The sequence below is a fragment of the Gallinula chloropus genome (assembly GCF_964237585.1).
Source record: "Gallinula chloropus genome assembly, chromosome: 28".
In the NCBI taxonomy this organism is placed as follows: domain Eukaryota; kingdom Metazoa; phylum Chordata; class Aves; order Gruiformes; family Rallidae; genus Gallinula; species Gallinula chloropus.
The window spans coordinates 1,928,810-1,983,906 of record NC_140113.1 but is presented as its reverse complement, the minus strand read 5'-3'; the positions used below and the strand labels follow the sequence as shown (position 1 = coordinate 1,983,906).

The 55,097-nt window shown below is 60.5% G+C and overlaps 6 protein-coding genes across 6 annotated transcripts; 2 read left to right on the top strand and 4 right to left on the bottom strand.

Moving 5' to 3' along the window:
* Positions 1-4,785: 4,785 nt before the first annotated feature.
* LOC311201980 (bone morphogenetic protein 2-B-like) lies at positions 4,786-7,136 on the top strand (the record flags this gene model as incomplete). The annotated part of the gene is made up of 5 exons (XM_084276490.1): positions 4,786-5,050; positions 5,190-5,326; positions 5,666-5,788; positions 6,267-6,465; positions 6,745-7,136. The coding sequence occupies 5 exons, from the start codon at positions 4,786-4,788 to the stop codon at positions 7,134-7,136; spliced, it is 1,116 nt and encodes a 371-aa protein (XP_084132616.1).
* A 2,267-nt stretch (positions 7,137-9,403) lies between these two features.
* Positions 9,404-12,247, bottom strand: LOC311201975 (potassium voltage-gated channel subfamily V member 2-like; the record flags this gene model as incomplete). The annotated part of the gene is made up of 2 exons (XM_084276483.1): positions 9,404-9,676; positions 10,997-12,247. 2 exons carry the CDS (start codon positions 12,245-12,247, stop codon positions 9,404-9,406), a joined length of 1,524 nt encoding a protein of 507 aa, XP_084132609.1.
* Positions 12,248-14,349: 2,102 nt separating this feature from the next.
* Positions 14,350-18,325, bottom strand: CD320 (CD320 molecule). Its single transcript, XM_084276499.1, has 4 exons — positions 18,206-18,325; positions 17,829-18,029; positions 16,950-17,027; positions 14,350-16,039 (listed from the first exon to the last, which is right to left on the bottom strand). The coding sequence occupies exons 1-4, from the start codon at positions 18,312-18,314 to the stop codon at positions 16,020-16,022; spliced, it is 408 nt and encodes a 135-aa protein (XP_084132625.1). The 5' UTR covers positions 18,315-18,325; the 3' UTR covers positions 14,350-16,019.
* Positions 18,326-20,014: 1,689 nt separating this feature from the next.
* On the bottom strand, positions 20,015-21,479 carry NDUFA7 (NADH:ubiquinone oxidoreductase subunit A7). The gene is made up of 4 exons (XM_084276501.1): positions 21,401-21,479; positions 21,237-21,286; positions 21,007-21,156; positions 20,015-20,279 (listed from the first exon to the last, which is right to left on the bottom strand). The coding sequence occupies exons 1-4, from the start codon at positions 21,449-21,451 to the stop codon at positions 20,183-20,185; spliced, it is 348 nt and encodes a 115-aa protein (XP_084132627.1). The 5' UTR covers positions 21,452-21,479; the 3' UTR covers positions 20,015-20,182.
* A 110-nt stretch (positions 21,480-21,589) lies between these two features.
* Positions 21,590-22,132, top strand: RPS28 (ribosomal protein S28). Its single transcript, XM_084276503.1, has 3 exons — positions 21,590-21,661; positions 21,773-21,820; positions 21,901-22,132. The coding sequence occupies exons 1-3, from the start codon at positions 21,623-21,625 to the stop codon at positions 22,021-22,023; spliced, it is 210 nt and encodes a 69-aa protein (XP_084132629.1). The 5' UTR covers positions 21,590-21,622; the 3' UTR covers positions 22,024-22,132.
* Positions 22,133-23,774: 1,642 nt separating this feature from the next.
* KANK3 (KN motif and ankyrin repeat domains 3) lies at positions 23,775-30,576 on the bottom strand (the record flags this gene model as incomplete). Its single annotated transcript, XM_084276138.1, has 10 exons — positions 23,775-25,276; positions 25,550-25,645; positions 25,730-25,930; positions 26,221-26,363; positions 26,671-26,890; positions 27,256-27,343; positions 27,909-28,115; positions 28,244-28,343; positions 28,548-30,263; positions 30,540-30,576. The coding sequence occupies 10 exons, from the start codon at positions 30,574-30,576 to the stop codon at positions 25,220-25,222; spliced, it is 2,865 nt and encodes a 954-aa protein (XP_084132264.1). The 3' UTR covers positions 23,775-25,219.
* Between the last annotated feature and the right edge of the window lie 24,521 nt (positions 30,577-55,097).

The window sequence follows — 55,097 nt, the reverse complement described above, 5'->3', positions numbered from 1 at the left end:
GCTGGGAAATGACTCTGCCCCAGGTTTGCCTCTGCCCTGGGGAGGTCTCCAGATCTCCAGGCACTTTCCTTCTGGGTTCCCCCTGCAAGGGCAGGCTGACACTTTCAGTGTCATGTTAAAGACTGGGCAGGGTGGAGAACCTGGAGGAGGGGGGGGGTGGTGAGAAGGATGCCAAATGCTGGCTTCCAGAGATCACTCATCATTTTGTGCCTCCCCCTCTTTAGGTATCCCAGAGAGATTTGCTTTCAGAAAACACTTTTCCCACCTGGAAAACACAACCCCATCCTGGAACAAAACCTCCAGCAGCTGATGAAGCTGCTGGGGGTGGGCAGGAAACTCTCACAGCATTTTAAAGCTGGGAGCCAAGCACAAACCCTGAAGGGCTCACACCCCAGGGCTGGGCCAGGGTAAGGCTACATCCCATTTAGAGCCAAAACCCAGCACTGGTTTAGCCACAATCCCAGCCACACTCCTTCCCCTCTTCTAGCTCAGGTAACAGAGACTTTAATCTGAATTTACTGGGCAAGGGAGAGGAAAGCTGGGAGGTCTGGCAGACAAACCCTTTCTGTGCAGACTGTGGGAGGCTCCTGGTTCCTTCCAAGCCTCTGTCTCTGCTCTTGAGCCCCTGCCCCAGTGGGGACCTGTCAGGGCAGGGAAACACAGGCTTCCAGCACGTCCTCCCCAAGCCCTGCCTCCCTAACAGCCAGCCCAGGCCTGGCAGACCTCAGCAGAAACTTATTTATGCCCTGGGCAGTTTTTACACCGAGTTAAAGCTTGCATAGGGAAAGAAAAGGTGAAGCAGGATGGGATCTCTCCTCCAGAACTGGGGCCATCACCTCCCTCCCCTTTCCTCCCCTCTCCTACCGGTCCTTCTCCATCCCACCACACAGATGGAATGTCTCGTGCTGAGGTGGGGCAGCACTGCCTCCATCACCCAGCTCATGGGAGAGCTGTGAGCCCAGAGCAAAGCCTGTGGAGGTGCCCCAGGGAATATCTCTCCAGGAGAGCTGGGGACACTGACTCCAGCATCTGAGACAGCCATGCAGGGCACAGCACCCTGGCAAACCCAGAGAGAAACCCTGAATGGATAAATGCCAACTGGTATTCTCTGGGAAAGGTGCTGCTGTGAATATTTCATGCTCAAAGACCCTTTTTCTTCCAAGCAATCCCTCAGGCTGCCTCTCCAGAGATGGGGCTTTCACAGGGTCAGGAGCAGGACTCACAGTTTGCACCCAGGAGCATCTCTCTTTGCTCTTCACCTGAGATGGAGGAATAAAACCTCTCACCGAGGTGGTGAGCTGGGGAAGGAACACACCCCACACTCAGCTGAGGTCCCTGGCTGGGTGCTGGAGCCTGGTACTGCAGCTGTGCTGCACAGCAGACTCCCCCCCACCCCTCCCTTGAAGATGCTGCAGCCACAGTGGCCTCAGATACAGCCCCAGATTAAATCCCCTTGTTTCCTTGCAGAGGGACTTCCCTGCACTCCCCCAAAGCTCAGCGTGGCTCCAGTAGGAACCCCACAGGGTGGGTGTGTGTGTGTGTGGGGGGGTGATTTTTGGGCTGTGAAACAAGGGGAACACATCACTGTGACTCCCAGGTGGAACAGTGTGGAATCTAAAATAGGAAATGATGGGAATGGGGATCTGCTGGACACGGGGAGGAAGGGCTGGAGGTGGGTGCTCCCTGCCCTGGCCTCCTCCCTGGTGGGTTCAGCTGGGCTGCTGGGGCCACACAGGGGTGGGTGCTCTGACGTGGGCACCCTCACCCTGCCCACAGAGTGCAGGGCTGAAAATCTCCCCTTTGTGTTGTTTTATGCTATAAAATGTGTTTGCCTGCCATTAATCTGTGTGTACATGTGTGTTATGAAGCACCAGCTGGCCTCTTTGGGGTGAGGATTTCTTTACAAATAATGAAAGGAGCAGTGAGATACTCATTTCAAAATACTTCATTAGGTCTTAAGCTCAGCTCAGTGGAGTCTCTGCTGCCTGCTCCATCACAGCTTTTGTGCACAGGGACCTGTGACCCAAAACCCCACCGGTGTGCCCCCCAAATCCTCCTCCTTAGGAGCTCTGCCTGTCCTGTGAATGCAGCCTGAGGATGGAGAGCAGGCAGAGGGCACGGTGATGGCCTCGGGTCCCCCGGAGAGTCCCCAGCCAGGTGCTGCAGGGGATTTTCACACCTTTGTTTTTGCAAATCTTTGCAGGAAATCGCTGTGGGAAGGTGCCCAGGCAGCTGCTCCTGGGGGGATCCTGCTCCCTTAGGTAAGCACAGCTGTGGGATGCAGCCGCTCTGGTTCCGGGAGCATCCCCACACATTCAGAGCCAGGGCTGAGCTGTCCCTCCCAAGGAATGGATCTGCTGGTCCTGGGTGCTGGGTAGCACCCACAGCTCAGCCTGGGTGCTGTGTCCAACCACACTGGGATGTGGAGCAGCACTCCAGGGGGGAACGAATAACCTGCCAAGGCCAGTGCTGAATTCGGGCTGTGGGGCAGCTGGTGATAAGGTGTGTGCTCCCCCATGGTTGGCAGACACCGATGGGAAGAGGATCCTGGAAGTGCTTTCCTCCAGCTTGGGATGTGCCTTTCCTGCTCCCTGCCTGTCTCGGAGCACAAGGAGGAGGAGGAGGAGGAAGAGGAGGGAGATGCTCTGGTGTAGGGCTGGTTCAGACCCTTTTTTAGGGTCGGGGGCAGCACTTTGTGTTGCTCATAGACACAAAAACGTGGTGAATGCAAAGAGATGCAAACCAAGCTGTGAAGAGAGAAAGAATCCCTGCTTTGCACAGGGGGAGAGGGAGGAGGCAGTTACACCAGGAATAAGGGACAGATGCCACCAGGGGAAAGCTTCACCCTTCTCTCCCACCCTTGTTCAGGGCCCGCAGGGTGTGGGGGGCACAGGGGAGGACAGGGATGTGCCGTGGTCGTCCCTAACTGCAGGGAGGCACAAGGCAGAGAGGAGTGTTGGCAAGCTGCTCCCAGCTCTGCTCCCAGCTCCCCTCTCCTCCCCAGTACCCTGTACACATGTCCAGGAGCTGTGTGTCAGCTCCATCGTTGCCACCCAGCAGCATGAGCGAGGGGGTAGCGGGGTGGGGACCTCCAGGTGGGCTCCTGCAAGCCCCCTGCCAGACTGTCTGTGGTGTATGCAAATGAGAGGAGGCTATTTTATGCATAAAAGCTATGTTAAAGAGCTGCTTGTAGAAATGAACCCTCTGCAGCCTGTAAAATCAACATCACGGGCAATTTGCAGCTCCTTGGGGCTCCCAGTGCAGGGGCTGCCCCAGCATCCCGGGAGGATGCGCTGTGTGGGAAGGGATGTGGCCGTCTGGCACGAGCTGGGGGTGGCTCAGACCCAGCTGTTCCCCTCCTCAAAATGTGGAGCAGGAGTCAGGGAGGAGAAGGAAACGGGTGGTACAGAGATGGGGCAGCATCACCCCACAGGACTCACCACCGTGCTTGGTGAGCTGGGAAGAGGAAGGAGAGGATCCAGAGGACAGGAATGATTCCCTCCATGGATTAACTCAAGCCCATCCTTGCCTCTCCCTGTCTATTCTGGGTAATTAAGGCCCTTTCACCTGCCAGGCATCAGGTCAGAGTAAATTACAGACCCAGCTGGGCAAGCAGCCTCTGCCTTCCCTCCCCATGGGCCTGCAAGTGCTTTGCCCCCCTCAGTCCCTGCTGGCAGATGGACAGACAGACAGACAGACAGCGCTGAGTCTGTCCTGCACCTTCCCCTCCCTGTGCCCAGCCTCCCCTGTGGGCCTCATCCCCGGGGATTTTCCCTCTTCCCTGATGGGCTTTTCTAGTCCAGATCCTTTGAAGGGATGTGCCAATTTCTTTCTTTCCCACCCAGCCACATGGCATAAAACCCAATGGGAAGCACAAAGAGCCCCAGTGCCCCATGTCAACATGAGCACCTTCACCACCCTGGTTTCTCTGTGCCTGGGGAACAAAAGAACTGGCTTTTTATCCCACTGCTGGAGCCCATGGGGTTCTTGTGATATTCCAGTAATGCTGAGCAGTCTGGAATTAGCAGCAAATGGATTTTAATCCCTAGGAAGACAATTGGCTATTTTAAAAACACCCAAACCCAAACCAAACTGCCTTCAATTCTGGTTTGGTTCCTCCTGCTGTGGAGCTGCAGCCCAGCCCAGGCCCAGCAGTGCTGTGGGAGGAGGATGCAGCCCTGGTGCTGCCGGCTCTCCACTGGAGACCCACTCTGCACCATGGACCAGTCTCACTGGGGTCCCACTGCAGCACTGGGGGACGCAGCCTGGGCTGGTGGTGCTGTGTGGAGTCCCCAGGCTGATGGGCACATGGTGTGGGGATGCTGTCGCTCCTGGCAGTGGCTGGGGCATGGGGCAGCAGGACAGGGATGGGACAGGGATGCTCATCCAACCCACTCAGCTCTGCATTCCTCCACACCAACGTCCTCCCGTTTGTCCCATTAGTGGGACAAACCAGTTAGTCTCCTACAGAGGGCGAACGCAGCCCAGCCAGGGCCTTGCCGAGGGGCTGCATGGCCCCAGCCACATCCCCCCCCCACCCTTCCATGTCCCTGCCAGCCCAGGGAGCGCTGGGGTAAGCTGCCCTCCCCTCCAGCTTGTGTACTGGGGCTAATTGGTGCAGGGTGCCCGGGAGCCCAGCTTCACACCTTGTTAGCATGGCAATTAGCTCTCTTTACCCTCCTGATTGCTCTTGTGCGTATTTCACTCCAATCCATCTTTCCAGCCGGTTATAAATGCAGCAGGAGGAGGCAGAGGGAGTTGTGCTGAGGCAGGGACAGCAGAGCCATGCTGGGGACCGTCCTGCTGCTGCTGCTGACCCTCACCAAGCCCGTGAGCCCGAGTCCAGCCGGCGTGACGAGCCAGCGCGCTGAGGCACTGAAGAGGCTCCTGGAAGTCTTTGGCATGGAAGACCCCCCACCCCCCCCTGCTCACTTCAAGCAGCCGCCCCAGTACATGGTGGATCTATTCAACAGCGTTGCCAACGCGGATGGTGTCACCAAGAACCCTGACATCCTGGAGGGGAACACAGTCCGCAGCTTCTTGGATAAAAGTAAGGACAAGGGGGCCCTGTGGTGCTGGGATGGGGCTGCAGGAAGGGGCCAAGTGCAGCTGATAGAAGTATCACCCCCCCTGCCCCCCCCCCCATCCCTTGCATTTGGCTCCTCTTCCTAACCCATCCTTTCCTCCAGCTCACAGTGAGAAGATGAGGTTCCTCTTCGTCCTCTCCAGCGTGGCCAAGAACGAGAAGATCCTGACAGCAGAGCTGCATCTCTTCCGCCTCTGGCCAAGGGCCACTGATGGGCCCAAAAGGCACCACTTCTGCCAGGTGAGGATGGGGATGGGGATGGGGACAGGATGGGGACGGGACTGGGGATGCACCACAGCCTGTGCCAGGGCCACTGCCATGCTGCTGCCACCTCATGGGGTCCAGCAGGTAAACGTGTGGCCCCACAGGGTCTCTGCACTGCCCACAGACTCACAACCATTTCACTGTGGAGGTTTCTTTAAGAACTATTCTGGTTTGGGCACACAGCAGCCCAGGCACCCACAGGCTGTGCCAAATCCAAGCCCACAGCATCCCCCCATGCCCCTGGTACCCACGCCTGGGGTCTCTCAGCACAGGCAGGACCCGCTGGTGGTAACTGCCCTGTGCTGCCTTCCCCAGGTCAGTGTCTACCAAGTGCTGGAGCGGCGTGAGCCGGACGCCCCAGGGGGGAAGAAGCTGCTGGCAGCCAGGCTGGTCTCGCTGCAGGACTCGGGCTGGGAGGTCTTTGCCATCACGCAGGCGGTGAGTGCCATCCCCTGGTTGTGGTGGCACAGGGAGGGGGGACCCCGGGGCGGTGGGGGTGGGGTTTGCTTGCCAGAGCTTTATTAACCCCTCTCACCCCTGGCAGCGTTTTGGGTTCCAATGCAATTTGCTGTCCGTGCTCTGCAGCAGTGGGAGGGGGGATGGGGTACAGCCTTTGGGAGGGGATAAGAGCCCCAGCCTGGCCCTGCTGCTCTGCAGGTGCTGGCTGCTGCTGGAGTGTCCCTGTGCCACGGCTTGGAGCAGCACAGCTGCCTCCCACAGCCAGGGCAGCCCCCGGGTCTGGGAGGGGGGGACACACAGACTGTGGCCACAGCAGATTGGGGTGGGGTGGGGTATGGGTGTCCTGGTTCATGCCACCAGCTGCTGACAGGGTGTGAGGTCTGAAGGCCTGGCACCTGCCATGGGGACACCGGCGTGGTGCCTGTGGTACCCTGGTGACACGGGTTTGGTTCCCCAGGTCCGGGACTGGATGGAAGATGAAAGCAGCAACCAGGGATTGCTGGTGGTGGTTCAGGACCTGGGTGGGAGCACACTCGACCCACCCCCGCTGCAGTTCGCATCCGGCAGGGACCACCATGAGAGCAAGAAGCCCATGTTGGTGCTGTTCACGGACGATGGGCGCCGGGGAGCATCCCTGCCCGTGGCTGGCTTCCCAGGTGGGTCCCCTGTGTGCCCTAGCACAGCACCCTTGGTGCCGCTGTCCCCTCACCCCGGGGGGTGCTGGGCTCTCACATGGGCTCCTCTGAATCCAGATTTTGTTTGCCTTGATGAGTGTGGCTGTGGGGCTGGGACAGGCTCTGACCGAAGGGTTTGCTGCACCAGACAGCTGCAGACAAAACCTGTGGGGAGGGGTGGCTGGGGGTGGGGGTGGGGGGGTGCTCCCCCCTCCCAGGCTCGTGCGATGGCTAACGGCACCGCGTGCTCCTTTCTGGCAGATCTACAGCCTCAGCCTCCCATCCTCCCCAAAAAGCTGTCTGGCCCACGCAGCACCCGCTCCCTGGACCGTCTCCAGCCCTGCCAGAGGCACCCCTTGTCCGTGGACTTTGAGGAGATCGGCTGGTCCGGCTGGATCATCTCTCCGCGGGGGTACAACGCCTACCACTGCAAGGGCTCCTGCCCCTTCCCCCTGGGGGAGAACATGCGGCCCACCAACCACGCCACCGTGCAGTCCATCATCAATGCCCTCAAGCTGAGCGAGGGCGTCAGCAGCCCCTGCTGTGTGCCAGACAAGCTCTACTCCATCAACCTCCTCTACTTCGACGACGACGAGAACGTGGTGCTCAAGCAGTACGATGACATGGTGGCTGGGAGCTGCGGCTGCCACTGAGGCAGGAGGAGAAGGAGGAGGAGGAGGAGGAGGAGGAGGAGGAGGAGGAGGAGGAGGAGGAGGAGGAGGAAGGTGGAGATGCTGCGGCCGCGGCGGCTGCTCCCGTTCCCTCCAGAGCACCTCTGTGTGTGTGTGGGTGGGTGGGTGGGTGGGGGTCTCTGTCCCACAAATCCCACCCCCACACCAAAGGACCAGGGTGAGCAAAGCCAGGAGGTGGCCAGCTCTGCCTGCTGTGGCTTCACCCCCTCTGGCCACGCTGGGAAGGCTCAGGGCTGAGCGGTGATGGAATCGACCTGAATGAGCCCCTGTGACTCAGCAGCCCCAGGGCACCAGCCCCACTGTGGGGTGCCCTGCACGGGGCACAGGTTTTCCTTCTCCCATGGGCTGTACTATATGTATATAGCAAGAGCACTAATATATGTGACAGAAACTGCCCTGTAAATGTCTGTACAGTTCTGCATCGCTGTGACTTGTGAGATGGATTCAGAGGAACTATTAAATGTGCTGTTCTCAAGAGGGGCTGCTTGTGGGTGGGACCCTGGGATGGGGCTGGCCTGGGGCCAGCAAACAGCCTGTGGGCATTGGGAGGGTTGGTGTGAGCACAGAGATGAAGGTTCAGCCACAACACAGGTTTGGGGTCAGGGGGGGTCGGTTGCTGAGCCCTGTTCCTTGGAAGCCAAATGATCTCAGGATCCATCAGCCTGCCTGCAATACCAGTGGGTCCCTGAGAGGGTGATGGAGTCTGAGGGCAAGGGGGGTGTTAGAGGTGCAGGAGTGATGCTGCCAGGGCGGGTGGGTGGTGGGGAAGGATGGCTCTGGGTGAAGGAAGGAAGGTTCCTTGTGCAAGAGAAATGGGGTGGAAAACAGAGCTGTGGGCTCGGGCCAGTGCTGTGTACAGAGGGTGGGTGTCAAAGTGGGTACCAGAGAGTGGGTGTAGCTGCTGGGGGTCAGGGCAGAGGTCCCTGTCTCACACCAGCTGGCACAGACCCCTGTGCCCTGCAGTCTAGGACTTGGCTGGAGAGTGGCTGTCCTGGCCAAAGGGCTCAGCCCCTCTCCAACAGCTTCTAACAGCAGCAGGACACCCAACACCAGGATCTTCCCAGCAGCTCTTCACCTCCAAGTTCAGTGTGTGGGTGACCCAATCCTGCCCTGGCCCAGCAGGCACCACCTTCCTCCCACTGCTCACCCAGAAGCACCAGCAGCTGTTGGCCCTTCCCACCACTGCAGCCCGGGGTCCCTCCCCCCATCCCACCCAGGGGCTGGATGCAGTCCCACACTGGAGGGCAAATCCTTCCCCTGTGCCCCACAGATGTGCCCCTCACTGCCTCCCACCTGCAGCGGGATGTGAACGCAGGGCAGAGCCAACCAGCATGTCCTGAGCATGTGTGGATGTCCCAGCTCATCCCAACGCCCTGAGGGCCAAAACCAACAAGCAGACAGGCTGCATCCCAAGAGATGAGCAGGAGAGCTGGTGGTGAGGCCTGGGGAGAAGCCCTGTCCTCCCTCCCCTTGGTGTGATGAGCAGTTTGCTGAATTACACCAAGTGGCTGGCAAATAACCCAAGGCCCTGAGTGGCTTTGGTCTGGTTTATTAAGTGCCTGTTCCTGGGGATGCTCTGACAGGGAGGGGCTTTGCACCTTGGGATGCCTGTGGCTCCTATTGCAGCAGCATCCAGAGCCAGGACCGTGCTTCCAGGGCAGTGAGATGGGAAGGGGGCTTGGCTGGAAGGGCACACAGTTATAACCTTCACCCAGCTTCCTGCAATGGACCCAGCCTGAGCTGAACATCTCAGCTGGGAAGGAGTCACAGGGTCCTTGGCCACTGCCTGGGAGAGCCCGTGTGTCCCACTCAACCTGAGAACAGAGCATCACCAGCGCAGGTGTCACATCACAGGTGTCCTCTTCTCCCAGCCTCAGCAAGGGGACAGAGTTCGACCTCATCGCCCCACCTGCTCCCTCCCCATGTCCTCAGGGAGCCAAGACAGACAGGTATCCTGCCCGGGCTGCACACTGCTGGGTCATCCCTGACCGCTCTGTGGGACAGCACAGTCCTGAGGGAGGTGATGAGACAGCCAAGGGCACGTTTCATCCCTCTGAGCTGGCAGCAGCCCCTCCACACCAGCAGCCCCCCCACACCCCCCAGCGCTGCTGTGACTTGCTGCTCCCTGCTCAAGCCATGGGACCTCTCCTGGGGATGGGACCTACTGGAAGGACGACCAGGCTGGGGTGCAGGACACGTGGTGATGGAGCTGGTGTCCAGGCTGCTGCTCAGTGGTGGCAGCGGGGGTCGGCTCTGCAGCACGCCCACAGCTTCCCCAGGACTCGCTCCTTCAAGCGGATCCTCCTGGCGAGCTTGAGCGAGTGGCTGGTCTCGTTCTCATGGGCCTTCAGCTTGGCATAGTAGTCAGAAAACTTGTTGTAGAGGATGGAGATGGGCATGCCATTGAGGATGATGCCGAAGGAGATGCAGGCAAACGCCACCATCCTGCCCAGCAGTGTGTCGGGCACGGTGTCTCCGTAACCCACAGTGGAGAGACTGACCTGGACAAGGAAGGGAAAGGATAACATCCATCCTACGTGAAGAGGAGACCCTGCCTGCCAGTGCTGGGACTCACCTCCCCCTGCCCCTGTGTGGGAGCTGGGTACCACCACCTCAGAACAGTGCTACACTGTGCCAGCTCGGCTGCCCCTGCTCCAGCAGCCTGCGGGGCCAGGGCTCAGCTCCCCAGGATGCACCTGGCGGGCTTGGGGAGCCTAAGGAAGGGCTGGATGAGACCCCAACAGAGAGAGGAGAGGCTAACAGCCCAGCTCCCTCCTCCCCTTCGCGTGTGTCTCTTCACAGGGCTGAACCTTGGCCAGCAGCAGCCAGACTGTCTGCTGGAGCTTCCTGCCCACACCGAGCAGCTCCGCTGCTTCCCGCCCGGTCCCAGGGGAAAGAAGCTTCCCAAACTGTCCCTCCAAGGGACACAGAGGCACTGCCCAGAGATGCACCCAGAGGAATCACGGTTGGATGACTGGGGAGCAGGGCTGGGGTGGGGGGGCAGGGTGAGAGCTGAGGTGGAGGTTTGGGCTCTGCCCAGGGTTGTGCTGCCCCAGGACACCGAAATACCCAAACCCAGTGATTCTGTGAAGTGATTTTGTGCTTCCTCCAGGAGGGGTGAATGTGAAGCTGGCAGCTTGTGGTGGCAAAGGGGGATTATACGAGCAGAAGCGATCTGTGGGATCATTTCATCCGTACAGCAAAATGCCCTCATAACCCCCGGCTCTCAAGTGCTTTAGCTGCTCCTCAGCTCAGAGCTAATCCCAGGTTTATGGGAGCGCTCGGCTCAGCGGAGCTGCCGGCTCCTGGCAGGGCAGCACATGAGGGCTCCTGGCCTGGCTGCACTCAGGGCAGCTCCTGAGACACAGTGTGACCACGTTTCCTCAGTTCCCATGTGCAGTCCTGTTTCCCCATCTCCCCCCAACACGCTCCGACCCCCTCATGCTTCAGGCTGTGCCCACGCCTCAGCTGTCCCCACAGTGCCCATGGGGTCTGGTCCATGTCTGCCCACCTCTCAGGTACCACGACAGGTAAAGCCCAGGGTGGGTTACACCCTCTGTCACTAACCCAGGCCTGGAGGTTCCCAGGCCACCATTTCTGTCCCACCATCCCACCACAGCACAAACTCTTCAGCCTCTGAGCTTAGTCCAAACCTCTGAGCATGTCAGGGCTCTCAACTCCCACCATTACTGCTGGTGGGAAGACTGGGACCTTTTCTGCCTCCTGGCCAGCAGCAGTGGTGAACCCCTCGAGCACCAAGGCAGCCCCTACCCGTGGAGACCCACCGCACCCCTCTCTGGAAGAAGGTGCTCACGCCTTACCGCTGCCCACCACCATGCGTAGGGGATACTGGTGAAGTTGGTGCCTGGGACATCATGTTCCACCGAGTGCATGAGAGCAGAGAAGGTGAAGACCCCCATGGCGATGAAGAGGAAGAGGCAGCAAACCTGCTGGTAGCACTGGCGCATGGTGAAGCCGAAGGCCCGGAGGCCAGTGGAGTGTCGCGCCAGCTTGAGGATGCGGAAGATCCTCATGAGCTTGATGAGCTTGAGGACCTTGCCCAACTTGCTGACGTTCTCCACCTTGTGCAGTTCCTCATGGTAAAGTGTGTCCCCTTCGTCCAGCTTTTCAAAGAGGATCTGGACGTAGAAGGGCAGGATGGCCACCAGGTCGACAGCATTAAACGCTGCCCGCAGGAAGTTCTTGAAGCTGGAGGAGGAGATGAGCCGCATGAGGTATTCGGAGGTGAAGAAGATGGCACAGATCATCTCCAGCTGCTCCATCCACATCTTCCCTGTCTTGTGTTTCATCTCCTCCACGGTGCTCAGTGTCATGCCCACGATGGAGATAAGCACAAAGAAGCTCGACATGACAGCGATGATCTTGGCTGGGACAGAAGAGTAGGGGTTCTCAATGAGGTTCCAGATCATCTTCCGAAACCGTCCCAGAAATTTGCCCTCAAACTGCTCCGCCGAGTCCGTGGGCTCCAGTTCTGCCTCCAGCTCCTTCTGTATTTTCAGGTACTCGCTGAGTTCATCTTGCTTTTCCTCAAACAGGATCCGGCAACAGCGTTGGGAGTATTTCAGGTGGATTCCCCAGTACTCAATTTCCTCCACAAAGTTACTGGGGCACATCTCATCCATTATCCACAGGACCCCGCTGCGGTAGAAGTGGAAGATGTAGTGGAAAATGGAAGGATCTCTGTCGAAGAAGTACTCATTCCTCTGCACCGAGTAGTCATCACAGAGCTGCAGCTTCTTCATAGGGTCTGTATAGAGGGCCAGCTTCCCCAGCCTGGTGATGGGATACCGGGCCGCCACCTTGTAAGCTATCTGGAACAACTTACCACCCACATTGATGTTGAGCAAGTACTTGTTCCTTTGGACAGGAGCCTTGCTCTTCTCCTGGTTTCCATCTGTCACGTTGAGCATGGAGCTCCATGGCTTCACCAGGCTGTCCTGAGCGAACGGGATGTAGACTTCCTCCTCCTCCGGCGTCCGGCGGCAGCCCCGGCGATCCCCAATCTTCAGGCTGGCAGAGAGGCTGGCGCGCCTCATCCCCAGCTGCCTCATGGTGCCTCAGCCTCCGGAGCAGCGATTCCCCTTAGGGACCGTGGGACAGCAGCTCTGGCTGCATGGGAACGCTCCCACCCGGCACACGCTGCCTGGGCCGAGTGCTGGGAGCTCAGAGCAGCGGTGGGGAGCTGCTGCCCGCGGGGCACTGGCCGCGTCGCGGTGCCACGTGGCACCTGCCAGGTTCCCAAAGCCGATTGCTTATCAGCTTGTGCTCTGCACCGCAGGAGTCGGAGGCAGCTAAGTGTCTGCTCCTTAAGACAATAATGGGATTGAAGCACTAGCCCTTTACGTAAGGAACTATTTCCAGCTCTCCAGCTCTCTTTTCCCTCATTCTGGCCTTATTAGTTGTTTGCACTTGTCGCACGCTGCCCTGGTCCCAATGGGGCCGTCTGCCATAGCAAGTGGAAAAGAGAAGATGAACTTGCCTTGCCTTAACCCCAAAAGCCCTCCCTTGCCCGGCACAGGAAGGTGCAGCCATGTGGGATTTGTATCAGCTTTGTACCCCCACGACAGATGCTGCTCTTGGCACCGGTCGCTCGTTACGCAGACGAGCGCTAATGCAGCTGCCCCGGCGCCATCAGCTGTCACAGCCCGCGGAAGGGAGACGGTTGGGACCTCCCAGCCCATCCCTCAAAGCCCCACAGCACAGATTTACAGGGGATGAGGTGAAGGAGCCACCTCACCATCCATGCAGTGCCCGAGCCAACCCCAACACGAGGAGCTGCTCCTGCACCACAGCCCTGTGCCACCGACTTGTCACTCCAGCCTTTAGCCCCTTCCACACACAGGGACACGGCCTGGGACACTGGAAGTGCAAGGATGCAGTGAAAGGTTCCCTGAACAGTAGGAACTGAAGAGGAGGAAATAATCCTTTGGATTATAAAATAATTTGCAAGTAAGAAGGGGTCTTTGATGCCTTAGCCTGGAACACAACCCTAGCTCAGCATGTGAAGCATCACATTGATCTCCATGAACTTTTAAAAGGGGACATAATGGCAGGACAAGGGGGGATGGATTAAAGCTGGAGGAGGGGAGGTTTAAATTAGATATTAGGGGGAAGTTCTTTCCAGAGAGAGTGGTGAGGGGCTGGAACAGGCTGCCCAGACAGGGGGTGGGTGCCCCATCCCTGGGGGTGTTCAAGGCCAGGTTAGATGGGGCCCTGGGCAACCTTGTGTAGCTCCAGGCCTGGAGGTTGGTGTCCCTGCCTGTGGCAGGGGGTTGGAGCTCTGTGATCCTTGGGGTCCCTTCCAACCCAGACCGTCCTATGATTCTATGAACTGCTCTAACTAAATGCAGAGCCCTGAGCACAAAGCTGCTCTGAGGCTGAAAAGCAGCTCAGGCTCCACTACAACTGAAGTCTCTGAGTCCCGGCATTTGGCCAACAAAAATGCTTCTGGCACAGGACAGAGGAAGGGAAATTGCTGTCACAAACACAGCCCCAAGTTTTGGCACAAGACCCATAAAAATGACTTTTCTTTCAACCCTGAAGCACTCAGCCCAGGGATCAGTAAGCAGAACCTGCACCTTGCAGGGAGGAGAGGCTGCGACCGCCACGCTTACCCAGGGGCCTTGCTGCCCGTCGCACCACAGACCAGCACATCCCAGCTCAGCAGCTGGGGCTGAGAGGATGATCTGGACAAGCTGGTGACAGCTGACCTCTGCCACATGTCCCTGACAGCACAAGCACAATGCCCTGAGGGCATTCCCAAAGCATGTCCTGCACCGCTGGGCTCCTTCCCCTGGCTCTGGCAAAGGACCAAGCTCACGTGGTTCTAAGTTCTTCACCTCATTCTTGGCAAAGCTTTCCATTTGTCATCTATCCTCTGGTGCCAGTGCCAGCTGCTTCTCTGGTCTCCACCCACTCTGCTCCCTCTATTTCATTTTTCCTGTACATCTGACACGTGCTGGAGTCACTTCAGCCCCAGGCAGATGCAGCAGCACTTGCTTTCCCTGCCTGCCCCTGCCAGCCCACCCACGAGTCCTCTTTCCCAGGATAGGACAATCCAAAGATGGGAGAGTCCTTAACTATGGAATTCAAGCAAATGCACAACTCCCAGAAAAAATAAAAATAATCCAGAACTCAGTAGTTTCAAGTTCTTTATTGTGTCATTCACCAACAGCCATCTCCACCTGTCCTGCTGGAAACAGAAGCAGGGTTGTGTGGACCCTCCCCAGTGACCTCTCAGGGCTAAACCCAGCAGCACTGGGAACAGTACTCCACACCACACCCACAAGTCTCTCTCATGCTAACCAGGAGCAGGAGATTCCTGCTCACAGGCTGGCAAGCAGAGTGAGACAGCAGCCAAGGCAGCAGCTTTCTATCGTTCCTTTGTGCACCCAGTGAATATTGTGCTCAGTGCTGAGCAAGAAGTGCTGGTCAGTCATCTGCTCCCCACACTGCCAGTTCTGAAAAGCACAGAGCACTGAGCTGTTGGGAAAGAGCTACACGTGCCATGACACACAGTGTTTGATCCAAGACATGAGTTACTTCAAGCTGAAAGAAGGAAAAAAAGGCAACCACCAAAGCCAAACCCAAAAATCAACACAGAGAAGCACCAAACACTCAATACCTCATGGAATCCCAGGCTGGTTTGGGTAGGAAGGGATGTCAAAGGCCATCCAGTGCACCCCCAAGCCATGGGCAGGGACACCCCCTGCCAGCCCAGGGTGCCCAAAGCCTCATCCAGCCTGGCCTTGAACCCTGCCAGGGATCCAGGGGCAGCCCCAGCTTCTCTGGGCACCCTGTGCCACACAGAAAAATTTCTTCCTCATATCTAATTTCAATCTACCCTCTTTCAGTTTAGAACCGTTGCCCCTTGTCCTGCAGGCCTTGCTAAAAAGCCTCTCTCCATCCTTCTTACAACCCCCCTTTACATACAGAAAAGGCAATGATGTCTCCCCCAGAGCCTTCTCTTCTCCAGGGATTGCCCCAGGCCAGGTGCAGGACCTTGTGCTTGACCTTCCCATCCAGAGGGAGGAGTTCAGTATTCTCCTCAAGTGACCTGACTGCACCACCCAGCTCGGTGTCATCCACAGACATGCTGAGGGTGCAGCTCCATCCTGCCACTGAGGTAGACACTGAGTAGCACTGGTCCCAGTGTGGACCCCTGAGGGACACCACTCCTGTCAAAACAGCTTTAAGGAAGACACATTTAACAGTATTAGAGAAGCAACATCTGGAGCTCAGAACTGGGGTGGGAAGGGCAGAGATCCTTGCTGGAAGGGAGTGTGCAAGAGGCTGACTTGGCATGGCAGCTCAGCAAAGCCAGAGCAGAGGGGAAGCTTTTCCATTGCAGCTGCCCTGTCAGTTAAAAGCTTCCTGTACAGACTGAGCAGCACCAAAACATGAGTGCAAACATGGAGTCTGGTATGTCTGATCTGTGTGGAGTCAGTGAGCTCCTCCTGAAAGGGAGGAGAAAGCCCCTATTCCCTGACAAAATCCAGGGGGGGAGAATGAGGTGTGAAAAGCATCTCTTGGCTGGAAGTGGAAGGAAACAGTTGCCTAGCACCTGTCATTTCATGGAGAATAAAATCTTTGGGTCCAAGGCCAAACTGGTGAATCAACACTATCAACCCATAGAGGCAAGAATAAGGCAGAAATTGCTACCACCTTTGTGAGGGGCAACTTCACCATACTGGGGAAGGTCCTGTGTTATTTCCAGTGCCAAAGTAGTCCCACAATCCATTTTCAAGGGAAGCATCATCGTGTTATTCCAGTGTAACAATGCAGATCTGAGATCCAGTCCCATCTTATCATCTTATCACCTTATCACCTTATGGAGAAGGTCCCTGTTACACAAACAGAAAAAGACCTGGTTATTTGCTGTCCTTTGGGCAAACACCTCCTGTGACTTCAGTCTGTGCAAAGTGAATGAAAACAACCCACAGCAGAAGTTCAGCATCTTAGTGAGTGCTCAGTGTCCTTGCCAGCAGAGCAGAGACAGAGACCAGCACATCATTGTCAAAAGTAGGCTGTGCAGCTATCCCTGCAGTCTAGCAAGAGCCTTCATGCCTGATTATGAGGAAGAAAGGGAAGGGGAGAGTGCTGCTGCTTCAGGAAAGACTTAAACCTGGAGCACGGGGCTGACCAGCAGCAGGAACAGCTGGGAAAAGCTATTCCCAGAGGGGAAAGCACTAGAAGCTAAACACACAGGGCAAGGGTGCATTTCTCCCTCATGCTACGGAGCGTATGGGGTGCAAGAAACTTACCCTTCAGGGAAATGAGCCAGTTTGGCTCTTGTCAGGCATCAGCTGTTCCCTGGATGCTTTTTCAAAGCTGAAGAGGTCAGATCTGCTTTTTGCCTTGGACAGGCCCCACACAGCAAGAGAAGCCACAGCTACCAGGATGCTCAGGAGCACTAGAGAGGAGAGTGCAGAAGCAGAGAACCACTCACTGCATCCGGTCCGGACACCGGCACTGGGCTCTGCTGCTCAACAGCATTAGTGACACGTAGAGGTCAGCAGCTTTCCTCAAGGATGAGGGACAGAGAGGAAGCGAGTTAGTGCCAGGTCGCACGGAATGAGTGGCCTTTCCAAGGCCGCAGCGTGTCTCAGCCAGAGGCATGGCTAAGCTGTGGTGTGAGGCCTCCCAGCCCAGCCAAAGCAGCGTCTGATACAGGCCTGGAATTAACTCTTTTCAGAATATTCAACTTCCAGCCCAAGCCAGGGCAAACACCGTGTGCTCCAAGTCTTCACATACCTGCAACGATCAAGATCCACAGGCAGCCTTGACTCCTGGATGGCACGGAGCCCCCGGGCACAGGCGCAGCCGCAGCCTCTGTGGTGAAAGAGCAACAAGTGTAGGAGGTTTCCAGCTGCCCGTGGGGCCAGCCCAGACTCTGCTGAGTTCCCAGCTCACCTCACAGGTGCCAACGGGCCTCTTTCAGTCTAAGGGGAAACCTTATTGACTGTTCCTGCGATTAGCCCACGTCAGAGGAGGAAAACCCTTCGTGTGAGGGAAAGAGAGGAAACTCCACAGCTGTGGCTGCAGCACCTGAACCCCTCTGTGCAGCTCTGGGCTCGGGGACACCTCCCTGCCCACCCACTGAGACCCAAACGCTGAATCTCTCACTCTCAGGCCCGCAGTGACCCCCCTCTCCGCCCCTCCACACCCCCACCCAGGCAGCACCGAAAGCCCCTGGGCTGAGGGAAGCCAGAACCACACTCCAAGGCATCCGACAGCCGACGGGGCTGCGACAAGGGGAGCTCGGGAGCGCCAGCCGCAGCCTGGACGTGCAGGCTCAGCCTGGGGAGTGACAGGTCCCGGGGGCTGCCGCCCCGATCCCGCCCACCCTCCCGGCCCAGCAGCGCTTTGCCGTCAGCCTGCCCGTCCCCCAGCGCTCGGGGGGGACCCTGAGGGGCCGCGGGAAGGAAGCGGGTGGGACGGCGCGTTCCGGAGGAAGGGACTTCAGAGGACGGGGGCTTCCCGGGGGGCCGCAACCGGCGGGACGGGCCCTACGGAGCTTCCTCCGGCCGAGCGTGCTGCGCTGAAGGGAACCGCGCCCGTGGGGCTGGAAGCGGCCGGGACCGGACGGGTCCCCCCCCCACATCCCCATCCCCATCCCCGCGCCCCCCCTACCCGCGCTGCCGGTGGGCGGCGTCGCCGGGATCCGCGGCGGGGTCAGCCAAGCGCCGCTGGGACTCGTCTCCGCCGGGGTCGCCGTCCCGCAGCCCAGCTCGTCCTCCTCGCCCTCGCAGTCCGGGTGCCCATCGCAGCGCCACTCCCGCGGGAAGCAGACGGCGCCGGGCTCGCACTGGAAGCGGCCCGGGGGGCAGCCGGCTGCGGGGGGGGAGAGAGGGGGGGGCGGTGAGGCGGTGAGAGGTCGCCAGGCAGCCCGCGCGAGCGCCCCCGCCAATGAGAGCGAAGGGCGTGCTCCGTGAGCCAATGGGCGCAACGGACACACGCTGCGCGGCCGCGCGCCCCCCCCCCCCCGCCCCGCCCCGCCTCCCGCTTACCGGTCCCTGGCGGAGGCGGCGGGAGCGGCCCCAGCACCGGGAGAGGCCCGAGGGCCGGGAGCAGCCCGAGCAGCCCCAGTAGCCCCAGCGGGCCCAGCAGCCGCGACATGCCGCTCTCCTCTCCCCGGGACACGCCGCCGTGCCTCTATAAAAGCGCTGGGCAGGGCGCACGCGCACGCAGATGACCTCCGCCAATGGGGCGCCCTTGGGGAGGCTCCGCCCGCAGCGGGGCGGGGAGATCCCACCCCATCTCCCGCCCCTTCCCGGGCCGGGAGATCCCATCCCAGCCCATCCCATCATGCCCCTTCCCGGGCCGGGAGACCCCAGCCCACCCCATCCCATCCCGCCCCTTCCCGGGCCGGGAGACCCCATCCCATCCCATCCCATCCCATCCCATCCCATCCCATCCCATCCCATCCCATCCCATCCCGCCCCTTCCCGGGGCCGGGAGACCCCATCCCACCCCATCCCATCCCGCCCCTCTCCTTCCCGGGCCGGGAGATCCCATCCCATTCCTTCCCCTCCCGGGGCCAGGAGATCCCATCCCATCCTGCCCCTTCCCGGGGCCGGGAGATCCCATCCCACCCCATCCCTCCCCTCCCCTTCCCAGGACTGGGAGATCCCATCCCACCCCCCCACCTCCCCAGGGCTGAGAGATTCCATCCCATCCCTCCCCTCCCCTTCCCAGGGCCAGGAGATCCCATCCCATCCCACCCCATCCCTCCGTTTCCTGGGCAGGGAGATCTGTCCCCATTCACCTCCCAGCTCACTTCAGCCTCCAGTGTTTGCCCGAGGGCTCAGTGTGCTGACACACTCTGGTGACCGCTCTACCCTTGAAGAAGGGCCCAGGGGCTGGTGGAGGGCCCTGGGGCTGGTGGAGGGCCCAGGGGCTGGTGGAGGGCCCTGGGGCTGGTGGAGGGCACACTCGGCTAAACAGTGTCCTTGGAGACGAGCTGAGAGCCGGGTGAAGGGGAAGCCTCCTGCCCCAGTGGGTGCCAGAGCTGGGAGCACAGCCAGGCAAGCAAGGGCAGCACAAAGCAGCAGGAACTAGGGGAAAAGTAAAGGTGGCAGGGGGAGTTTGTGACCACCCACCCAATTCAAGGACTGTTCAAATGACCCCCTCACACCTTCAAGGAGCACACCTGCTAGTCTGAATATGCTTGACCAACAGTAGTAGATGCAGTAATTACTAACCAATTAGTGTAAATTCAGCTGGGTTTTTCTAATCCTGTAACAAGGTCAGTAGGTTGTAGATCCTGTGTGTAGGGTGCTGGCTTTGGGGAATCACCAGCAGCACCAATCTCTGCACAGACACCAGGTAAAGACCCAACTTTTGGGACAAGGCTGCTGGCTGACTGCAGGTGCTCAGCGTTAACTCCCTCGGTGCTCCTCCAGGGCCCTCTGACAGCTCCAAGGGAACGGCTGCCCTCTCTGGTGGTGCACTGAAAAAATAACCAGTGCTGCTCCCTGCAGTCACCCAGTAGCTGCAGCAGGAGCCCAGGAAACTTCTTGTCAGGGGACAAACAGCCAGGCAGGCTGGTGAGCCAAGAGTGCCAGGGGCTACTTCTGTCTTGTACCACACAACCAGACCATCAGGTCTTCTTTGGGGAGGGTGTGTTCTGTTCAGCTCTGTCCCTCATTGGTAGCTCAGGTCTATTTTTGCATCTCAGCTTAACAGTGAGTTTACAAATCCACCCCCCCTAAGCTCAAAAGCACAGGCTATATTGTATTCCCCTAAGAAAACCTTAGGCCCAAAGCAATATTAAAGAGGAGTAAGTAGAATAATTCCAGTAAAACAGACAAGGGGAATAGTCAGAGCTTTAAATACATTTATTAGTGCATCAGCAGCACTAGGACAAGTTCCATGCAGCCTCCCTGTAGCCACATCCACCAAGGGCCTCTCTGAGAGTGCTGCTTTGTAATGAACTGTGACCTGCCCATCTGGCCTTTATTTCACACTTATTTTGTGTTTACTTCTCACAAATAGGGCTGGTCTTTGGAAATTTCCCACTTCTTAAGTGGCGGTCCTGGCGTCACTGGCTTTTTCTCAGCTGTTGTCACTGCAGAGCCAGAACTGGGGTAGAGAGAGAAGAGGCTTCAGTAACTCCATTAGAAGCCACACTGATTTAATCAGAGCTACAACTTTGATTACAGACTCATAGAATTGGTCAGGTTGGAAAAGACCTTTAAGATCCAACCATGAACCCACCACAACCAAGGCCACCACTAAACCCTGTCCCCAAGCGCCACATCTACACATCTTCTAAATCCCCCCAGGGATGGGGACTCCCTCCCCCCCTGCCCTGGGCAGCCTGTCCCAGCGCTTGACAACCCTGGGCGTGAAGAAATGTTTCCTGATATCCAAGAGAAACCTCTCCTGGTGCAACCTGAGGCTGTTTGCTCTTGCTTGTTACTTAGAAGAGAGTGATACCCCCGCCTCTCTCACTACACCCTCCTTCCAGGGAGTTGTAGAGAGGGCTTGGGTCTCCCCTCAGCCTCCTCCAGCCTAAACCACCCCAGTTCCCTCACAGAATTTGGGCTCCAGACCCTTCACCAGCTCCAGCGCCTCGTTTTTCAGACCCACTCCCTGCTAGAGGAGCTCCTCAAGCCGACTTCCAGCTGCCTCCATCACCCAGAAAGCGACACAACCAATCCATTCAGGCCTTCTTCCACCAACACCGCACGTTCCAAGCCGCTTCCTCGCAAAGCCTTCCGTCTTTCTGGCTTGAACCAAACAAAGTTTAACGCCGCTCAGCCCGGCCAAGGCGGCAGCGCGGCGGGACAGCCCCGCTCAGACCTACCCGCCAGCCTCAGCCCCCGCTGCCAGGGTCTTCTGTGCCGCCGCCACCACCACGGGCGGGAAGGCCTCACGGCGTCCGTCCCGGCCGCAGTAATAGTTACTGGCAAGCTTGTGGCTGGGACCCACCGGGAGCCGAGGCGGAGGTTGGGTTCTACACAGAGAGCGGTTCCAGACCGTCAGGCGCGGCTTCAGGCCGGGACCCGCCGCCTCCCCCGCCCGCCCCGCCGGTACCTCTTGGAGATCTCCGTGTAGCGCAGCGGCAGCTTGGCCTGGAGGTCCCGCTGCAAGGCAAAGGCGAGAGGGTCTCACGGGGCGCCGGGGGCTGCGCACCCCCGCGGGGGCTCGCGGCTCGCGGCTGTGGCGTTGGCGGCGTTGGGCGCCCAGCCCGCCCTCACCCCCGCCAGGAAGTTGCGGAAGCGCTGGATGAGGCGAGTGGCCGTCGCCATCTTGGCCGCTGTGAAGGGCGCTGGGTGGGGAAGGGGGAGCGGAGGGGGATGTGGGGGGGGGGGGAGAGGGGGGGGGGAGCGCGCGCGGCGCACGCTGGGTCTCGCGAGATGTGGCGCTATATAAAGCCCGGCGGAGAAGCTCCGCCCCTTTCCCCGCGCCGCGGAGCCGCCATGGACACGAGCCGCGTGCAGCCCATCAAGCTGGCCAGGGTGCGCGCGCGCGGGGCGCCGGGAGGGGCGGGGGAGCGGGATGAGGAGGAGGGGGGGGGGGCGCGGCGGGAGGCACCGGGGCCCCCGCGCTCACCCGCTCTGTCCCCGCAGGTCACCAAGGTGCTGGGCCGGACCGGATCGCAGGGACAGTGCACGCAGGTGAGTGGCCGCGGCCGGGGCTGAGGCGGAACCCGCCGCCCCAGGCCCCGCTGACCCCGCCTCGCCCCCCCCCCCCCCAGGTGCGTGTGGAGTTCATGGACGACACCAGCCGCTCCATCATCCGCAACGTGAAGGGCCCGGTCCGTGAGGGCGACGTGCTCACCCTGCTCGAGTCGGAGCGCGAAGCGCGGCGGCTGCGCTGAAGCCCGCGGGGCCCGGGGCGGCCTCTCCGCCCCCGCCGCCGCCCCGGGATGGAGCCGGAGGGAGAGGAGCGCGGCGGGCGCTTCGCTGCAATAAAGGGTTTTAGGGTGATTCCCGCCTGGCTGTCGCTTTCTGGCCGCTGAGGCTGCTCCCGGGCTGGGCCGCGGGGCCGGGACAGGGGTTACGGCTGCCCTCAGCCCGCAGCTTCCGCGGGGCAGGAACCTGCCAGGCGCGCCGGAGTCCACGGGCGGGCTGGCAAGGCCCCGGCCCGCTGCTCCGGCCCCCCGGCCCGCTGCTCCGGCCCTCGGCCCGCTATTCCGGCCCCGCCCGCAGCGGGCGGGTCACAGGCGCTGCTCGCTCCCGGCCTGGCCCGCTGGGTGCGTCCCGCCCGGCCCGGGGCCTTCAGGACGCCCAGCTGGGTGGTTCTTCTCAGCTGTCTCTTCCCCCACACACACACAGTCGCCTGGAAAGGGTTATCAGGTTAGGCCGCTGTAAAGTAAAAGGGAGGCCGGAGGGATTTGGGATGAGCCTGAGGACAGGGCCAGAGCTGCTTTTCAGGTAGTAGTGTCTTCAGAATATAAGGAGGGTGACAGAGCACTGGGACAGGCTGCCCAGAGAGGCTGGGGAGTCTCCTCTGCAGACACTCAAACCCTCTGATCCTGGATGCCTTCCTGTGGGATGTAGTCTGGGTGATCCTGCTCTGGCTGAGGGGTGGGACTGGATGAGCTTTTGAGGTCCCTTCCACCCCCTGATGCTCTGTGAGTCTGGTAATCGAGTGATACTGATCGTGGTGTGTTTATACTGAGCTGGGTCTGCAGCTCCCAGTCCTGCAGTCTCTGGTGGGAGTGTTCGTCCTTCAGTGTCTCATTCTTGCTTAAGGCACTTGGTGGCAGGTGGGACAGAGGGTTTGAGTAGCCTAAAGCTGAGGAGAAGTGCTGAGCAAGGATTGCTCTTCTGGCTGAGAGTGTGTTTGGGAGGGGGGTGGTGTTCCCCTCCTGCGTGTGTGGGCAGCCTGAGGTGGATTTTTGTGCTCTGGAGAAGGCTCTTGGCAGTCTGTGGTCATGCTGTTGGCTTGAGTTAGTTTGTTACTCTTTGGTGGCTCAGTTTCAGAGCGCTGGGTGAGCCTGTGCTCCCCTGATTTGAGCAGGGCAGCAGAGCTCCCAGGAACTGGCAAGGGGTGCAAGGAGTCCACCTCGGGGCCCACTTCTCTGGCTGCTGTTTGTTCCCTGCAGAGCTTTAGCAGCAATGGAGGAACGTTTGCCCTGGCTGCTGCCACCCCTGAGTGAGTGACCGAGACAGGAGGCAGTAGCTGTGGGCTGTGGCCTGGCAGAGGAATGCTCAGAGCAGCTGTAGCCTTTCCTGAATGTCCCTGTGGGGTCAGTGGGGCCTTTGGCCATGTGCAGGAGCAACTTTGCATCCCCACTCAAGCTGATGATTGCCCTTTAACAGCACAGCTCACTATCAGAGCAGCTGGGTGAGGCAGGGGTAGCGAAGGGCAATGCCTGGTCCCAGCGTCCTGCTTGGTTCCATGAAGGCCAGAAGACTCCATGGTACCCAGCTGGGACAGTTCAGCTGGAAGGAAACGGGACTGATGGATGAGTAGCCACTTCATAAACCTGCAGGGACTGAACTGACCTGTGCAGTGAGGGCTGTGCCTGGCTGGGCTCTGCCTGAAGCTGTTGGGGAGGCAGGGGGGGGGTGTTAGCTTGAGCCGCACACGGAGGCAGGAGGCTGCTGCTGGTCACTGTAATATTTCAAAATAATTTCACTTGAAACTTTATTTATATCTTAAAAATAAACATCAGCATTAAAAGATGAGTAAACAAACCTGTGAGACCAAAGCAGTGAGTACAGGATACAGAGCGGTGCGAGCATCTTACGTTAACTTCAGTGCAAAGCTGACACGGCCGCGCCGGCGGGACAGCCACGTGGTGCCCACAACAAGCATCTTGGGGAGTGTTTCCTGGTGTATGGCACAGCTTGGACCAGCCTGTGTGGGGCAGGAGCGGTGCTGGGGGGGAGGCTGGGCCAAGGAGCAGACGTGGGGGCTGTGACTGTGGGTTACCTTTGTGAAGGATTCAGAGGGCAGAGCCAGCTTCATGTGCTAAAACCTTTCTTCTTCCTCCTGGTCCTTGGTCCTTACCTTGTCTGTTCCCACCCTGCCTGGCACACACACTCACACAGACACACACACACATCCTCCAACATACGTGTCCATCTCTGCAGGCCACAGGTGTGTGCTGAGCTCTTCTTGCTGAGCTGTTTGCTCCTGCAGCTGCCCTTAGCTGCTCTCTGCCTTTCGCCAAGGGCAGTGGGCAGAGCCAGGCTCTGCTGTGGGCTCCAGTTCCCTTTGCAGTTGGTGGCTGTGGGACTGTTTAAAATAGGAACTGTTTGGGAGGCCAGCACTACCCTTCCCTGGGGAGCAGGTCCCTGCTCTGTGGGGCTGTTGCCTGGGCAGTTTCAGTCCCTAAGGGTGGTTCATGGCTCTCAAAGCCCTTCTGTCAGCTGGGCCACAGCCCTGAGTGCCTGGGTTTGTTCCTTCTGAGCACATCACATCCCTGAGCCATTCCAGGTTGAACTCCATCCTTTGAATAAGCAATATAATTTTTTTTTCTCTGTGTGCATGTGCTAGAAAAGAAAGTATTCAGATCTCAGCTGGAAAAGGAAATGCCACAAAAGGAGGGCAAGTGGTTGAGTCCAGAATTGCTCCCAGCCTGTGTCCAAGGCAGCATTACCCAGCTGGATCGTCCCCCTCGCCCAGGGTCTGAGGCTCCTGCTGCCCTGCTCCCCATCGCTGGCTCTGCTGCCTGCCTGGAGCTGCTGGGAGCTGGCTCAGAGACCACAAACTGGGTGCTGGTTCTGCTGGGTTTGTTTTCTGCTCTTCTGGGGAGGAGAGGGCTCCGAGGCGGCGCAGCTCCAGCAGTTGTGGTGGTAAGCAGAGGGAATGGCTCCTTGTATCCCAGCCCAAGGTGGCTCGATGGCTCCTCTGTCCCTTGGAGCTGGCTGTGCGTGGGCAGCTTCCAGCAGTGGAGGCAGGTGAGTGATGCCCAGGGACAGCACCAGCTTTTGTGACAGGATTAAAGCCTCTGCAGCCGCAGAGTGTGGTTAGGCACACGGAGAGGAGGTGGAGAGGGGATGTAATTCCAGCCTAGTGCCGATAGGTGGGGGCTGGCTGGCACATGGCTGCCTCAAACGTCACTAGTTCTGTTTCTTTGGGCTCCCGGGGCTCTTGGTGGCCGTGGGTGATGTCCCCTGCTGCAGAGAGAGCAGAGTCATGCAATGGCACCAGGACCCCTCCAGTGACTCCCAGTCAGGGCCAGCCAAGCCAGTTCCCTATTACTGGGGATGCAGCATGCACGTGGTGCTGGGACACCCAGCTCTCACCCCCACAGCCCCTTCCTGAGGGGCAGCACCTGCATCGCAGCCCTGTCCCCTCCCAAGGGGGACGTGTGCCAACCACACAGCCACGGTGCCACCGCTGTGACACGTGGGGCAGGCGGCAGGAGCCGGAGGGGCTGCGGTACTCACGGGCTGCTGTCCCTTGCCGTTGAGGTGGGCGTAGAGGAGCATGGCGATGTTGCTGTGTCCAGCCTCCAGCGCGATGGCGACAGCGTTGTTACCGTCCTGGAAAGGAAGGAAGAGCCGTTGGGGAAGAGGCCAGGTGTGGGATGTGGGGTCGGTGAGTGTGCCCAGGCGCCGGCGGCTTACGCTGTCCACGATGGAGACGTCGCAGGTGGGCTGAGCCAGCAGCAGCCTCACGGTCTCGGCCCGGCCGTGCTCGCAGGCACACATCAGCGCCGTCGAGCCCTCCTCATCCTGCAGGTTCACGTCGGCTCCGCAGGCGAGCAGGGCTTCCACCATCTCCTGCCGCCCGTGGCTCACAGCCAGCATCAGCGCTGTCTGCCCAGCCTGCAAGGCAAGGGACGCTGCCAGGCTGCTCCCACCCGGCTGTGCCGCCCGCTCTTCCCCCTGCCCACGCAGTCTCTGAGCTCCTCCCTGCCCGGAGATGCGCTGTGGGTGAGACCCCAGCGCCTGGATGGCAGGCAGAAGGAGCTGTGATGGGATGTGGTCCCTGTGTACTGACCCCTCTAGATTTTGGAGCCACAGTCCTGCCCTTAGAGGAGCCAAGTCTGGCCCTAGCAGCTGCTAGGGGGTGGGGGGAGAGGGGCAGGAGGTGGAGGCCCCCAGCCCACACCAACCTGGCTGGCTTTGGCATTGACGTTGCCCATGCTGAAGAGCCTCCTGACCACGTTCATGTCGTCTTCCTGCTCGACGGCCGCCAGCGCTGCCAGCATGAGAGCCGTGTAGCCAGCTTTGTTCTGGTGGTCCACGTTACAGACCCCTGTGAGGAAGGGGTGGGGGTGCTTAGGGTGCTGTGGGAGGCACAGACTGAGCCACGTGCCTGGCTCCCGTCTTGCCCAGGGTTCTGCCAGCCATCCCACTGCCCTGGGGGCACAGACCTGCTGCTGGGTTCTATGCCTCAACTGTGGGCTCCCAAAGTGCTGGAGTGGCTGCCCAAACCCCCCCACCACCACCTCTGCCTGGACACAGCCCAGGGCAGCTCTCCTGGTGCCTTTCCCCATGGGCACGCCCAGGATGTGACCCAGGGTGGTGGCAGGGGGATGTTTCTGGGGGTGGGGACCACCAACCCGTGTCCAGCAGCAGCCGCACGATGCAGAAGTTGGAGTGGGAGACGCTGTAGTGCAGGGCTGTGTTGCCGTTCCCATCTGCCAGGTTCACCACGTGGGCCAGGAGCGTCGGTGAGACCTCAGCAAAGGCCAGGAGGTGGTTGGCGACTGTGTCTGGGACAGACGACTTCTGGCTGGACAGACGGAACCACTCCTGCAGGACCAGGCTGCTGCTGGCGAGCTGTGGGCAGCAGGTGGTGCTGAGCCAAGGGCGATGGCTCCCCCTGAGCCCTCCACACAGCCCCACACCACCCCCCTGCACCCACCCCCCTCCCCACTGCAGCCCTGGCAAGGAGCAGAAAACCTGCTCCAAAGGGAACTGGGTGAGGGCAGGACCCTGAACCCCCCAAACCCCCACTGGGATGGCCTGAGCTGAGTCCACACGGGCTTTGGGGTACCTAGGACAAAGTCTGGAGCAAAGGGCTGGGTTTTGGGGGAAAGTGCTGAGCTGGGTCTTGCTGGCTCATCTTTGGGGTGGGGGCGCAGCCCCAGGGGGGATCCCAGCAGTGACTGGGTGAGCTGTCCCACCCACAGCACCCCACTCACCACCTCTTTGCTCTTGGTGGCACCAGGGTGGCCGAGGTGGGTCTTGACGATGAGGCAGGCCTCCCGCATCCGGGGGCTCAGCTCGAACCTGGGGAGAGCAAGAGGGTATCTGTGGTGCAGGCTGCGCTGCCCCACCAGACAGGGACACCAGACAGGGACACCAGACAGGGACACCCCAATTTCCCCCGTGGAGGTGTCGCTCTCCTGCCCCATGCCTGTGAGCCTCCAAGAGTTCCCACGGTGTGATGTCCAGCCCAGGGGCTGCACCCAGGCAGCTCCAGCCCCAGCAAACCCTTGCTGAACCAGGCCTCACACACACAAGTCCCCTGGCATGATTTACCCATTTTTAGCCCATTTTTTCCTCCTCTTTTGTTGGAAAACACCATTAAGCACTGCTGGTTTGGTGTGTGTCACCCCCCACACCCCCCCCAATTCTCCTCTCCAGCAAAGATGCATCTGGGGCCCCGCTCTCATCCTTCCTCAGCAGACCCAAGGAGCTACAAGGGTTTGTTCCTAGCACCCTGTTTCTGTGGGAGCTGAATGTGTTTGGCCCATCAGTGGCACTAAAGCCAGGGCAGATGCACCGAGTCAGCAATGCCAGCCTGTGGCTCCCTGCTGCGTGGGGCAAGGGAGCCTTCCTCATCAGCACTTACTTCTCCTTCACCTCAGGGGGCTCCAGCAGGGTCGTGTCGTCCCCCTCACCCTCCTGTCCTGGCTTGTGCTCAGCTTCCCCAGCCTCCTCGTCCGAGGTTTCAGTGCCTCCCTGCTCTGAGCTGTCCGAGCTGTCAGCAGAAGCTTTCTCAGAGGAGCTGTCTCCCTCTTCCTCTTCCTCCTCCTCCTCGCTGGATGTGCTCTCATACCTGCACGGAGGGAGGATGCTCAGTGGCAACATGCAGGTCCCCAGCTGGTCCCCTTCCAGGGACCCCCACTGCCCCCAGCCCAAGACTGGGGCTGGTGCAGGGGGGTGGCAGGAGCCCCTCTCACATACTCCCCGTTCAGCACGCCCACAAACTGCAGGCTCTTCTTGCTGCCTTCAGCTTCGCTCCGGGTGGGACCGTCCCGCTTCTTCATGATGGACTTCAGAGTTCCTGGGGGCAGAGATGTGTGTCAGGGGGCAGAGAGAGGAACCTCCCTGCGAGGCTGCCAGGGGCACCCTGGAGCTGCCAGACCCCACCCAGGGCAGGCACGGGAGGGATGCACACAGAGTGCAGGCAGCTGCTGTGACTCAGGGCCACCCTCTCCCTTCCCACAGCAACATCCCAACCCCGGTGTCATCCCTGGCACCGACTCACCGGCTGCAGGGCTCGAGGCAGCTCCACCATCCCGTGCTGGGCACAGGTCCTGGCTGCTGTGTGTCGTCTCTGGTGCATCTGCCCCAGGGGCTGGGCTGCCCTGGCACGGCCCCTCCGTTGCTCCTCTGCCCTGTGTCGAGGGGCTGTGTGGGGCATCGCCCACCACTGACTCCATCTCCTCCTCCTCGCCTGCCAGGCCGGCGCTGCCCAGGTCGGTCTGGCTGCCCTTGTCTTCACAGCTGGTGGCCGAATCGGGGCCGACCGCCACGTCCCTCCCGTCAGGGCGGCAGCTCACCCCGATGCAGGCGGTGAGCGGGCAGCACTCCACGCCTGCCTCCATCACCTCCAGGGGCTCACCAGCTGCCCGGCTCTGCGTCACCACCGCCGCCTCCACCAGCGCCTCGGACACCTGCGGCTTGGCCGTCACCTCCTTGTCCGCCCGCCCGTGGGGCCGCCGGGCGCACACCTCCAGCCGCAGCTCCTCCAGCTCCCGCGTGGCCTCTCGCAGGTGCCCCTCCATCAGGGCTATCACCTCCTTCTGGTGCCCCACTGTCTGCTGCAGCAGCTCCAGCTCCTGCTCCGCCTCGCTGGCCAGCCCCAGCGAGGACTCCAGCACCCAGACGGCCGCATCCCGGCGCTCCCTCGCCCCGCCATCCGGCACATCACCGCCCTCCTGCTCCGACCGGTAATAGAAGACGGCATCGGTCATGGCTCGGTCCTCGCCCACGGCCACGGAGCGGCACGACCTGTCTGTGGCTCTGGGGCTCCTGCATGGCCACGACCTGCCGCCCCGCTCCGGCACGGCCAGCTTCTCCGTCAGCTTCCTCAGCTCTGCAATCTTGCTTGCTCGCCCCTTCGCTGGCTCTGCTTCACTCTCCGGTCCCGCTTGGGGCAGCTCCTCACTCCCACCCCCCACCTCAGAGCCAGGGGGGTGGCTGAAAGCCTCACCAGGCTCTGCTGACAACTTCTCCAACAGCTTTGCCTTCTCCCTCTTCAGCTCACAGATCTGTGTCTCCAGGAGGGGGATGGTTTTCACCTGCTCCTCCAGGTCCCGGAGCTGCCGCAGGGCTGCAGCCATCTGCTCCCGCACGTGCTGCAGCGGGGCCGAGCTGAACCCCGCCGCCGGCGTGCTGCGCCCCGAGCTGCCAGGGCTTCCCCGTCCCCAGCCCACCTGACCCTCGATGCCCACCGGCACCCAGGGGGGTGGCTGATTTGGGGCAGCCGATGGGCCGCGGTGGGAGGGACCACGGGTATCCTGCAAATGGCCCTGCTCCTGCTCCAGCCTCCTGCTTGTCTCCAGCAAGGTCTTCTCCACCCGCGGGTTCCGCACGAGGCACTTGCGGGTGGGAGGTGGGAGCAGCCGCACCGGTGGTGAGATGGGGTGGGAGGTGGGCTTGCTGAGGGGCTCCAGGGGTGCTCGGCTGTGCGGGGACAGCAGCAGCATGGTCCTGCCCTCCTCGCTGGTCGTGGAGGTGAGGGACTCGGTGGAGGTCCAGGCACTGGCGTGGCTGCTGGGGCTGCGCAGGGCGCTGGGTGGCTGCCGGGCCCCTTTCACCCTGCGAGGCAGTGGCACCTTCTTGAGCGTTTGGCCACTCTGAATATCATCAACATATTTCAGGAAATCCAGGTCCAGCAGGAAGCCATAGGGGGTTTCCACTGAATACAGGTTCTTTTCCCCATCGTCCTGGTCCCGGTACAAGAATGGACCCCCAAGATCTGCAAGAGGCACAGGGACAGTTAAGCAGAGACCTGATGGAGACAGGAAGGCTTTTCCAACTGGGTTATACTTGGATTGCAGCCTGCAGCCCCCCCTTCCCACTGTGACGCTGCTGGCACTGGGCCTGGCACCCCCTGTGCTGTTGGGGGTCACAGGGCACCCTCTCCATGCCGGGGCCAGGAAACCCACCAGGATGAGATGGGATGGTTCAGCCCTGCCACTCCCCTCACACCCCTTCCACTGTCCCCACCCGGTGACGACCCTTGTCCCTTTACCTGGGAGGTTCTGGTTCAGGGGTGCAGGCTGAGCCATCTTCTTCTGAGGACGTTGCTGCCCAGTGGACCATCAACCTACAACAACAACGGGGCCACGTCCAGCACAACGCTGCAAATGGGGGGCCAGTGAGTCCCAGGGGGCTGCAAACCACCACCACCCCCCACATGGCGAGCACCCCACAGCCACCCCTCGCCATCCGCCGGGCCCCCCTCGCCTCCCTCCAGCCTGGGTGCCACCGGCCGAAGCTCGAGCCGGCTGCCGGGCAGGCGAGCCCGGCGCTGCCCGTGAGGCCGAGGATTGTTTGTACATTTAAGGAATGCTTCCCAGCCCGGCTGGGACGGGCCGCAGCAGCGGTGGAGCTGCCAGCACCGAGGGCGCAGCGTCATGAGTCAGCTCAGCCACGCTGCGGGGGGAAGGAAGAGGCTGCAGCCGGGACGGGTGCGATTCTGGGTGGAGAAGTTCGCTGGGGATAAAGGGACTGGAAGACGAAGCCGCCTGTCTGCAGGCAGCCGCCAGCACACCCTCAGCGCTGGGTGCGATGGGTGGCCGAGCTTGCTGCCCGTGGCGTGGGTAGGGGGCTGCCAGCAGCAAGGGACCTGCCGCAGCATCTGGCAGCATCTGGGTGCTGGCACCCAGACAGGAAATGCTCCCAGTGGGAGCACGATGGGAGAAAACATCCCCCTGGGAGCACCCAGTGCCACCGTGCCTGGCATCACCCTGCGCAGAGGGGACACGGTGGCTGTGGGGCTGTGGGCATGTGGCACCAGGCTATTTCCAGAAGAAGACAGGGGAGGGGACATGCCAGAGGATGGGCAGCTCAGCCTCAGCCCCAAGGGGAAGCTGAGGCTCCATGCTGCCCCAAGAAGGGCAGAGAAACACTCGCAGCCAACCCAAAGCCCCTGCCCAGGGTAGCTGGAGGGTCCAACCGTTTCTAAAAGAGATGCTGCTGCCAGCCCATGGCACAGCCCAGCCTGGGGACGATGCACTGGCCCCCAGCTCGCACCCACCGCCCCCACAATGCCACCCATCGCTCCCCAGCCCAGCCACACTGCTACAGTTGCCAGCCCATGGCTTGCCAAGACCAGAAGCCAGTGGAGCAGCCGAGGCTCAGGCAGTGCTGGCCCAGGCTTGGGCTGCACCCCGGCGACACAGCAGCCTCCCAGTGATGCAGCAGCCTCCTGCTTCCAGCCCCAGTGCACAGGGTCAAGGGGTTGAGTCCAACCAGGCAGGGATGAGACACTTCCTGTCAGTCACTGGGATGGATCTTGGGGCTCTCCCACTCCTCTACCAACCCACACGTAGCCAGCACATATCCCAACTTCCATCTCCTTTGAGAGCACCCCAGCTTTGTGCTGGCACCCCACTGGGGATCATCCCAGCTCCACGCCGTCACCCCATTCCCATGCTGCTGGCTTCATGCTTAAAAGGGTCCATGCATCCCCCACCTCATCTAATCCTTCCCATCCTGGGAAGCAGCCAGTTTCCTCCTCCGCACGGCCCCGTGCCCTTGCTGAAGGTAATTAAACAGCACCAGGGCCAGGACAAACTTTCTGCCGGACTCTGTGCACACTGTAAATCAAACAGGAGGAAGAGGGAGAGCAGCAGGAGCCAGAGCCAGCGGGTGCATTTCCTTGGGGGAAGCAGCCGGCATCTCCCTTCCGCCGGCCGGCCGGGTATTGTCCTGCCTGGGACCACGCCAGGGAAAGCTGCCTGTGCTGGGAGGTCTCCTGTGCCTCTCTCCTCTGGCTTGTGGCAAAGGGGCCTGTTCTGCCAGCGCTGCCCCAGCGACACACTCGTCCCCCCTGCCACCCCATCCTGCCCCTTCAGCCAACAGCAGCAGCTGTCAACTGCGTGGCTGCACTGCCCATCCTGGAAGGAAGGGAGGAAGGGAGGAAGGAGGGAAGGAAGGAGGAAAGGAAGGAGGGAAGGAAGGAGGGAAGGAAGGAGGGAAGGAAGGAGGGAGGGAAAGAGGGAGGGAAGGAGGGAGGGAAGGAGGGAAGGAAGGAGGAAAGGAAGGAGGGAAAGAAGGAGGGAAGGAAGGAGGGAAGGGAGGAGGGAGGGAAGGAGGGAGGGAAGGAAGGAGGGAAGGAAGGAGGGAAGGAAGGAGGGAAGGAAGGAAGGACGATCCTCCTGCAGATGCCCTCTGGCTCTTGGCCCGCACTACCTTTGGTTTGATGGGATGGGCTGGACCCAAGGCATCAGCTTCTGCTTTCACCCAGCTCTGAAACAATGGCCCAGCCAGGCGCTGGGACCCACAGGCTCCCAGCCCTGTGAAAACTGCCCCAGGGACACCACGATGTGCAAACCTCAACAGGTTCCCTTGAGATCCAAACCACCCCCCTGCTGGGACCCTGCTGGGACATGCAAACTGCCCCTGGCTGGGCTGAGCTGGTGGCAAGGCACATGGCAGGCTGGATTTCAGCTGCCAAAGGTGAGCAAGGGAGGCAGACGGCCCCTGCACACAGCAGAGGTGAGAGGGTTAAATTCCCACACCCACGGCCCTGCCACCACCGGCACCTGCTGAGCCCGGCCACACAAAGCCAGCCTTGTCCCCAGCCAGCCCCCATCACCGCGGTTCAAAGAGGAGCCGCTCTCCACCTGGGCTGAAGTCCCGTTGGGGACGACTGTGCCAGCCTCTCTGGTGCCAAAGGCTGACTTTTTGGCAGCTTTGTCCGCTCTGCTGGGCACAGGGACCCCCAGGTGCCAGGCAGAGAGGACCCCTACGAGATCCCAGCTGCCTTCAGAGGAAATGAAAGTAGCTCCCAGTGCTTCCACAGAAAAGCAGGATGGGACAAAGCTGGGGTAGGGCTTGGTGGTGAGGAAGAGGAGGAGGAGATGTGCAGGGATTGTTCCCGCAGAGGCAGAGCTGTGCTTTGCCCTGGGCTCACACCACCACTTCCCCTTCTTGGCATCGCACCGATGGGGCCAGAACTGGAGCTGCTGCGCTCAAATACCACTGGGCAGCCTGGGCACCTCAGCACAGCTCGACATACCACCCAGTGCCCATGTCCCAGCCCATACCCCGGGAATCCTGGCCTCACAGGTCCCAGCCCATGCCCCAGGAATCCTGGCCTCATGGTCCACGGGGTGATGCCCCCCTGGGTCCCCAAGTGCCCAAGCTGGCAGGGCCCTGAGGTCAGGCCTGGGGAGCTATTTTTAAGTCCCAAGACCCCTCTAGGCCCTTCCCCTTGCCCCCGCCCTGGCTCAGCCATGCAGCCCAAGCTACTCGACCGGCGTGGCCGGACACAGGGACGGCTCTTCCCAGCTTTCCTCCCAAGCCAAAATACTGAGGTCATGAGGAATGTGAGAAGAACAGAGTCCAGAGCAGCCCTGGCCAGCACGACTTGATTTATCTCGGCCAGGCACGCTTCCCTCGAAGCTGTGCGCAGGCGATAAGCCCCGAAGCTCAGTGCTGAGCCTGTTCCAAAGTTAAAGGGAAACCACTGAGCAAGCACACAGCTTCCTCCACGGCCAGCGACCTGCTGGGATTCAGACTCCCTGCATGGAGCCGGCCCTCACGTGTGCCCATCACCTGCGGTGTCCTCTGCTGGCGCTGCAGGCTGGGTTTGGATGGGAGGTGTCCAGGGCTCACCAACACCTTCCCCACCACTGCCCCTGCTCTGTCCCTTCCCCAGGGCTGTACAGCATGGCCTGAGCTCTGTGCCACCCTGCTCCCACTGGCCCAGGCCACCTCGGCTGTGATGTCCAGGCTGGGGCTGGTCCCGGAGGGGATGGATTCTGTGTGGGTGGGTGCGCCAGCTGAGCTAGGGAGGGGAAGGGAAATGCTCCGATCTTCTCAACAGCCTCATTTCAGGGCTGGGCCGTTATTTCTGGAGCTGTCGTCACCATCAGTCCGGTTGGTCGGGAGGCTGCGAGGGCTGCTTGGGCTCTGCACCTGCTCCAGCACCTCGGGGACCTCCCCGAGCTCACACGACACCTGGACAACAGGCACACGGTCCGGTCTGTACACAGATGTGCTCACATAGGGATCAGCTCCACGTCACACCTACAGCTCTACAGGGCTCCTATACCTCCACCAGAAAACATCTGCCCCGTGTCCTGCCCCCTCGCTGGAGCTGCCCACCAGCACTTTCCTCCAACACCCTCAGGGCTGGTCATGGGCAAGGAGTCCCCGTGGCCTGGGATCGCACTGTGGCAAGGGGCTGGGGGATGAAACGCCTAAATTCACCCCCCTGGGAGCACAGCACTGCCGGGGCACACGCACAGCCCCATGGCACGGCCCCCGGGAGCACACAGGGAGCACCCCAAGCCCCGCAGCACCCCGCGTGCCCTCCTGCACCCACAGCACCCTCAGCTCCATGGGTGCCCAGCACCCCAGGGTGCCCACCGTGGTCATGACATGGGAGGTCCCCGGTGCCCCGGGGCGCTTCCCAGCACCCCCAACCCCAACAGGTCCCCAGCACCCCGGGAACCCGCCGGCACCCCCAAACTCATGGGTCTCCGGCGCCCCCGGGGAGCCCCACAGCACCCCAGCACCCCGCCCGCCCCCACACGTCCGGGCGCCCGCCCCCAGCCCAGGGCACCCCCGGGGAGCCCCCGCTCTCGCCAGCCGGGGTGGGCGGCCCGGCCCGGCCCCGACGGCCCGCAGCGGTACCGGCACCTCCCGGGCGCGGGCCGGAGCCCCTCTGCCGCCCGGGCGGAGCCCCCGAGGCGCGGTGTAGGGGGGAGGTCCGGGTCCGCCTCATCCCGCCGCGGTGCCGGGGGCTCCGGAGCGGCCTCTCGGCGGCCTCGGCGGCTCCGGGGGCCCCCGCCGGGAAGAGCCCCCGCCCCGTCCCCGCTCCCGCAGCCGCCGCTGCCGGCCGGACCCCGCCGGTCCCGTCCCCGCCGCCCCTCACCTCGCCGGCCGAGAGTCTGGGCTGCAGCCGGGCCCCGTCCCGGGCCCGGCGGCTCTGGGCTGCACCGCGGCGCCGGGCAGCGCTGCCCGACGCAGCCCCGGGCCGAGGGCGGGCCGGCAGCGGGGCCGGGCGGGAGCGGGCCGGGGCGGGGCGGGGGCAGGCGGGGATGGCCCCCGGGGCCCGGCGGGGCCGGGACAGACGCCGCCCCCGGGCCGCTCCCCCTTGACGGGATCCCCCCGGCACCGGGGTCCCACCGCCGCCCCTCCCCGCGGGGGATGGGGGGGTCCCAGTGCCCCCCCCAGGATGGGATCCCGGTCACCCGTGGGAAGGGGTGTCCCCGGTGAGCCCAGGGAGGGGGGTGTCCCCTGCCTTGGCCCCATTCCTGGCTCCCCTGGGGAAGGGGGGAGTGCGGGGAGGGTGTCCCCTGCGCCCGACACCCCAGAACTGGAGTATCCCCTGCCCCAGGCACCTTAGGGATGGGGGATCCCTTGGCCTGGTTACTCCCGGGGATGGGGTGTCCCTATTCTGGTCACCCTGGGGATGTGCCCACGCTGCCCAGCTCAGGGATGGGCACCCAGGAGAAAGGGGGAGCTCCCTGCCTGTGTCCCCCCAGTCTTGGGGTATCCCCTGCCCTGAACTCCACGATGCTGCTGGCTGGGGGTCTGCAGCTGGCTGGGGTCCTGCTCTCCTCCTCCCAGCACAGCGACCCCCTCCCCAGCCTGCCTGGCCCCCACGGCCCCGCGCTCTGCCTGCTTTTGTCCCACCCATGGCTGGGATCCCTCTCCCGCTCACCCTGGCCGGGCTCCCCAGGCCTGGCCCCGCTGGCTTTGGCAGCTCTCCCTTGTCCCAGCAGCCGGCTGTTTGTCTCCTTTTCTTGCCAGCTTTCTTCCCTGCCTGCTTCACGCGCCGGTCGCTCCACTGCCAAGGTCTGGGCCGTCCTCCATCCCGCAGGGACCCCTGGCAGCTTCACACCTTAACACTCGCCCTCGCTAACCCCTCCAACCCCTTTGAGTGCTGAAACCCTCAGCAAGGATGGGGGTTTTTTTGCTTCTTTTCCTTTCCTTTTCAGCTCCTGAACCTCCTGGGTATTTTTCCACCTCTGGCTCCTCTGTAACACTACTCACGGGAAGAGCAGGAGAAACAAGCTGTGCTTCCCAACGTCCCTCCCAGCTGCTGGCTGGCAGCTCGGGGACTTCCTGAGACAGGGTTTGCATCCGGACGGAAGTACCTTAATAGCCCTAATGGATCTACCTCCACCGACAGACCTCGTCCCTCTCCAACCCATTTACATACTTGGCCTCCCTGGCATCCTGTGGTAATGAACGTGGTGATTTCGTGACCTCATTCCGTCTCCGAAGCAGGTCTAGAATAGCACTGCTCTTGTCCATTCACTGACTGCTTGGCAAGACATTCATTTGGGTCCCCTCTAGCTGCCTTCTCCATCCCAGTCTGGAAAGGTAAAGTCTGGTGTGATGAGGGGACTCCCACACCCCACGTCCTGGCCTCCGTGGAGGGCTCACAGCCAGGTCTTGCACTCCTGCTCTTGGACACCCCCCAAAGTGTCACCCACCACCAAAGAGTGTTTCTTGATTCCTCCACGTGAAGGCAGGGGAAAGAAACCTCATAAAGGAGGAGCTGGGGAAAGATGAGCTTGGGAAAGAGATGTCACCCCAGCTCTGCGGGTGCCAGACCTTGCCCACCCCAGCACCTGGGTAGCACTCTGGGACAGCGGGGGTCCTCGAACCACCCAGAGCCCCCCAGGAAATACAGACCTGGGGCTGCCTAAATTCGGTGCTGGGGCACAGCACACAGCTGCTGCAACAGCTCAGAGATATTTCCAGGCTCAAACTCAACAGCAGCCTTCAAACAAGAGGTGCTGAGTTGTTCCCTGCACTGATCAGACTCCTCTGGCTCTAAGCTTTTTCACCCAGGTCAGGGATGCTGACACAGGACCAGTCTGAGCTGTGGCACCTGTCTGCCTGGGCCAGCAGCTGCAGATGAACCCAGCCTTGGAGGCAATTGGCAGGGCCTGCCACCCTTCCTGCCACACCAGCGTGTGCTGAGCATCCCTTCCATCACCCTGCACAGACTGGTGAGGCCAGCCAGGCTTCTGCTGCGGTTTTACCAAAGAATGATGGGTTTCTGGTTCAGCTCTCTGGGGCTCTGCAGACTTCAGTGGCATCAGGGCAGAGCCTGGAATGGCTGTCCCCAGTCCCACACCTTGCGTTGGCCAGGGAAACTGGCCCTGAGCATCCCACCAGCCTCCCTCTGAACAAAAAGCTCCAGGACCTGTTCAGCTTTTAGTTCATCAGAAACCTTAAAAAGCATGGGGTTGGTGTGAATCCCTGTGAATCCAAGTCGTTTGCCCTCTGCCAGCCCTGGCTGGGACTGTGCATGTGAGCGTGCCTCAGTTTCCCCATCAGACCAGGTGAAAATAGAGTCCATGCGTGCATGTGTGCAGGGGCTGCGACGTGCACCCGTGAGGCAGGGTGCTTCTCTGCAGCATGCCAGGAAACAGGGCCCCAGAGCTGGAAGTGGCTGCAGGCTGCCAGAACAGGCTGTGCCCATGTCCCTCTGCACGCAGCACAGAGCTCGGGTGGTGTCAGCACATGAGAAGGGACACAGAGCTGGGCTGGGCTTTGGGCTGGCTGTGAGCAAGCTTTTGCTGTGGTTCAGCCTCATCCAGGTGGCCCTTGGATGCAGAGGGTGTGAGGAACACAGCTGGAGAGGCAGGCAGGGAAGGGCTAGCAGGGAAGGACCTGTCCTGCTTGCTGCATCTCTGGCTCCGTTTGCTCCCTGGGCAGTGGGATCCCAAACCCCCAGCACTCTGGGCTCCTCCATGGGGAACCAGGTCCCGAAGCCCTGAGCATCCCAGCCCTCTCTAGGGCAAAGGGGTGCTGACACCCAGGGTGCCCATGGCTGGGGGAAGCTGCACGTGCTCGGGGTGCACCTGGAAAAGCAGCTGGTGGGATGTATTCCAGCTGTTTTCCTGGCTGCCTGAGCCCATCTCCACTTGTTCCAGCTCCACCACCCCTGCCTGAGCCTGGCTCCCAGCTCCATCACCCCCTCCGTGGACACACAAACCGGCTGCCCAGGCCAGGCACAGTGTGGGACCCTTGGGAAGGCTGGTTGGGCTTTGCCTGGCACTGTCCCTGTGCAGGGGCTGTGTGAACGCCTCCACGCTGCATGAATAAATCAGCCCAGCTCCTTCCCTCCCCGCAGGCTCGGCTGTCCCTGCCCAGCCCAGCCACAGCAGGATGTCCTTGTTTTCTGCCTGCAGGTCTGGGAGTGGGCAGGAAGCTTGTTTCCTCGGATCCTTCCTCCCCAGGATGCTGCAGCAAAAACAAAGGACCCAAGAGAAGAGCAGGAGCAGCTTCCCCAGCTCTCCACCCGTAAGCGGGCCAGCAGGACCTGGGGAAGGGTCTTCAAGGGGCTGCCTGACAGCCACAATGCTCAGACCTGGCCAGGCTGATGGCAGTGGGGGAAACCATTGGGGGAAGCCATACCCTGACAGTGGGCAGCCCCCCCAGACCCTTCACCAATGGCATCCTGGGCTGCATCACAGGGAGCGTGGCCAGCAGATGGAGAGAGGGAAGTGTCCCCTCTGCTCTGCTCTGGTGAGACCCCACCTGCAGAGCTGCACCCAGCGCTGGAGCCCTCAGCACAAGGAGGACATGGGCCTCTTGGAGCGGGTCCAGAGGAGCCACGAGGATGATCTGAGGGCTGTAGCACCTCTCCTACAAAGACAGGCTGAGAGAGCTGGGCTGGCTCAGCCTGGAGAAGAGAAGGCTGTGGGGAGACCTTCAAGCCCCTTCCAGCCCCTGAGGGACCCACAGGAAAGCTGGGCAGGGCTGTTTGTAAGGTCAGGGAGTGATGGGTTTAAACTAGAGCAGGGCAGGGTTAGATGAGACCTGAGGAAGAAGTTCTTCCCTCTGAGGGTGGTGAGACCCTGGCCATGGGTACCCAGAGAGGTGGTGGAGGCCCCATCCCTGGAGACACTCAGGGTCAGGGTGGATGAAGCTCTGAGCAACCTGCTCTAGCTAAAGGTGTCCCTGGTCACTGCAGGGGTGGGACTGGATGGCTTTAAAGGTCCCTCCCAACCCAACTCAGGCTGGGATTCAGTCTGTGATTTTATACCCTGATTTAGGGCTGTGCCGTGGCAGCTGCAGCCAGTACAGAACACGTGCAACATCCCCCACTCCCTGGGGACCTCCTGCTCCATGCCGGCTCCTCCTACATCCCCTGCGGTGCGTGACAACTGCCCTCTCATCCCCAGCATGGCCCTGCAAGACCAGCCCTCACCTGGGATGCTGGGTGTCCCCTGTTCCCTCTCCTGTGTCCCCTCTGCTCTAGCTGCCCACAGGTGACATTCCCTGCCTGTGTGGCACAGCAGGCACAGGATTTTACCTTCAGCCAATATTTTGTGTGCTTGGCACAGCACCCAACCAGCCTGGCCAAAGCCAGGGTGGCTTTTTTGCCTTGTTTTTTAAATCAGGGTTGGGGGAAATGCCCTGTGGGCTTCCCACAGCCCGAATTTACTTTGGCTGGAGGCCAGCCCCACCAGCAGCACCGGGGAGGGGAGGGGGGGGGGACCTGCCCCACCGGCCGGCAGCTTCCTGCCTTTATGTGGCCATAAACACTCCCCAACGGTCGGAGCCACCGGCAGGATGCTCCCAGGTCTGGGGTTTTCCAGGTGCCTGGGTCGTGCTGTGTGCAGAGGGTTTGCAGCGTGGGGCACCCAGCTTAGACTCAGCACTCCCTAAAAATGGGCATTTTTCTTCCAGGGTAGCTGGGCTGTAGGCTGATGTCCGACTGTAGCCCGATGTCTGACTGTAGCCAGGCTGAAAGACGTGGTTTGCAAACAAGTGTGTGCACTGATTGTCCCCAGACAGGGCTGCTCCTGGAAGGGGGTGGTTAAGGAGGACGTCTGCTCCCGTGAAGTCATACGACCTCAGGGTCGGTCCCACGGCAGGACAGACCCTGGGCTGCCACCCCCTCCCCGTGGGAAGTGCCCTTGTGCATGAGCAGCAGCCCTGGCAGGGCTCCAACAGCCCCAGCTCTTGGGGAGAGGGGAGGATGTTGGCTTTTGTGAGGGATGCAGATGTCCCCATCACCTGTGGGGTGAGCTGGGCTCAGCCTCACGAACTCATTTAGCGCTGGGGCAACCCAGCCCCAAAATGCCTCCTCCTTTTGGGCTCTTTGGCCTCTAGCACCCAAAAAAAAAGGTGCCAGCTGAGTCAGGACAAAGAGACAACGTCCTGCCCAGCGGATATCCTTCTGCCTTGCCACAGTCACAGGCAAACCCAGCTCTGGGTGTCTCCATGGGGAGTTATTCCCAGCTGTTTCCATGCCCCCACTCCCCCTCCCCGCTGCAGAGCCCCCTGGGCTGACGGCGCCCGACTCTGCCTTGACATTTGCAGTGAGGCCGAGAAAGGCCGCGTGTGTCTCGGCACACAGAGCGTCCCCTGTGCCCACAGCCCCTCAGCCAGCAGGTTCCTGCCCGCTGGGGATCTGTCAAGGGCCGGGGTGGTGCAGCGGGACCCTCCCGGCGGGACCAGCATAGACCTGCCATTGACAGCAGCAGAAAAGCCTCTCTGTGCCCCTGCCCCAAGCCATGCATCTGGAACCAGCGCACAATCGGGCCATTGAGGGCCCCCAAGGAGAAGAGCTTTCCTGCTCCTTCCCCTCTGAGGCTGGTCTGGAGCCTGGGTCCTCCTCCCGGCTTTCAGCTCTGCTGGGAACTGGCTGCTCCATTCCCCAGGCAGGAACAGGTTTCCCCAGGTGTTGCACCACCACTGCCACCAGCTCTGCCTGAGAGCTCCCTCCCGGGCAGCCCCTGCCAGGGAGCCAGGCCAAGGAGAAAGAGAAGCTCCAGAAGGCAGCTGAGCTCCAGGAGGTTTTCCTGCAGGTGATGCTGGAGCTCCTAACTTGCTGGTCCAAGTTGCCCTGTGCTGTGGGGATGGGGACGGCTCTGTGGGGATGCAGGGAGCAGCCAGGTGTGCAGGACCTGCATGGGAGACAAGAGGGACAGCATGGCCCAGGCTGTGGGGTGGGGGAGCACCCAGGGGCTGGCAGGCTGAGCACCATGGGTGGCTAAAGCTTTGGCCCTCCCAGCACTGCTCCATGTGGGGCAGCACCCATGGGTGCCCTCCAGGCATGTCTCCCACTGAATGTGGGACAGCTGGCAGTGCTGGCACGTGCCACCAAAATGAGAGACCCCTGCTAACAAGGAACATGTATTTGGGGGAGGTTCTGGGTGAGGACCCACATCAAAGCCAAGCGAGCTGGGGGGCTGTGAAGCTGAGAAGGGGTGCCCCAAATTGATGTGGCTTCCAGGAGATGGGGAGCAGAAGCCTTGCTGAGGTCCAGAGCAGCAGCTGGCACGGAGTTGAGCAGGATGGCAGAGCCATGGGGCAGCCAAAGGGCCCCAAGCCTCACGTCTCAGGGCAGAGGGGAGCAGCGGTGGTGCAGGGGGCCCTGGGGTAGGGAGCAGTGCAGTGGAGCTGGGTCTGGGGGTCTGCAGGGAAAGCTGTTGGACTCACTGGTGAGGTGGGCAGCATATTGGGGTCCTGGGGTGAGGCTGGGGAGGGGGCTTGGAAGAAGATTGGGCATCTGTGGTGTGGTGACAAGGTGATTGATGGGCAGCAGGATGTCAGGGTGATGGGAGGCGGGATGGCAGGGTGATGGGCGGCGGGATGGCAGGGTGATGGGCAGCGGGATGGTAGGGTGATGGGCAGCGGGATGGTAGGGTGATGGGCAGTAGGATGGCAGGGTGATGGGAGGCGGGATGGCAGGGTGATGGGCGGCGGGATGGCAGGGTGATGGGCAGTGGGATGGCAGGGTGATGGGAGGCGGGATGGCAGGGTGATGGGCGGCGGGATGGCAGGGTGATGGGCAGCGGGATGGTAGGGTGATGGGCAGTAGGATGGCAGGGTGATGGGAGGCGGGATGGCAGGGTGATGAGAGGTGGGATGGCAGGGTGATGGGCAGCAGGATGGGCGGTGGGATGGCAGGGTGATGGGCAGCGGGATGGCAGGGTGATGGGAGGCAGGCTGGCACAGTGATGGAGGGCGGGATGGCAGGGTGATGGGAGGTGGGATGGCAGGGTGATGGGAGGTGGGATGGCAGGGTGATGGGCAGCAGGATGGCAGGGTGGTGGGATGGCAGGGTGATGGGCAGGGGGATGGCAGGGTGATGGGAGGTGGGATGGCAGGGTGATGGGTGGCAGGATGGCAGGGTGATGGGTGGTGAGATGGCAAGCCATGGTGATGCGGTGACCCTGTGCAGTCCCGAAGCCACCTCCCAGCCGCCCCTTCCCGTGTCCTCTCGCCCCTTCCCCGCTGCTGGTGGCCCCGCAGTGCTCCGGGCTCCCGCGCAGGCGGCGGCTGCCCGCGGCATCGGGCCGGGCGACCGGGAGGGGGCGGTGCCGCCCCGGGAACCGCGCGGGGACACCGGGATGCGGGGGCCGGGCGGCGGGGGCGATGCTGGGTGAGGGATGCACACCGGGGGTGGGTGCTTGTGGGGGGTTCTGGAGGTGTGAGGGGGGTGTGGGGTGGGGGAGAGGGTAGGTGCTGCGCGGGCGGGGGGCACTCATAGGATGGGAGCCTGAGCTGCGTGCTGGAGGTGCGGGAGTGGGGGCAGGAGGCAGCCGGGGGAGGTGGGGACAAGACTTCATCCTGCCGGTGGGACAAACAGCATCTCCCACTCGGCGCCTGCAGCCCTGCCCGGCGCTGCGTGCTTTGCCCGTGTCTGTGCAGGGCAGAGCATCCCTTCCCTGCCAGGCACCGACGGCCACAGAGGGCTCAGCCCAGCTGAGGAAGCTCCAGCACCCAAAACATCTCCAGCAGAGGCATGGCAGCTCCCCAAGGCTCATGGTCACGGTGGAGAGGTTACTGTTTTTCTCCCCTGGGTGATGCCCAGCACAGTGCAGTGCCTGGGGACAGGCAGGAGCATCAGGGGCAGCAAAGCTGGAGCTCTGCTGGGGCTGTGGGGGTGCCTGGCCATCAATCATTTAGGGCTGTTAAATTTTAATGTGTAAGAGTCTCCTGAAGCAGGGAGCCTGGTGCAGAGTGAGGCTGATGATTAATTCAGGGAGGGAGGTGTGGAGGAGGCAAGTGCCAGGCCCAGCCACAGCGTGCAGGGGTCTGGCTGCTGGGGACTCACCACAGAGCCAGTGAGGAGGCTGGGAAGGGATGGACATCCCATGGGGCTGGTGTCACTGCGGGGCAGATCAGCCACCCTGCTGTAGCACTCACTGGTGTCCACACTGGGACTGGTGGGTATTCCTGCCCCAGTCCCAGAGGTGTCACTTGTGTCCCTGTGGAGTATTTTAGGGGTTATGAGGCCAAGGGCTCTGGCAGCCCTTCCGTGCTGGAGTCCCCTCAGAGCCCCCACCCCATTTCCAGCCTGGAGCCATGCCAGCAAACACACAGAGGAAGGGTAGCATCAGGAATAACGTGCTGCTGGTGGAGGTGGCTGGTCTCACTGCACACCCTGCACCTCCTCACCCTGTTCCCCCAGAAGGGTGCAAAGACCCCAACCCTCCCACGGTGGCCTGGGAGAAGGTGAGCCAAGCCCAGAGACCTTCAGCAGTGCACAAGATAACTGAAGAACAACCCATAACTAGCAGGAGGATGGGAAGACAACCCATTGACTGGGGGGTTCTTGCTGCAGCAAAGAGCCTGGCCACATGCCAGTCACGCCTGGCCATGGCGCAGAGCATGGGCAGGGCTGACACAGCCACTGGAAACCAGCTCTAAAGCCCTGTCTGTTGAGCAGCCAGCCCATTCAGGCATGATGGGGGATGGAAATGAGTTGGGCCTGGCTGAGTCACCCCTCTTTCCACAGCTCAGATGTCCCAAGCATCCTCTGGAGCTCCAGCAAACCCCTCCCGCTCCAGCCATGGCTGGACCCTGGCTGCACAGGGGTGTCCCTGGGGGGCTGTGCTGGTAGAAGGGCACACATGGCAGTGCTCAAACCCAGAAGTAAATGGAGAAGTTATTATTATGCATCCATGTTATTGAAAGCAGCCTTTTGCCAACAGCTTTTTGAGCCTCCAGGCTTTAGCCTCAAGTATTTGGGAAGCTGGGGTCAGCACTCCTACCTTCTAGAGAATTAATTGAGGGGCAGGGGTGGGATCTACCCTGCAGGGAGCCCTCACAGGTGCTTTTAGCTCTGATCAGTGCTGGTAATGGAGGAGTGAGGGATTTTTCCAGTGTCTTGGATGCTGTTGGTGAACCAGCAGCAAGAAGAGCGACAACAATAATCAAAGTCACATCAGGAAACGTCGTGGCATCCAAGACCTCAGTAAAAAGTACTGATGCTCCGCTTTGGGATCAGGCTGGAGGGGAGTGGGGAAGGGAACCTGCTGCCCTGCACGAATGCAAAGAGATAAGTGGATTTGCAAGTCCCCAAATTCCACGTGTGCCGCAGAGGAAGGAGCGCTAATGGAAAGGGCTCCGCTTTCGGAGAGGCGACTTTAAATAATTAAGAGGAATAGTGAGGTGGAAACAAATGTGCAGAAGGTTTGGGGCTCCCTGGAAGGAAGTGGAGATGAAAGGAATGGCCTTGCTACAATATTCATAAAGCTCTGAAGGCAACAGTGCCTGGAAGGAGGGTGATTGCGTGAGCCCGTCTCCTCCGGAGACCCCGGCCAGCACCGGCGCGGGAGGACGTGGCTGGTCCTGAGGTGCTCAGGGGATGGTTCTCATGGCCCTTTCCTAGCACTGACACATGCAGAGGGTGCCTCAATTCAGCCCAGCTCCTGGCAATCAGGGGGTTTGTGCCCCCACCCCCCTCCCCCCAGCCCCTTTACCTGTGTTAGGGATTTTATTCATTCCTTCTCCTTCACCAGGGATGAGAACCTGGAGAGTCCGTGTGAGAATGGGCCAGACCTCAAACCTTTTTGGTGGAGGGATGGCTGGGACACTGGTGCCTTGTGCACTGGTACTGGTAGGGGCATTTCTGCTGGGGATGGTGCTGGGCATCAGTGCTTTGATCTGAGGGTCAGCGTTGGGTGCTGGTGCTGAGCACGGGTACTGGGCATGGTACTGGGCATTGATCCTTTGCTTTGGTCCTCGTACTGGGGATGCATATTTGGTGTGCAGGACAAGGGAGAGGGATTAAAGCTGAAGGAGGGGAGGGTTAGATGAGATATTAGGGGGAAGTTCTTTCCAGAGAGAGTGGTGAGGGGCTGGAACAGGCTGCCCAGAGAGGGGGTGGGTGCCCCATCCCTGGGGGTGTTCAAGGCCAGGTTGGATGGGGCCCTGGGCAACCTTGTGTAGCTCCAGGGCTGGAGGTTGGTGGCCCTGCCTGTGGCAGGGGGGTTGGAGCTCTGTGACCCTTGGGGTCCCTTCCAACCCAGACCAGTCTGGGATTCTATGACTCTATGCTGGGCATGGGGTGTTGGTGATTGTGCTGGGCATGGGGTGTTGGTGATGGTGCTGGGCATGGGGTGAGGGTGATGGTGCTGGGTATGAGGTGTGATGGTGCTGGGCACGGGGTCCTGCTGCTGCTGGTGTTGGTAGTGGTACTTGCCTTTGATTTGCCAGGTCTGTTCATCCACCATGATCCTGGTGCCTCATGCTTGCAAAACCTTGGTGATGTCCCACTGTTCTCTGGGCCAGACATGGCTGCACTGTGTGGGGACCACTGGTCCCACTGTGTAGTCCCCAAACTCAGGCATCCTGCACAGGCAGATGCAGTTTCTGGGCAGTTGGAGCTGTTTCTGTTTCTCAGGGGGTGACACTTGGTTTTAACATTGTCCACCTTGGACATATTGCCAAGACCAGGTGCACTTTCCAGCTCTGCTGCATCCCTGGTGTCTTGGTGTGAGCTGCTTGTCCCATCCCAGGTAGGAAGAAAGGTCCCCATCCCCCTTCCTGGCACCCCAAGGGACAGGTCTCTCCCAAGACTGAAGGGACTGACCCCAACCTGAGCTTTCTGATGGGACCCCCTGGGGAAATGCTGCAGGACCTCCAGTCCTTGGTCTGGGACCTGTGGAAAGTCTCACCTAACAAACCAGGAGCCATTCACCAGCAGACAGCAGCAGGAAGGAGGGTGAAGGATGCTGACTCCCTGCTGGGAGCTGGGGCAAGAGGTGGGGATGCTCTCTGGAGGGTACCAGGATGCCTCTTGGAGCCCAGCCTGTTGCTTCCACCCCATCTGTGTACAGTGTTGCTGCTTACTCCCACTGCCTCCACCCAAGCTGGGAATTCCTCTGGGCAGCACTGATAACACTTCCCAAATCTGCTGCTTTCCTTGCTCAGAAACAGGGGTGGGACCTTGTGCAAGCCACCAGTGCCTGTGTGTGGCTTTAACCACACTTGGGCTCTAAATGCTGGATAATTCCCCTGGGAAATGCACGTATCCCAGATGGGTGCTTGTCTGGAGTCAGGCAGGAAATCCAAGGATGCTGCTGCTGCCTTTTCTTCCCAGTGGGCAGAGAGGGGGGGAGGAGGGGGAGTGTGTGTGGTTTTTGCCTCCTTTGAGGTGCCTGCAGACATTTATTGCTGTGGTAATGGGATGTCTGGCACACTTCACTGTGGCCACTGGTGTGGAAAATGCCCCCTCAGTGGGTACATGCTGGCTCCCTGCTCTGCTCCACACCAGCCTGCTGTCACCCTGCTCAGTCACTGGGCACCCCACACATGAGAACCCTGTCAAGTCACTTAGTTGCTGCTACAGTTACCAAACCCCATGGAGGACACACCAGGAGAGGCAGGGCAGAGCCTGCTGCTGGGTGTTGCTGGAGGCACACACACCAAACAGCAGCCTGATGCTGCAGCCCACGGCCCATTTTCCTCCTCCTTCCCCAGCCAGCTTGACCTCACGGGTGGCTGTGGGTGGTTTGAGGTGGTGAGAACATCCTTCATGCCTTGGGGTGCTGTGAGATGTGGGGGCAGCTGGGAGTGATGGGAGCTGCTGGCCTGGGATGCTGCAAGGACCTGTGAGTGGGACCGAGCTGCTGAGGTCTTGCAAAGGGTTTTCAGGGACCAGCAGCAAACTCTGGGCTGAAAGGAGAGCTCTGCTGAGGTTGGGAATGTGAGGAGGAGGAGGAGGGCAGAGCAAAGCAGCCACCACCCTGGGAGTGGGCACTGGGGTCAGTGATGCTGCAGAGGCACCAGGGCTGTGGCCCTGGCATGCCTGGGCTGGCTTGCAGGGGCTGCTCAGTGCAATCCAGCTCTGTCACCATGGAGATGGTTACTAATGGGGCTGGGCTGCTAATGAGGTTCCTGGGTGCTTGCTCACCCTCCAGCTGCAGTGACTGACAGGGTGGTGAGGCCGCAGCAGCAGGCTCAGGCTGCTGGTCTGCCCCATGTCCCAAAGCCCACGGGGACAGGAGCCCCTGTGTCCCAGGGAGGGCAGGCTGGGTGTGCAGGAGCTGGGGCCATCCTCCTCCTCCTCCTCTCTGGCCTGGGCAGGGGAGCTGAAGGGGCAGTGCTGATGGCACAGGGAGTGTTGTCACACTGGGAGACAGAAGGGCACCACGCACTTCCCTGCCACACTGCCAGGGCACAGCTCAGATGGCCTCCCACAACAGCTTCCCCCACCCCAAATCTCCTCACTGGAGGTAGGACCTGGTGGGGAGAATCACAGGGAGAGTCCACATGCATCCATGGTGAAGAACCCTGTCCCAGGGCAGGGGGTGAGGGGACCCAGAGACCCCACTCCCCTCACCCAGAGACTGCACTCATCCCTGCCAAGCCCAAGGCTGAGGGTCCTGCCAGGCACAAAGCCCTGCCAGATGCCTCCTGCCAGCTTTCTGCTCCTTTCCATGGCATCCAAGGCAGCTGCAAAGCATCCAGCGTCCTGCCAGCAGCCTTTGGGTGGACACAGCCCATCCAAAGCCTTTCCCTCCCATCAAACACACCCTTCTTCTTGGGTTTATTGCTCCTGAAGTTGGGCTCTTGAAGCTGCCCCTTGCCCTCCAGCGAGCTCTGCTCACATTAAACCATGACACAGGTGCTCCCAAGGTGAATTTGGAAGAAAAGCAACATACAGAACCTGGAATATAGTGGGAAACAGCCTGAAAGTCCTGGTAATTAAGCAAGGAAATGATGTCAGCCTGAGCTTCCTGCAGCAGAGGTGTTGTATTTGCTCCTTAGCCCTGGGGGAAGGGTCTGGTTTTTGGCTGGGATAGTTCATTTTCACCAGACACTGGGAGGGGACACAGTGGGGACCAAAAGGGCTCAAAGGACTATTCCACACCACATGGCTGGGGACAGGCTGGGCTCTGCACCATTCCAGGTGATGAGCAGATTCCTTGTGGGTCACCTGCTTTGTGTATCCCTCTGTGAGTGTCACTGTTGTCATCTTCCTCTTCCTTTGCTGTCCCAGGAAAGTGTCCTTGTCCCAACCCATGAGTTTTACCTCTCTCTTCCAACTCTCCATCCCATCCCGCTGGGGAGGGAGGATGAGGAGCAGCCCCATGATGCCCAGTTGCCAACTGGGGCTAAGCCATGATGGGAAACAGCCTTAAACCTGTCTCTGCAGGGCCTCCTACATGGGGCACAAGAGGTTTAGGGGTCATCAGGGCTTTTACCAACACCCATGATGGTCTTTGTTGGTGAAGACCCTTCCCACTGCTCCAGCCACAGCCCCCACAAATGCTCCCCTGCTTTGGGGGTGGGGATGGATCTGCAGTGAGACCCCACTTGGGCATGTTCCAGGGGTGGGCAATGCCACTCTGCCCAGGGATCTGCTGGTGTGGGGGCTCCACAGACACTGTCCACACCAGAGTGGGGCCGGCCAGGGGTCTCTGGGTGAGGGGAGGGAAGGATGGGGCTGCAAAAGCAGCTTAAGGGATTTGGATTCTTAATCCCCATTAGAAATTAATGCCCAAATCCCTGGAGTGGTGGCAAATCCCACCCCAGAAGTTCATTTTTTTTTTGTCAAAACAAAAGGAAACACAAGCTGCAGCATGTGGGACAGGCACCCCAGGAGTGGGGCTGGACAGGGTCACCCACAGACCCCCTGACATGGGGCACCCATGGGTGCTGTTTGGGGACAGCCCCCCTCATTTCCCCCACAAACACTGGGACGTTTCCTTCCCAGCTTGCTGAGTATTCCAAAGCTCAGGGTCACAGCTCAGGATCTCAGCTTGGGGACCACTCTTCCCTCTGTGACCCAGCAAGTCCCCAGCACCCTCCTCCCATAGTTTTGGGAAAACACCTTCCTCTTCTGCAATGCAGTATCCAGTGTGGAAAATGGCCAAGCTCTTGGGAATCCAGGAGGGTTTTACTGCTTTGAAAGCAATTCCCATTTGACTTAGCAAAGGGCTAAGCTAATTTTACACATGACTTGCTTTCACACCTTCACCAAGAAGCAGTTTCTTTCTGGATGAGCAGTGCATATGGCAGTGAAATTGATTATTCATTGAACGAGTGAGGACATGCAGCACAGAAACTCCACCAGGTGCCCAAGGCAGCAGGAAGGAGCCCACTGAAAAGGGGGTTCTCTCCCCACACAATCTGTCTGAGCACCCCCAGCCCCACTGAGGCTCGTTGGCAAGGTCACAGCTTCTGGGGGAGCTGGTGAAGAGGGGGAGGTGTAAATTGGTTTGAAAAGCTGATGCTGTTTGGCCTTTCCCTGGCCTTTCTGCTCCCAGAGCTGCAGCAGCAGCAGCGTTCTGTGTGTCTGCAGCTGTGGTGATGTGCTGCATGGACACTGGGATGGGGAGCCACAGGCTGAGCAGTGCTGGGACAAACCCTGTGCAGATGGAGCTGGATTTGGGCAGTGCTTTGCATCTCCCTCCTCTTGCCTCTGATGCCTGAGCAGGGGATTCACATTAACCCCACCTCCAAGGGCTCACATCACCCTCCCCCCAGTGCTGCTCCAGGCCTGGGGTGTTGCAGGAGCTCTTGCTCAGGGGAGGATGGAGATGCATGGCTTTTGCATGATGCCAGGCCATCACCTGTAGGGTCAAAAAGCTCAGGGCAATGGACCTTGATGCTCATCATCTCCCTTCAGATGATAACGGGTCCCAAGTATCTCCATCCACCTCTAAGAAAAGCCACATCTTGGGTGGTGAGAGAGGGAAGGGCTTTGTCACACTGCTGGCTGTGGGATGTCCCTGCACATCAGAGCAGGACCAGCCCCAGCCCAGCTCAAGACAGCTACAGCAGTGTGCAGCCAGGTTTGGGATGGAGATGGGATGGCAGAGATGGAGATGGGATGGCAGGGGTGGAGATGGGATGTCAGGGATGGAGATGGGATGACAGGGATGGAGATGGGATGGCAGGGATGGAGATGGGATGACAGGGATGGAGATGGGATGGCAGGGGTGGAGATGGGATGTCAGGGATGGAGATGGGATGACAGGGATGGAGATGGGATGGCAGGGATGGAGATGGGATGACAGGGATGGAGATGGGATGGCAGGGGTGGAGATGGGATGTCAGGGATGGAGATGGGATGGCAGGGATGGAGATGGGATGGCAGGGATGGAGATGGAGATAGGATGTCAGGGATGGAGATGAGATGGCAGGGATGGAGATGGGATGGCAGGGATGGAGACAGCCCACAGCTCTGGCAACCCAGGACTCTGTCTCCTACAGGGCAGCAGATTTTTGGTGAGTCCCACCCAAACCCCATGAACAGCAGCCACTGCCCCACTCTGCATCACAGACAGGGCTTTGTCCCCACTGTCCCCAGGCTGGATGATGGGGACTAAACCCCCCCAGCATGGAGGGTTTTTTTTTGCATCTGCACCTGTTTCCAGCAAGATCCATGGGAATGGGTTTGTAGCCATTATCCCAGCCCCATGCTGGGGCTGTGGGTCTGGCTGGCAGAGCAGCCCCAGAGCCTGGCAGAGCAGGAGCTTTGCTGTGATTTCCTTGCCCAGGCAATAATCATAACGAACATCCTGGCCGCGAGGGAGCGCGGAGGGGGCCAGGCACTGTCAGTTTGAATGACGTTTTAGTTCAGGTTAATTAAAGGGTTCAGGCAAGAACAAACAAGCAGCCAGTCTCCTCCAAGCAGGTGATAAGAGATCTGAACCCGAGCTGACAACAGCCCGCGGGAGACAGCCGATCCCTGGGTGCTGAAGGAGGGGGGATGCTCTGCTTGCAGCTGCACGGGGCACAAACTGAACTTGTTCCATGTGGGTACCCAGAACATCACCCCCAACACCCCAAACCACCTCTCAGCAGGGAGGGAAGGGTCCTAGCTCAGCCCAGGACCCAGGTGTCCAAACCACTGAGCCAGGGAGGTGTTTCTTCAGTCTTTGTGGGGTGACCCCCGTCTGCTGGGTGTTGTGAGCCCCCTGTTTTCACTGCATCATGTCTGGAGTGGGTTCCTGGGCTGAACCCCAAATGTTTAATGAGCCATAGTGGGGATTTGCTCCTACAGGCTGGAGCTCAGGACCAGGCAAGCTTTGCAGGCTGGGACAGCCGCCGTGGAGGTCGTCCTTCCACGTGCAGGGCTCCCAGGATCTGACTCAACAGAGCTGGCTTGTGCTGGCCTGCCTGTTGGTGCATCTGCCTCCAGAGCTTAGGACAAACCCCAAAGCATTGCCCTACATTTTAGGAGAAGGCAGGATCCAGCACCTGGGCAGGGTTTTCTTGTGCTGCAGCTTGGCAGTCTGGCTGGGATGGAGAAGGATGCTCAGGGCCACATGCTGCTGGCGTGGGCTCTGTGTGTGGAGCGTGAATTATTGCTTCTTTTCGCTGTAAAAACCCTGCTTCTGAGGGATGTGCTCATGAAATATAAATGGGAGACCTGCTTTAAGCAGGCAGAGCCTGGAGATGCACGGCGGGGCTGCGCGGGCGGCAGCCGCAGCTCCTCATTTCCCAGCTCCAATTAATTATTTATGGTCTTCATAACACGAGCTGTGATCTGGGAGCCCAAAACACCCTGGGGGCTGGCAGGGCTGCCCCACACCACACCACACCACTGCCAGCCCTTCACCCACACCAACAGGCGCTGTCCCCACAGCCAGCTGCACAGCACTGGGCAGGATCTGGCCACAGCTTGTCATCACTGCTGGGACCTGGGTCTGGTCCCCAGAGAGGGTGGGTGGCATTGGCTAGGTGCTGGGTTGGTGATGGGTGGTGCTGGGTTGGCAGATGAGTCGGGGATGAGTGGCAGTTGGTGGTGAGGAGTCGGGATGGGTGGCCATAGGTTGGTGTTGGCACCATGACGGGTGGGAAGGGGGGTGATAACCTGCCTGGGGGGGTGGGGAAATCTGGATGAAAACTTCTTTTCATATTCATCTCTGTGTGCAAACCTCAGTTTCTGCCACACCAGCATCTTTTGTGAGGAAGATCACCCCAAATAGCTTATTTTGAGTGAGCTGACACCGAGTCCTTGCCCAGGAGATGCTGGGCTGAGTTTCAGAGCATTGGGGACCTGGCTGTGCCTGTGCCTGGGACAGCACTGAGCCAAGTTAGGGCTGGATCAGTGACTTCCAGATGGGATTGTAACACTAGTGTGCCTCCTGAAGCAATGGCAAAGGCAGGACAGTGGTGCAGGCAGGACTTAGGCAGGCAGAAAGCCCCATCCTCTCCATGTCAGAGCCCTCCAGCCCAGAGAAGCATCCTATGCTGCTCACGGGAGAAGGGCGATACCGGAGCCATCGTCACCCAGTGTGACTGAGGACCCTGCCCTGGGGCTGGCTCTAGGGCAGTGAGAGGGTCCCCAGCAGGCACAGGATGGCACAGAGGCCAAGAGAGGTGTCCTGGCTACCACTGTCAGGGGTGAATGTCCCCCTCCCAGCTTCTGTTGTTTTCAGCTCAACTGGAAAACAACCTCTCCGGGGTTGTTGTTTCTTTCTCTTCCTTTCCTAATTTAGATGGCCCCAAGGCCCCAGAGGCAGATAAAGGCGAGTTTATTCCTTCCCCCTGTTTATGGCACTGCTGGAACATGCTGCTCCTGCAAATGTTACATCAAGGGAGCAGGGGGAAGGCTCAGCTTCCCCAGCACAGCTAAACCCTCACCTACATCTGCTCACCGCCTCCTCCAGCCGTGCTGCTGCCGTGGCTCAGTGCTGGTGGCTCTGGCTGTGCTGGTCCCCACGTCACCGCTCCTGGCAGGGCCGATGCCCTTGGCTGCTGCTCTGAGTCATGCTGGTGTGACAGCTCATCCCCTGCACTGGGAGAGACCCAGTGCCCCATGGACCCTCGAGGCTTTGCTATGGACTCAGCCCCTTCTCAGGTGCCTGCCATCTCCCCAGGGAGTGCAGGAGTGGCACTAAAATGCTCCAGAGGGATCAGCTAAGGCCCCCAGCCCTTCTCCCCAAGATTCCTGCTGTCCCCAACAGGCAGAGAGCAGCAAGGATGCTGGCTGTGCTGGGCACAGGGCTCCTGCCATCACAGTGGGGATGGGGATGGTTTGGGATGCAGCCCCTTTGCATCCCAGGCTGCAGCCAGAAAGTGTCCCCAAGGGGATGCCGGGACGGCTCTTGCGTCAGAGAAGCCACCGCCACCACCTGGAGCCCTGGCTGGTGCTGGGTGTGGGCAATGGGCTGTCCCTGGCCAGGAGTGTCCCCAGGGCTGTCGCAACGCACCACGAGGCTCGGGGCTGTGTTTGCCTGGCTGGGACGGCGCGTCGCTGCTGACGGAGCCCAGGTTGCGTCACGCCGGTGAAGAGCTGTGCCCAGACTCTGTCTGCTCTCCTGGCCAGAGGCAGACACCAGCTTGGCAAGACATAGGGACAGGGGACAGGGGAGGAAGGGGAGAGGATGGCTCCGGGAGGGCTGCGGAGGGACAACGGTTCATTGCCTGGAAGAGAAAAGCTTGAGTGAGGAGTGGCCAGAGGTGCTGGAGGGTTCAGGGATGGGGCTGGAGGTTTTAGTGGCTGGTTATTAACCCAGCCCAGCTTGTGACATGGTGCTGATGGGAGAGGGGTGCTAGTGAGACCCCTCCCAGGCAGAAAATCCTGGAGGAAATGGCATCAGGGATGTCAGTGTCTTCCAGTGCAGAGGTGCAAAGAGCCCCATCTCTCCTGGGTGACCCCAGGATGTTGCTGGTGCCCTGCCTCTTCCCAGGAAAATGAACTGAGACAGTCCCCTTCACTGGACAGCCTGACAGCCAGAAGTCTCCCACAGGGTGTGGGTGACAGGGACTGTTCCCCCTCTCCCAGAGCCTGTGGTGTGAAGCCTGAGGGAACGGTTTCCTGGTGTCGGCTGGCACCCAGCACACACCAAGGTCTGCCTAAACTCCAAACCCCAGCTGGGCTGTCCCAGCTTTTCTAAGAGGTGCAAAACCCCAGGCTGGTCTCACAACCACTTCCTGGGACAGGACAAGTCCCTGGCCTAACGCTGCCTTCCCTGAGCTGGCACTGACCCAGTCCCATGCATGGCCACAGAGGTGTCTGTGGCAGGGTGCTGAGCAGCGCCTGGGGTGGGTTGGGAGTTATCCATCGCCTCTGGAGGGGAGAGGGAGCTCTGTCTCCCACGATGGTCTGGCTCCATGGAGGGGGCATCACCGTCCTGGGCATGAGCTGGTCCCTGGGAAGCAGTGGGGTCAGGGTACCTGGAGAGAAGCTGGACCTTGGGGAGGGGAAGCATGAGGGCAGCAAAGGAAATCAGAGATAGGGGTAGGAAATAACAAACGTGAGTCATCTGAGAAGAACGCAAGGACAGCTCCAGGCAGCTAATCACAGGAGATAACGCTGCTGGGACCCAGGAGCCTCGGAGATAAACTCAGTGAAAGGGAGAATCAGGGCACAGCGGTGCCTGAAACTCCAGCAGCCAGCATGGTC

Excerpts from the sequence above, each read along its gene's own strand:
- CD320 (XM_084276499.1), bottom strand. The coding sequence starts at position 18,314 with ATGTCGCGGCTGCTGGGCCCGCTGGGGCTACTGGGGCTGCTCGGGCTG. Across the intron at positions 17,028-17,828 it reads GCCGCCCACCGGCAGCGCGG|AGGCTGCGGCTGCGCCTGTG; the intron begins GTAGGGGGGGCG and ends CTTTCACCACAG. Across the intron at positions 16,040-16,949 it reads GTGGATCTTGATCGTTGCAG|GGACCTTCTCCATAAGGTGA; the intron begins GTATGTGAAGAC and ends TTTGTGTAACAG.
- NDUFA7 (XM_084276501.1), bottom strand. The coding sequence starts at position 21,451 with ATGGCGACGGCCACTCGCCTCATCCAGCGCTTCCGCAACTTCCTGGCG. Across the intron at positions 21,287-21,400 it reads TCCGCAACTTCCTGGCGGGG|CGGGACCTCCAGGCCAAGCT; the intron begins GTGAGGGCGGGC and ends TTTGCCTTGCAG. Across the intron at positions 20,280-21,006 it reads GCGGGGGCTGAGGCTGGCGG|TTCTGGCTCTGCAGTGACAA; the intron begins GTAGGTCTGAGC and ends TCTCTACCCCAG.
- RPS28 (XM_084276503.1), top strand. The coding sequence starts at position 21,623 with ATGGACACGAGCCGCGTGCAGCCCATCAAGCTGGCCAGG. Across the intron at positions 21,662-21,772 it reads AGCCCATCAAGCTGGCCAGG|GTCACCAAGGTGCTGGGCCG; the intron begins GTGCGCGCGCGC and ends CTGTCCCCGCAG. Across the intron at positions 21,821-21,900 it reads CGCAGGGACAGTGCACGCAG|GTGCGTGTGGAGTTCATGGA; the intron begins GTGAGTGGCCGC and ends CCCCCCCCCCAG.